The following is a 72,089-nucleotide window of genomic DNA, read 5'->3' as shown; positions in this document are numbered from 1 at the left end:
TTCCAGGATCCTCTATCCTACCCAATGAGTAAGCCCACTGCTTTTGGGCAGATCCTTCCCCATGCAGGGATGGTTATCCCTCCTAACAAAAAAGAACCGTCGCTTCCAGTTTGTATCGTTCTTGGTAACTTTGAAAGACAGGGTGAATCCCCTCCAGCTTTTCGCTTAAACAAATAGCGATGGGATCCGGATAAGTAGTAAGGTCCATACATCTCAAGCCAGCTCCGCCATACCAAGGTCGATCCCCTCTTGTTCAATGATCCTCTCAAGGGTGTATAACACCCTCCAGATCATGGCATAGCCTGGATATAGCAGATGCCCGGTAGAGAGAAAAGGATTGAGTGAACTGTGGGAAAGGATACGAATATCCTATCAAGAACGGAGTAACCGGAAAAGCTACCCAAGTATCAGAAATAAAATCACTCAAAGCAGTGGGAGTAAAGACTTGAAGAGGTGTTCGCCGGAAAAGCAATGACGGATTCTGTCGATCTGAGGATCGGTAAAAACAGCACCTCTCGGTGGGAGAATCTTTGATGATCCCTTGACCCTTCAAGGGGCTGTTCTTCTTAGGATCTTATGCGGGGAGTTCCGGAGCAACATCTTTATAGAAGAATGGAAAGAAGAAGAAAAAACAGAGCAAAAGAGAAGAAGATGAATACCTGTTGATCTTCCGAATACGGTTATAAAGGAGTCGCTTTGAATTTAAATGCATTCGATCCTATCCCTATTTCTATTTATAATGATGATTCGTGCAGGGTTGTCACTTCCGTGACGTCAGATCGCAACGGATAGTTCCATTGTAACGGCTATATATCCGTTAAGTCAGTTAGAGATAAGACCGGCAAAATATAACTCGTTTATATTAGATAAATACTCCTTATATTTTGGGGGCAATTGTTAGGGCTGGATTTTTATGACTTGATTGATCCTTACATGTGATCCTAATCAGTGATCCTTGTTTCTTTGGCAGATAGTGATCCTCAGAAGAGCTCCAGGATCAGGATCACGGACCATCCTAGGATCCTCATACTAACGATTGTTCTCTTTGGATTTAATGTTATCTTGCAGGAATTTCGAGTAGGATGCTCTTAGCAACGTAAACAAGGAACCTGTCACGCTACTTTGGCATATGCATAATCAAAGATGGACGTTATGGACAATATGGAAACTCAGCACAATTTAAGGGCGATAATTTAGGCTAAATTTACTTCTATTCTTGAAGGGGTAACGAGCTAATAGTTAGGTTATTTACCTAAAATACGACCACACACACTTGTATAAGTAGCACTCTCCACATTCGGAAGACACAACACATTTCTCACACGCTTTGCATACGATACTATAGTGATCCTGTACTAGCTCGTTACCATCCGAAGTTGTAAAATATTGTTTGTTATATTGAAGCTTGGTGATCGGTAGTTGCCATCACCCGAGGTTTTTATGCCGGAGATCATTCATTGATCAAGGGCTTTTTCCTCGTATAAATCCTTGTGTCACTTGCATATTTTACATTAAAGTGATCCTTTACTTTATTCATCAAACCAAGCATCATTCCCCGTTTACATAGAGTTTGGTTGCATTATCCTTGTGTGATTTTTTGACGCAAAACACCCTTCAGTTAGAATTTCAACTGTGAGAAGCTCAGGATATGGCCAAAACCCCTCAGAACGGTAATGTGTCTAATAATAATAATACTCTTACTACTAACGGTGTTGGATCTTTGCAGGATGCAGGAATGACATCAGCGTTGTCTAGAAGCTTCAAAAAACTGAAAGATATGATATCCAGTGTACCTGGGTTGGTGCAGCCGATTCCTGAAGTATCCCAGGATAGCCACAGGATATCGCGGTTTGCATATCCCATTTGTGATGCGAAATCCCAAAAAGATTTCAAACCCCTAATATGAAACTTTAGGATGGAACTACGGATCCTGAGGAGCATATCGCCCAATATAGGGAAAGGATGGAAATTAATCCTATCCTTCCAATCTCAAGGAAGGATGCTTGTGCAAGGTTTTGGTTCTACCTTGACAGGATCGAGCCTTAAAATGACTGTTAAAATGTTCCTCCTCACTCAATTACTTCGTTTGCTCATTTGGTTAATTTATTTAATAGTTAGTTTTCTTGCAAGCCGAGTTTTTTGAGAAACTGACCAGTGACCTTTAAGGATAACTCAAGGACCTCAAGAATCCTTGAGGGATTATTGTAATAAGTTTAGCCGGAATCCTTAGATATCCCGCACCTTGATGTTGCAACAGCTGTGCATAGGCTTTCAAGATGGGATTTGTAAGAAAGATTCTCAATTTTACCAGGATCTTGTAATGAATCCCTTGCAGGAATCTGGATGAAGCTCGTAACAGGGAGAGATACATTCGGCTGGAAGATGACAAAAAGATGCAAGAAAGAATGATTCGTCCACAACTACGAGTCAACCAACAGAATCAGAATCCTCGTATAAACCATATCGCTCAAAAGTCATATGGCCGAAAAACAACAGAAGTGAATGCTGTTGAAGACGAGGATCCTGAGGAGTATCCTGAATTATCTGAGTACTGTTTTTCTGTTAATATACCTGAACTGATGTATGCTATGCAGGGTTTAGGAGACAAAGCCAGGTGGGCCTCGGAAGAATCAACAAAAAGCTGTATTGGAAGGATAAGTCCAAATGGTGTGCCTTCCATGAGGATTTCGGACATGGTAACTGAGGATTGCATTGCCCTGAGAAAGAAAAAGTTATCTCTTAAGAAGGATATCTGAAGGATCTTTCTAGGAAAAAAAAAAGAGATAAGGGTCAGGATACTGAGAAGGATCATTGACGAGCACCATCACCTCCTGCGGATGCCAAGATTTAACTTTATTTCAGGAGGATCCGACATTTGTGGGACTTCATATTCTGCTGCCAAGAGACATGCAAAGGAGGCTAAGGCCAAAAGAGGAGAAAACGACCAGGATGACGACGCTCACAACTTGACAACTGATCACTTTTGATGTAATGACAGGGATACTGTTCATCCTTGAGGTCTGAAATTTTAGGGCCGGGATTTTATTATAGGTGCATCTTACACATGATCCTAACCAGTGATCCTTCTTTCTTTGGCAGACAGTGATCCTCAGCAGAACTTCAGGATCAGGATCATGGGACATTATGGTGATCCTCATACTAACGGCTACTTCCACTCAATACAATATTGTTTTGCAGGAACATCTAGCAGGATATGCTCTAGACATCATGATCCAGGAACGCGTCTTCACAAATATGGCAAGAGCTTAATCGAAGAAAGACGTTGCACAGGATATGGAAACTAGGCTTGATTTATGGGCAGCAATTTAGGCTAGATTGTCTTTATTTCTAAAGGGGTAATGAGCTGATATTTAGTCATTTTACCTAAAATAAGTCACCCACACATGTATAAATACCCATCTTCCTCATTCGGAAGAACACACATGACATACGACACAACTCTCAAACACTTAGACACTCAGTGATCCTTGTACTCAGCTCATTATCATCCAAAGTTGTAATCATATTTTTGATATATTGAAGTTGGTGATCGGTAGTTGCCATCACCCGAGGTTTTTTATGCCGGAGATCATTCATTGATCAAGGGCTTTTTCCTCGTATAAATCATCGTGTCTTTGCATCTTTATCACAAGAGTGATCCTTTACTTTCATAATTAACCAAGCATCATACCCCGTTTTCATAAAGTTTGGTTACATTATCCTTGTGTGATTTTTGACCAAAACAGTTTGGCGCCCACCGTGGGGCAATTGGTGCTTCATTCATAAGAAAATCTTTTGTTCGAAATCATCTCAGAGAGTAACATGGCTTCATCATTGAAGAACACGTCCACAGCGATGTCGGCGGTCACTTCATCACAGATCACCTTGCCTCCTCCACCGGCAGGATCTCAGAGAAATACTGAGAAGAGATCAACTCCCACTTCCTCTAAACCTCTATCTTCTTCTGCTATGAATTCTTCTATTCCCAGTACTAGTGATGTATTTGCTTTAATTTTGCAGATGAAGGATCGTATGCAGCGGCAAGATGAAACTAACGAAAGGATCCTCAGGGAAATTGGAGATCTCAAAAGACAAAAGAAAGCGGCAGAGGATCATTCTCCACTGATGCCCAAATCCTTGAGCTTTGATACTCCAATGATCACTTCCCAGCCATCGGGGATCCCGGACATGCAAATTATAGGGGAGTCAAGAGGATCACATCTCAACTCGGCAGCAATGACTCAGACATCAGGCTCACATTTTCAGCCCGTAGGATCCTATCCTCAGTACATGGGATCCTTCAGGAATTCGGGAGCCTATCCGGAGACACAGCAGTTTCCAGGATCCTACTTTGTTCCAGGATCATCCCAGGTTCAAGGATCCTACTTTGTTCCAGGATCATCCCAGGTTCAAGGATCCTCCTTTGTTCCAGGATCATCCCAGGTTCAAGGATCCTCCTTTGTTCCAGGATCATCCCAGGTTCAAGGATCCTCCTTCGTTCCAGGATCATCCCAGATACCAGGATCCTTACAGATGCCAGGATCCCTAAAAAGTTTGCAAACAGGGAGTCTAGATGTCCATCAAGGGGACTTCATTCCAATGCAGACCATTGCTTCCACTGGTCCCTCGGTTGTTCCAGAATCCCAGCAATATGGATTCCCTAACTTGAACCCAATGGGAGGTAACACTTTAAATAATTATCCTACTACTAACCTTGGATTCATGCAGGATACAGGTACCAATCATGCTATGGCCAGGGAATTACAGAAACTAAAGGACATGATCTCAAGTGTTCCAGGGGTAGTCAAGCCTATCCCAGAGATTGCGGATGGAAGCCACAAGGTATCCCGTTTTGCACCACTAATTTGTGATGCAGAGGTACCCAAAAGGTTCCATATCCCTACCATGAAGCTGTATGATGGCACAACGGATCCAGAGGAGCATATAGCACAATACAGGGAGAGGATGGAGATCAATCCTATCCCAGAAAAATTGAAGGAAGCATGCCTATGTAAAGGATTTGGATCCACTCTTACTGGATCAGCTCTTAAGTGGCTGCTAAGTCTTCCCCCTTACTCTATTACTTCATTTGCCAATTTAGTTAATTTATTCAATAACCAATTCTCTTGTAGTAGAAAATTTGAAAAATTAACTAGTGATCTGTACAGGATAACTCAAAATCATAACGAATCATTAAGGGATTATATAACTAAATTTAGTAAAGAATCCTTGGACATTCCCAACTTGGATATGGCTACGGCTGTTGAAGCCTTCAAAATGGGACTGCTTAAAGATTCATTATTCTATGATGATCTTGTTATGACACCATGCAGGAATTTAGATGAAGTAAGAACTCGAGCACTCAGGTTTATCCGGTTAGAGGACGACAAGAGGATCCAGGAAAGACAAGTAGGATCCTCAAAACAAGATAAGCAAGGATCCTCCTTCAAAAGCAACAAGTTCAAATCCTACCATAGAAATGAGAACAAGAATGTGCATGCTGTTGACCAAGAAGAGGATGATGAAGAATATCCTCCAATCTCAGAATATTGTTTTTCCGTTGATAATCATGAACTAATCCTTGCAATGCAGAATCTAGGTGAAAAAGCTAGATGGCCCAGGAAGAATGACAAACCATCCGGGACTAAGGATAAATCCAAATGGTGTGCATACCATGAGGATTTCGGGCATCTAATTGAAGATTGCATAGCCTTAAGAAAAGAAATTGGATACCTGCTAAGCAAGGGGCATCTAAAAGAATTGTTGGGGAGAAAAAAGCAAAAGACCCAGGATCCTGAAAGGATCCCTGAAAAAGCTCCGGCACCTCCAGCAAACGCACAAGTGATTAACTTTATATCCGGAGGATCAGACATTTGTGGTACATCCTTTTCAGCGGCCAAAAGACATGCAAAAGAATCAAAAATGGATAATGGAGAAAGGCCTATTAGAACCTCAAGTGTCTCAGAAGGGAAGATGATAACATTTGATGAGGACGATCGCATTAACATTCAGGATCCTCACCATGATAGTTTAGTTATCACTCTCTTTATCTCTAACCATTTTGTCCGCAGGATCCTTATTGACGGAGGGAGCTCAGTGAACATTATCCAGCTTGATGTCTTGAAGAAGATGGGAATCCCAGAATCAGACATCACACCAAGATCCTCCGTGCTTGTAGGATTCAGTGGGGAAACAAAGAAAACTCTGGGGGACATCAAACTCCCAATCTACGTGGAAGGATTACATAATTATCAGAAATTTTGTGTTATTGACTGTTTATCTTGTTGCAACGTTATCCTTGGCAGGCCTTGGATACATGATATGAAAGCAGTCCCATCTACCTACCATCAATGTGTGAAGCTCCCTAGCCCATGGGGAATAATCAAGATCGATAGTGACCAGCAGGAGGCTAAGGATTGTTATACCTCATCTATGAAGCCAACCTCGAAGCCAAGGGAGCAATAGCAATTACAGTATCCTCCAAGGAATGTCTTGGAGGCAAGGGAACAAGATGTAGATGAAATCCTCTTGGATCCTAGTGATCCTGAATCAAAAATCTATATTGGATCAGGGATCCTTGGCGAGATGAAAGAAGACATGATATCCTTCCTCAAGAAAAGAAAATCTACCTTTGCTTGGAAACATGAAGATATGACAGGTATATCTAAGGATATTATTACTCACAAACTTGGCATTGACAGGTCTATCAAGCCAATCCATCAAAAAAGGAGGAAGTTTGCACCAGAAAGGAATGCCATTATCCAAGAAGAAGTAGAGAGACTACTTCGAGCAGGTATGATCAGAGAGGTAAAGTATCCAAAATGGTTAGCCAATGTGGTTGTTGTCCAAAAGAAAAACGGAAAGTGGAGGGTATGTGTCGATTTCACTGATTTGAATAAGGCATGTCCCAAGGATCCTTTCCCATTACCCCACATTGACTCTATGGTGGATGCAACAGCGGGGCATGAACTGTTAACTTTTATGGATGCATCATCTGGATTCCAACAAATCCAGATGGAACCATCTGACCAAGAGGATACAGCCTTTATGACCCCAACCGGTTTATATTGTTATATTGCCATGCCTTTTGGACTAAGAAATGCAGGTGCAACATATCAAAGGCTGGTAAATATGATGTTCAAAGATCAAATTGGAAAAACTATGGAGGTGTACATAGATGATATGGTGGTCAAGTCGAAGAAAGCTGAGGATCACCTAAGGGACTTGGAAGAAGCATTCGATATCCTTGATAGTTACAACATGAAACTTAATCCTTCAAAATGCCATTTTGGTGTTAAGGCAGGAAAGTTCTTAGGATACATGGTAACCCAGAGGGGCATTGAAGCAAGCCCGGAACAAATCAAAGCATTAATAAATATCAAATCTCCTGCCAATGCCAAGGATGTCCAAAGACTGACAGGCAGGATAGCAGCTTTGAACAGGTTCATATCGAAATCCTCAGAAAAATGTAAAGAATTCTACGATATCCTAAGGAAGAATAAGAAGTTTGAATGGACTGAGAAACATGAGAACGCTCTACAAGCCCTCAAAGAATATATGTCCTCAGCACCAGCACTAGCAAAACCGGAAAAAGGAGATGTGTTATCCTTGTACCTGGCGGTATCCTCAACCGCTGTAAGTGCAGTCCTTGTCAAGGATCATGAAGGTACACAATATCCTATCTACTATGTAAGTAAAAGTTTACTTGATGCCGAATCCAGGTACTCACACCTCGAAAAACTTATCCTTGCATTAATCATGGCATCCACTAAGTTAAGACATTATTTTGAAACCCATACTATTATTGTTAAAACTAATTTTCCAATTAAGAATGTCCTCAGGAAACCAGATATGTCAGGGAGAATGGCTAAGTGGGCAGTAAAGCTTAGTGCCCATGATATAAGATACGAACCAAGAACAGCTATTAAATCTCAGGCACTAGCTGACTTTGTGGCTGATTTCAGAAGTGATCTACAAAAAGAAGCAGAATTGGAGGTTCAGCAGTTGGATGAGACCAAGGATCCTTGGATACTACACACTGACGGATCCTCAAATATCAAAGGCACAGGTCTAGGGATCCTACTAAAATCGCCACAGGGGGACATAATACCCCACTCCATAGCCTGTGAGTTCCAAGCAACTAACAATGAGGCTGAGTATGAAGCCTTAATTGCTGGCTTACAAATTGCTAAGGATATGGGGGTAAAGTATCTCAAAGTATATGTAGACTCATTATTGATCACTAATCACTTTAACGGATCCTATGCTGTTAAAGGTGAAAAACTAACCAAATATTTTCAAAAAATTGGCACTCTCTTTTGTTTCTTTTAGCTTAACACAGGTACCAAGGGAGGATAACACGGAAGCTGATGCATTGGCCAACCTAGGATCATCCTTGAAGATTCCAGAAGATATAAGTATCCCTATCATCCATATCCTGGCTCCTGCTATTGAAAATCAGGTGGCCATGGAAATAGAAGAGGATACTGCAATGATCCCTAGTGAAGAAGCCCAATCTTATTCAGGATCATGGATCTCACCAATCATGAGATACTTGCAACATGGGGAGATTCCAACGGGAGAAAATCCTAGAGCTTTCAGGATTAAGGTATCTCAATTTGCAATCTTAAATAATGTGCTATATAAACGATCCCTTGCAGGACCATATTTAAGATGTATTGAAGATCCTGAAATTGAAGAAGTGTTGAGAGACTTCCACGAAGGAGATTGTGGAGACCACACTGGGGGCAGGGCATTATTCTCAAGGATCCTTAGAACAGGATACTACTGGCCAACCATGAAAAGGGATGCTATAGAGTATGCTAAGAAATGTGATCCTTGCCAAAGACATAGCAATATCCTTCACCAACCAGCTGAATTACTACACCCCATACCATCCTCTTGGCCATTCATGAGATGGGGAATGGATATATTTGGCAAGCTCCCTAAAGCACCTGGTGGAAAAGTATTTATGCTTGCCATGACTGACTATTTTTCCAAGTGGATAGAAGCTGAAGCCTTCGCTCAAGTCAGAGAAAAGGAAGTCATATCCTTCATTAAAAGAAACATTATAACTAGATTTGGCATTCCCTCTGAAATTGTATGTGATAATGGCTCCCAATTCATTGGAAGCAGAACCACTAACTTTTGTGACAGTTGGGGAATCAAGATGATCACATCAACACCAGTTCACCCACAAGCCAATGGTCAAGCAGAATCATCCAACAAGGTCATCATCAACAATCTGAAGAAGAAGCTAGGATCCAAGAAAGGGAAATGGGCAGAAGAGTTACCTTATGTCCTATGGGCTGATAGGACAACTCCCAAGAATGCCACCGGTCAAACACCCTTCTCTTTAGTATTTGGGGCAGAAGCAGTGATCCCAACAGAGATGGTGATCCCAACTGCTAGAACAAGTGCTCGTGATCCTGAAGAAAATGCTACAATCCTAGCTCAGGATTTGGATACTATTGAGGAAAACAGGGATCTAGCTAGGATAAGGATGGCAAGCTACCAACAAAGGATGGCTGGTGCCTACAACAAGAATGTCAGGATAAGGAAGTTCCAAGTTGGAGATATGGTGTTGAGAAAAGCATTTCAAAATACTATCAATCCTGCTGACGGGAAGCTAGCACCAAAATGGGAAGGTCCCTACTTGATTGAAGCTGAAGCAGGAAAGGGGGCATACAGGTTGCTAACCATGGAAGGAAACTTGTTACCAAGAGCCTGGAATGCTGTTCACTTAAAGAAATATTTCATGTGAACATGATCCTTCCTGCATGTGAAGTATCCTTGAAGGATCCTGGAGATATCGGTGATCCTTATTCTGGTAATATGCTTATCCTAAAACTATTGCATTTTCTTACTTTTTGCCTAAGGATAAGGATCATGTATCCTTCATCCTCTACTCACAAACCATTTGAGTTATGATAGTTCAGGTATCTTCAGCAAATCGTCAAAGATCTCCAAAAGCACCACAGATCCTTGGGTACAACCCCAGTTATCCTTGGGATTATCCCCAGTTTCCGCCAGCAGCGCACGATGATCCTGGTATAGTTCACGTCTTTGGGACCAGTACCCACTTTCGGGGCTGACAACCTCATCGTACTGGCTATATTTAGGATCCTACGTATAATGGTGGACGCACCATACATCCGTTCCTAAGGTTTCTAACGTTTTCACGTTAGCTAAGGTTTTGACATTTTCATGTCACTAAGTTTGGATAGTTGCCAGAAAGGGCCATACTCCAGTTTACATACGATCCTTTGGGCTTGTCCCCAGTTATCCTTTGGGCTTGTCCCCAGTTATCCTATGGGCTTGTCCCCAGTGATCCTCTGGGATCATTCTCAGTCATACTTTGGGCATGTCCCCAGTTACTAATTTATCTTTCACATTGGCTTAGTCCCAAGTTATATCTCACTTTTCAGGTTTTGGAAGTCTAAACATATAAGGGTCCTTAATCCTTATTAACTATCAAAGTCTTATCTATGATTGTCTTGATTGAAGGTTAGGATCCTAACGTGGATCCTCAGGTATGATCCTTGACTATTTTTGATTATACTCTTTATCCTAACCAACCCTTATACTTTGACAACCTAACCCATGATCCTTGAACTAAAACACTTTGAGAACTTTCAATATAAGGATATTTGATCCAGGATCATATCCTAAGTTTATTAAACACTTTGTCAACTCTTGTTATTTTAACAAATATAGCAATTGAGAAATAAGAGGATTATTGAAGGATAACAACACAAGATAAGCCAGAAAAGTTAAGTTATATTATTAAACAAAAGGATCATTAACCCTTTCAAAAAGTTGTCAAAATTGCCAACCCACATTTCTACCAGCAAAACGTGGCCCGTCCACATGGGTTGGCAAAGGGTGTCCATTGTCTATGCGGTCTTAGCATTTTGCAGGAAATAAAGGCGGCAGGATCACAAAGGCTTCATCCCCCAAACAGAGGATCCCTCCACCTTTTGTGATCCTACCTATTGTTCAAAGGATCCAGGATCCTTAACCCTAAGAAACTATTGTTCAGAGATTACAGACCATAATTGTTTCAAACATCAACAACCACAAAAAACCACTACCAATCCTAAAAAATTGGGCTCCGGCCTAGTCTCGAAATATCCATCATCGCCCAATCATACAGCCTACACCTTCGCTGCTTCATCACCACCAGCATCTCCACCTTGATCCTTCTCAGCATCACCACCTTCCAGCATGGGGATCTCCTCAGCCTCATCCTCGTCCTCCAGGTATGCCAGCCTTGCCTTCCAACCTTCAACATCCCACGAGCTTTTGTCAAAGGTAGGATCCTGAGCCTCCTCGGCCATCTGAAGTTGTATCTTATACATAGCAATTGCCGCGGAGACCTTAGCATCTTGGGTGATCTCCTGCTTCTCGTTATCCATATCAATCAACCTCTGAGCAGCCTCAGCCTTCATGACCCGGAGTTCCTTCTCAAGATCTCCTATCTTGAGATCCTTAAGCACGCCCATTTGTTGAAGGTCAGCAATCTGGCTCTCTTGGTCCTCAACATGGCCAAGATAGGTCTCAATCTCGGCAAGTTTCTGCAACAGGAGAAGAAAAAGATAAGCATAGGATCAAATGATCCTCAAGAAAAGCAGAATACACAAACAGGATATGTGAAACGGATAACCAACAGGGGCAGTGATCCTTACCTCATTCACGTAGTCGAGGAATTGCTGACGGAGGAGGGGAAATCCTTGGAGATCTTCAGAGGTTTTCCTCTTTTTTCCCTTGCCCCGGATAGATGCTTTGGGAGCTGATGCTGAAGGACTAGCAGCAGGAGCCTTCTTCTTCTTTGAAGATGTGACATTGGCAAGATCACTTATCCCGAATATGGAGGCAGATTTAACAGACCTAGCAGACTTTCCGGCACCTACACAATCAAAAAATCAAGATAAGTTGCCTTATTAATCAAACAATCTTACATACAATTTATTTTCTATAAGGATACTTACTTGACATAGTGGCAGATGCAGAGGATACTTCTTGTGAGTCTTGGACGGTGACTTGGAAACTTCTGACCTCAGGATCAAGCTTTTTAAAAGCTAGAACTCTCTCTTTTGCAGCAGGGCTTAATTTCAGATGAGCAATGGATATAGCTGCACAAGAAATAAAAAAAGATATTAGTGATCCTCATCATATGGGACAAGGCTGACAATGATCCTTAGAGGATCCTCTATCCTACCATGAGTGGCCCATTCTTTGGGCAGATCCTTCCCATCTGGGATGGAATCCCTTCTAACAAAGAAAAAACGACGCTTCCAGTTAGGATCATTCTTGGTGACCTTGAAGACAGGGTGATCCTCACCGGCTTTCCGTTTCAGCAGATACCGATAAGAACCAAAAGTAGTAAGATCGTAAAACTCGGCCAACTCCGTCATCCCCAGATCAATCCCTCTCTGCTCAATGATCCTTTCGAAGGTATACAAAACCCTCCAGATCCTCGGCATAGCTTGGATGTAAGAGATGCCGGTTAGAGAAAAGAAGGATTGGGTGAAGGATGGAAAAGGATATGAATACCCTATGGTGAAGGGAGTAGCAGGAAAAGCCACCCAGGTATTCGAAACAGAATCGCTCAAAGCACTAGGATCAAAGGACTTGAAAACAACATTCGCCGGAAAGCAATGACGAATTTTATCTATGTGGGCATCAGTAAAGCAGCACCTCTCCGTGGGAGAATCCTTAATAATCCCCTGGCTTTTTAAGGGACTATCCTTCTTGGAATCCTTGTGCGGAGAATTCCGAAGCAGCATGTTTGGAACAGAAACAGGGTAGAAGCAGAAAACAGAGCAAAGAAAAATAGAGAGAAGAAGAAAGAGAAGAGTAGAATACCTGATCAATCTTCGAGTGCAGAATATAAAGGGAAGTATCTTGAATTTAAATACAAACTGATCCTCACCCTATCTCCTATTTATAATCATGATCTGCAGGATTGTCACATCTCTGACGTAATGATCACAACGGCTAGTCCGAACATAACGGCTAGTTTCTTGGAGTCGCCCGTTAGAGATAAGATCGAAACAAAATATAACTCGTCTATTTACAATTAACTCCTTATATTTTGGGGGCAATTGTTAGGGCTGGATTTTACTGTAGGTGATCCTTACACATGATCCTAACCAGTGATCCTTCTTTCTTTGGCAGACAGTGATCCTCAGCAGAACTTCAGGATCAGGATCATGGGACATTATGGTGATCCTCATACTAACGGCTACTTCCACTCAATACAATATTGTTTTGCAGGAACATCTAGCAGGATATGCTCTAGACATCATGATCCAGGAACGCGTCTTCACAAATATGGCAAGAGCTTAATCGAAGAAAGACGTTGCACAGGATATGGAAACTAGGCTTGATTTATGGGCAGCAATTTAGGCTAGATTGTCTTTATTTCTAAAGGGGTAATGAGCTGATATTTAGTCATTTTACCTAAAATAAGTCACCCACACATGTATAAATACCCATCTTCCTCATTCGGAAGAACACACATGACATACGACACAACTCTCAAACACTTAGACACTCAGTGATCCTTGTACTCAGCTCATTATCATCCAAAGTTGTAATCATATTTTTGATATATTGAAGTTGGTGATCGGTAGTTGCCATCACCCGAGGTTTTTTATGCCGGAGATCATTCATTGATCAAGGGCTTTTTCCTCGTATAAATCATCGTGTCTTTGCATCTTTATCACAAGAGTGATCCTTTACTTTCATAATTAACCAAGCATCATACCCCGTTTTCATAAAGTTTGGTTACATTATCCTTGTGTGATTTTTGACCAAAACAAAACTGTTTTGGTCAAAAATCACACAAGGATAATGTAACCAAACTTTATGTAAACGGGGTATGATGCTTGGTTAATTATAAAAGTAAAGGATCACTTTCGTGATAGAGATGCAAAGACACAATGATTTATACGAGGAAAAAGCCCTTGATCAATATATGATCTCCGGCATAAAAAACCTCGGGTGATGGCAACTACCGATCACCAAACTTCAATATAAGAACAAAATGGTTACAACTTCGGATGATAATGAGCTGAGTACAAGGATCACTATTGTTTCGAGTGTCTAAGTGTGTGAGAGTTGCGTTGTATGTCGTCGTGTGTTCTTCCAAATGAGGAAGAGTGGTATTTATACAAGTGTAGGTGACCTATTTTAAGTAAAATGACTAATAATCAGCTCATTACCCCTTTAGAAATAAAAGACAATCTAGCCTAAATTGCCGCCCTTAAATCAAGCTAAGTTTCCATATCCTTGGCAACGTCCGTCTTTGATTAAGCTCGTGCTATAATTGTGAAGACGCGTCCCTTGATTATGATGCTAAAAGCGTATCCTGCTAGATGTTCCTGCAAAGTAATGTTGTATTACACGAAGGTAACTATTAGCATGAGGATCCTTTCAATGGTCCATGATCCTGATCCTGAAGTCCTGCTGAGGATCACTGTCTGTCAAAGAAACAAGGATCACTGGTTAGGATCACGTATAAGGATCACGTATGATAAAAATCCAGCCCTAACACCTGTCATATCCTCATGTTTCCATGCAAAGGTAGATTTTCTTCTTTTGAGGAAGGATACTATGTCTTCTTTCATTTTATCAAGGATCCCTGATCCGATGTAGATTTTGGATTCAGGATCATCAGGATCCAAGAGGATTTCGTCCACATTCTGCTCTCTTGCCTCCAAGACACCCCTTGGAGGATACTTTAATTGCTATTGCTCCCTTGATTTCGAGGCTGGTTTCATTGATGAGGTGTAACAATCCTTAGCCTCCTGTTGATCACTATCGATCTTGATTATTCCCCATGGGCTAGGGAGCTTCACACACTGATGGTAGGTGGATGGGACTGCCTTCATATCGTGTATCCAGGGCCTGCCAAGGATAACATTACAACAAGACAAACAGTCAATAACACAAAATTTTTGATAATTATGTAATCCTTCCACATAAATTGGGAGTTTAATGTCCCCCAGGGTTTTCTTAGTTTCGCCACTAAATCCTACAAGCACGGAGGATCTTGGTGTGATATCTGATTCAGGGATACCCATTTTCTTCAGAACATCAAGCTGGATAATGTTTACTGAGCTTCCTCCGTCAATAAGGATCCTGCGGACAAAGTGGTTAGAAATAAAGAGAGTAATAACTAAACTATCATGATGAGGATCCTGGATGTCAACTCGATCATCCTCATCAAAGGTTATCACTTTTCCTTCCGAGACACTTGATGTTCGAATAGGTCTTTCTCCGTTATCCATTTTAGCTTCCTTTGCATGCCTTTTAGCTGCTGAGAAGGATGTACCACAGATGTCTGATCCTCCAGAAATAAAGTTGATCACTTGTGCATCTGCCGGAGGAGCTGGAGCTCTTTCAGGGATCCTTTCAGGATCCTGAGTCCTTTGCTTTTTTCTTCCCACCAATTCTTTCAAATGCCCCTTGCTCAGCAGATATCCAATTTCCTTTCGTAATGCGGTGCATTCCTCTGTCAAATGCCCAAAATCCTCATGGTATGCACACCACTTTGATTTATCTTTAGCTGCGGCTGGTTTGTCATTTTTTCTGGGCCATCTGGCCTTTTCTCCTAGATTCTGCATTGCAAGGATTAGTTCATGGTTATCAACGGAAAAACAGTATTCAGAAATCGGAGGATAATCTTCATCATCCTCTTCTTGGTCTACAGCATGCACATTCTGGTTGTCAGTTCTGTTATAGGATTTGAATTTGTTTCTTTTGAAAGAGGATCCTTGCTTTTCTTGTTTTGAGGATCCTACTTGTCTCTCCTGGATCCTTTTGTCATCCTCTAGCCGGATGAACCTGAGTGCCCGAGTTCTTACTTCGTCTAGGTTCCTGCATGGTGTCATAACAAGATCATCATAGAACAATGAATCCTTAAGCAATCCCATCTTGAAGGCCTCAACAGCTGTGGCCACATCCAAGTTAGGAATATCCAAGGATTCTTTACTAAATTTGGTTATATAATCCCTTAATGATTCATTATGACCCTGAGTTATCCTGTATAAATCGCTAGTCAACAGTTCAAATTTTCTACTACAAGAAAATTGATTATTGAATAAGTTAACTAAATTAGCAAACGAAGTAATAGAGTAAGGGGGAAGACTTAGCAGCCATTTAAGAGCTGATCCAGTAAGAGTGGATCCAAATCCCTTGCACAGACATGCTTCCTTTAACCTTTCTGGAATTGGATTGATCTCCATCCTCTCCCTGTATTGTGCTATGTGTTCCTCTGGATCCGTCGTACCATCATACAGCTTCATAGTAGGGATATGGAATCTTTTGGGTATCTCAGCATCACAAATTGGTGGTGCAAAACGAGATACCTTATGGCTTCCATCTGCAATTTCTGGGATAGGTTTGACTACCCCTGGAACACTTGATATCATATCCTTCAGTTTCTGCAGTTCTCTGGCCATAGCATAGTTGATACCTGTATCCTGCATGAATCCATGGTTAGTGGTATGAGAATTATTAAAAGTGTTACCTCCCATCGGGTTCAAGTTAGGAACATTGGATGTGAATCCATATTGCTGGGATTCTGGGATGATGGAGGGACCAGTGGAAGCAATGGTCTGCATTGGAATAAAATCTCCTTGATGGACATCTGGACTTCCTGTTTGCAAATTCTTCAAGGATCCTGGTATCTGAAGGGATCCCTGAACATGGGATGATCCTGGAACGAAGGAGGATCCTTGAACCTGGGATGATCCTGGAACAAAGGAGGATCCTGAGTTCATGAAGGATCCCATATGCTGAGTATAGGATCCTGCCGGTTGGAAATATGATCCTAATGCCTAAGTCACTGCTGCTGGGCCGAAATGCACTCCTCTTAATCCACCCATATGTTGAATGTCTGGGGCCCCTGATGGCTGAGAAGTAATCATCGGAGTGTCAAAATTCAAAGATTTGGGCATTAGTGGGGAATGATCCTCTGCCGTTTTCTTTTGCCTTTTGAGATCTCCGATTTCCTTGAGGATCCTGTCATTAGTTTCATCCTGCTGCTGCATACGATCCCTCATCTGCAAAATCAAAGTAAATATATCACTAGTACTGGGAGCAGAAGAAGTTAGAGCAGAAGATGAAGGTTTAGAGAAGATAGGAGTTGGTCTCTTCTCAGCATTTTTCTGAGATCCAGCTGGTGGTGGAGGCAAAGGTGGAATGCCATTAGATGAATTGACTGCAGACATCGCTGTGGAAGTATTCTTCAATGATGAAGCCATGCAACGCTTCCGGAATGATCACCAACGGAAAAATTTTCTTATGAATGAAGCACCAATTGCCCCATGGTGGGCGCCAAACTGTTTTGGTCAAAAATCACACAATGATAATGCAACCAAACTCTTTGTAAACGGGGAATGATGCTTGGTATGATGAACAAAGATAAGGATCACTATAATGAAAATTGCACAAGTGACACAAGGATTTATACGAGGAAAAAGCCCTTGATCAATGAATGATCTCCGGCATAAAAAACCTCGGGTGATGGAAACTACCGATCACCAAACTTCAATATAACAAACAATGTTTACAATTTCGGATGGTAACGAGCTAGGTACGAGGATCACTATAGTATCGTATGCTAAAGCGTGTGAGAAATGTGTCGTCTTCCAAATGCTGAAGAGTGCAATTTATACAAGTGCGTGTGGTTGTATTTTAGGCAAATCACCTAACTACTAGCTCGTTACCCCTTTAGAAATAGAAGTAAATTTAGCCTAATTAATTGCCCTTGAATTGTGCTGAGTTTCCATATTCTCCATAACGTCCATCTTTGATTATGCGTGTGCGAAATTAGCGTGACAGATTCCTTGTTTACGTTGCTAAGACCAGGTCCAACTCGTAATTCCTGCAAAACAACATTAAATCCAAAGAGAACAATCGTTAGTATGAGGATCCTTAGGATGATCCATGATCCTGATCCTGGAGCTCTTCTTAGGATCACTATCTGCCAAAGAAACAAGGATCACTTGTTAGGATACCAAGTAAGGATCATAGGTCATAAAAATCCAGCCCTAACAGAAATGATGAATAAAGATAAGGATCACTTAAATGTAAATTGCACAAGTGACACAAAGATTTATACGAGGAAAAAGCCCTTGATCAATGAATGATCTCCGGCATAAAAAACCTCGGGTGATGGAAACTACCGATCACCAAGATCAAATATAATAAATAATGTTTACAACTTCGGATAGTAACGAGCTAGGTACAAGGATCACTATGGTGTAGTATGCTAGAGCGTGTAAGAAATGTGTCCTCCTCTCCAAATGCTTGAGAGTGCCGTTTATATAAGTGTGTGTGGTCGAATTTAGGCAAGTCACCTAACTACTAGCTCGTTACCCCTTTTAGAAATAGAAGTATATTTAGCCTAACAAATTATCCGTAATTTGTGCTAAGTTTCCATATTCTCCACAACGTCTATTTCCGGTTATACATGTGCGAGATTATCGTGGAAGATTCCTTAATAACGTTGCCAAGACCAGGTCCAACTCGTAATTCCTGCAAAACAACATGAAATTCAAAGAGAACAATCGTTAGTATGAGGATCCTTAGGATGATCCATGATCCTGATCCTAAAGCTCTTCTGAGGATCACTATCTGTCACAGAAACAATGATCACTGTTAGGATATCATGTAAGGATCACAGGTCATTAAAAATCCTGCCCTAACAATTGCCCCCAAAATATAAGGAGTAATTATATAATATTAACGAGTTATATTTTGCTGATCTTATCTGTAACTAACTCAACGGATATATAGCCATTGTAAACGAACTATCCGTTGCAATCCTGACGTCACGGAGGTGACAGCCCTGCACAAATCATGATTATAAATAGAGATAGGGATAGGATCGTTTGCATTTAAAATCAAGAACTTCTCCCTTTATAACCGCATTCGGAGGATTTGAACAGGTATTCTCCCCTTCATCTTCTTTCTTGCTTGCTCTGTTTTTCTTCTCGTATCTATTTCGTTCAAAATGTTGCTCCGGAATTCCCCTGCCAAGGATCTTCAGAAGGAAAGCCCCTTCAAGTGTCAAGGGATCATTACAAATTCTGCTAAAGAACGCTGTATCTTCACTGATCCTCAGATTGACAGGATTCGGTGCTGTTTTCCTGCAAATACTGTGTTCAAAGCCTATGATCCTTCTGCCCTGAGCGATCACACCTCCGATTCATGGGTTGCCTTTCCTGTGACCCCGTTTGCCATAGGTTACACGTATCCCTTTCCAGCCTTCACCCAAGCCTTCTTCTCTTTGACCGACATATCTTATATCCAGGCTATGCCGATGATCTGGAGGGTTTTGTATACCCTTGAGAGGATCATCGAGCAAGAGGGGATAGACTTAGGTATGGCCGAGTTAGGTGAGTTGTACGATCTGACCACCTTTGGTTCCCATCGTTATCTGTTCAAACGTAGACCTGGGGAGGAGCATCCGATCTTCAAGGCTACCAAGAATGATACTAACTGGAAGCGGCGGTTCTTTTTTGTGAGGAGAGATACCATCCCTGATGGGAAGGATTTACCCAAGAAGTGGGCTACCCATGGTAGGATAGAGGATCCTGGGAAGGATCACCGTAGAACTTATCCTTTAGTATAAGGATCACTGACGTTCTTTTGTTTTCTTGTTGTGCAGCTGTCTCCGTTTCACATCTTAAGTTGACTCCTGCTGCAAAAGAGAGACTCTTGGCCTTCAAGAAGCTTGATCCTGAAATAAGAACTTTCAAGATTACCACCCAGGATTCTCAGGAAGTATCCTCTGCTTCTGTCACAATGTCAAGTAAGTATCTTTATTTAAGGAGTAATTATATAATGAGATTCAAATAAAATTAAGATACTTATCTTGTTTTGGTTGTGTAGGTGCTGGAAAATCCACCAAATCTGCCTCGAAGTTCAGCATCACTGATCTTACTAACGTCAAATCCTCTAAGAAGAAGACTCCTGCTGCTAGCCCAACTGCTTCGGTCCCTAAAGCACCTATCAGAGGAAAAGGAGGCAAGAAGAGAAAGGCCTCCGAAGCCGAGGATTTGCAAGGTCTGCCCCTGCTCCGCCAACAGTGTCTGGACTACTTCAACGAGGTAAGGATCACTGTCCCTGCTTGTGTATCCTGCTAGTTTTGAGGATCACTTGGTTCTGATGTTATCCCTGTCTTCCTTGCAGAAATTTGCTGAGATAGAGACATATGTTGGCCACGTTGAGGATCAGGATCGCCAGATTGCTGATCTTCAACAGGTTGCTGTGCTGAAGGATCTCAAGATAGCCGATCTTCAGAAGGAGCTCCAGGCCACCAAGAATGATGCTGCCAAGATGCTGATCAACTTTGACTATGAGAAGCACGAGATCACCCAGGATGCTAAGGTTTCTGCCGCCATAGCAATGTACAAGATCCAGCTGCAAATGGCCATGGAAGCTCAGGATCCTGCTTTTGACAAGAGCACCTGGGATGTGGAGGGCTGGAAAGCAAGGCTGGCTGAACTGGAGGACGATGAAGAGGCTGAAAAGATCTTGACGCTTGAGGCTGGAGGCAGTGGCAAGGATCAGGGTGGTGAGGCAAGTGGAGCTGGTGGTGATGATGCAGCGAAGGATTAAGCTGCAGGATTGGGCGATGAAGGAAATTTCTAGACATAGCCGGAGCCCAATTTTTTGTTTGTTTGTTTGGTGGTTGTTTGAACAATTTATGGTCTGTACTTATGAACAATAGTTTTAGGGTTAAGGATCAAGGATCCTTCAGACAATAGGTAGGATTACATATGGTGGAGGGATCCTCTGTTTGGGGGATGAAACCATTGTGATCTTGCCGCCTTTATTTTCCTGCACAACTTGAAAACTATTATCATGGACACCCTTTACCTACCCCAGCGGACGGGCCACGTATTGCTGGTAGATGCTCGGGGTAGGTAATTTTGACAACCTATGAAGGGTTAGTCTTTATGCTTAATAAATAAAATCTTAACTTCTGTCTCTTATCCTGTGTTGTTATCCTTTTTAATTTTTAATTGTCTTGATGTATACTTATTAAATAGGATACTTTGAATAACTCAGATTGAAAGCATTTAGGATATGATCCATGATCAAATATCCTATAGTCGAAAAATCCCAAAAAGTAGTGTATGTTTTAAGGATCATAAGTTCAGTTGTCAAAGTATAAGGGTTATTCAAATAAACAATGAATAAGATAAAAATAGTTAAGGATCATACCTGAGGATCCAAGTTAGGATCCTAACCATAATCAGGATAACTATAAGATAAAACTTAGAGAGAAATAAGGATCAGGGATCCTTGGTTGTTTAACTTCAAGGACCTGAAATAGAGCATAACTTGGGACTAAGCCAATATAAGATAAGAGTTAGTAACTGGGGACAAGCCCAAGGATAACTGGGGACAAGCCCAAGGATAACTGGGGACAAGCCCAAGGATCGTATGTAAACTGGAGTATGGCCCTTACTGGCGACTATCCAAACTTAGTGACATGATAATGCCAAAACCTTAGCTAACGTGAAAACGTTAGAAACCTTAGGAACGGATGTATGGTACGTCTACCATTATACGTAGGATCCTAGGTATAGCCAGTACAATGGAATTATCAGCCCCTAAAGCGAGTACTGGTCCCAAAGACTTGAACTATACCAGGATCATCGTGCGCTACAGGCGAAACTGGGGACAAGCCCAAGGATAACTGGGGTCAAGCCCAAACAACTGGGGTTAAACCCAAGGATCTGAATTGCTTCTGAAGATTATCAACAATATGCTAAGGATACCTGGACTATCAAAACTCAAAATCTTGTGAGAGAAGGATAAAGGATACATGATCCTTATCCTTAAATAAGAAAATAAGAAAATGAAATAGTTCAAGATTAGAATATTACCAGAGTAAGGATCATTGACACCTTAAGGATCCTTCAAGGATACCTCTAATGTAAGGATCAGATGTGCCAGGAGGATCCTGCTCACATGAAATATTTCTTCAAGTGGACAGCATTCCAGGCTCTTGGTAGCAAATCACCTTCCATGGTTAGCAGTCTATATGCCCCCTTTCCTGCTTCAGCTTCAATCAAATAAGGGCCTTCCCATTTTGGTGCCAATTTTCCATCAGCAGGATTGGTGGTATTCTGGAATGCTTTTCTCAATACCATATCCCCAACTTGGAATTTCCTTATCCTCACATTTTTGTTGTAAGCACCAGCCATTCTTTGTTGGTAGCTAGCCATCCTTATCCTAGCCAAATCCCTGATTTCCTCAATAGTATCCAAGTCTTGAACCAGGTTCTCATCATTTTCCTCAGGATCACGGGTACTTGTTCTAGCAGTTGGAACCACCATTTCTGTTGGGATCACTGATTCTGCCCCAAATACCAAAGAGAATGGTGTTTGACCAGTAGCATTCTTGGGGGTTGTCCTATCAGCCCAAAGCACATAAGGTAATTCTTCTGCCCATCTCCCCTTCTTGGATCCAAGTTTCTTCTTCAAATTGTTGATGATGATCTTGTTGGATGATTCTGCTTGACCATTAGCTTGTGGGTGGACTGGTGTTGATGTTATCATCTTAATCCCCCAGCTGTCACAAAAGTTAGTAGTTCTGCCCCCAATAAATTGGGAACCATTATCACATATAAATTCAGAAGGAATGCCAAATCTAGTTATAATATTTCTCTTAATAAAGGATATAACTTCCTTCTCTCTGACTTGGGTAAAAGCTTCAGCCTCTATCCACTTGGAGAAGTAATCAGTCATAGCAAGCATGAACACTTTTCCACCAGGTGCCTTAGGGAGCTCGCCAACTATATCCATCCCCCATCTCATAAATGGCCAAGAGGAGGATATAGGATGTAGAAATTCAGCCGGCTGATGAAGGATATTGTTGTGTCTTTGACAAGGATCACACTTCTTAGCATACTCCACAGCATCCCTTTTCATAGTTGGCCAGTAGTATCCTGTCCTTAAGATCCTTGAGAACAATGCCCTGCCCCCAGTGTGGTTTCCACAATCTCCTTCATGGAAGTCTTTTAAAACTTCTTGAACTTCAGGATCCTCGATACATCTTAAATATGGTCCTGCAAGAGATCGCTTATACAACATATTATTTAAGATTGTGAATTGAGATACCTTAATTCTGAAAGCCCTAGGGTTTTCTCCCATAGGAATCTCTCCGTGTTGTAAGTATCTCATGATTGGTGAGATCCATGATCCTGAACAAGATTGAGTATCCTCACTAGGGATCATTGCAGAATCCTCTTCTATTTCCATGGCCACTTGATTTTCAATAGCAGGAGCCAGGATATGGATGATAGGGATACTTATATCCTCTGGGATCTTCAAAGATGATCCTAGATTAGCCAATGCATCAGCTTCTGTATTTTCTTCCCTTGGTACCTGTGTCAAACTAAAGAAAACAAAGGAGAGTGCCAATTCTTTGACTATCTCTAAATATTTAGTTAGTTTTTCACCTTTAACAGCATAAGATCCATTAAAGTGATTAGTGATTAATAATGAATCCACGTATACCTCAAGATACCTGATCCCCATATGCTTAGCAATTTGCAAACCAGCAATCAAGGCTTCATATTCAGCCTCATTGTTAGTAGCTTGGAACTCACAAGCTATGGAGTGGGGTATTATGTCCCCCTATGGCGATTTTAGTAGTATACCAAGCCCCGTGCCTTTGATATTTGAGGATCCATCAGTATGTAGTATCCAAGGATCCTGGGTTTCCTCCAGCTGATGGACTTCCAATTCGGCTTCCTTTTGTAAATCACTACTGAAATCAGCCACAAAGTCTGCTAATGCTTGGGATTTGATGGCTGTTCTAGGCTCATATCTTATATCATAGGCACTAAGTTTTACTGCCCACTTAGCCATCCTTCCGGACATCTCTGGTTTCCTGAGGACATTCTTAATTGGAAAATTAGTTCTAACAACAATAACATGAGTTTCAAAATAATGTCTTAACTTAGTAGATGCCATAATTAATGCAAGAATAAGCTTTTCAAGGTGTGAATACCTGGATTCAGCATCAAGTAAACTCTTACTTACATAATAGACAGGATATTGTGTACCTTCATGATCCTTAACAAGGACTGCACTTACTGCTTTTGAGGATACCGCAAGATATAAGGATAACACATCTCCTTTTTCTGGTTTCATCAACGCTGGAGCTAAGGACAGGTATTCTTTGAGGGCTTGTAAAGCACTCTCATGCTTCTCAGTCCACTCGAATTTCTTGTTCTTCCTTAGGATATCATAGAATTCGTTACACTTCTCTGAGGATTTGGATATAAATCTGTTTAAAGCTGCTATCTTGCCTGTTAGCCTTTGCACATCCTTAGCGTTGGCAGGAGATTTGATATTCACCAATGCTTTGATTTGTTCCGGGCTTGCTTCAATGCCCCTCTTGGTTACCATATATCCTAAGAATTTACCTGCTTTAACACCAAAGTGACATTTTGAAGGATTAAGCTTCATGTTATATCTGTCAAGGATATCAAATGCTTCCTCCAAGTCTCTTAGGTGATCCTCAGCTTTTATGGATTTCACCACCATATCATCTATGTACACTTCCATAGTCTGTCCAATCTGATCCTTGAACATCATATTCACCAGCCTTTGATATGTTGCACTTGCATTCCTTAATCCAAACGGCATAGCAATATAACAATATAAACCGGTTGGGGTCATAAAAGCCGTATCCTCTGGGTCAGATGGTTCCATCTGAATTTGTTGGAATCCAGATGAAGCATCCATAAAAGTTAACAGTTCATGACCCGCCGTTGCATCCACCATGGAGTCAATTTGGGGTAATGGTAAAGGATCCTTGGGACATGCCTTATTTAAATCAGTGAAATCGACACATACCCTCCACTTTCCATTTTTCTTTTGAACAACAACCACATTGGCCAGCCATCTTGGATACTTTACTTCTCTAATCATACCTGCTCGTAGCAATCTCTCTACCTCTTCCTGGATAATGGCATTTCTTTCTGGTGCAAACTTCCTCCTTTTTTGATGGATTGGTTTGAATGACCTGTCAATGCCAAGTTTATGAGTGATAATATCCTTAGATATACCTGTCATATCCTCATGTTTCCATGCAAAGGTAGACTTTCTTCTTTTGAGGAAGGATACAAGGTCTTCTTTCATCTTGCCAAGGATCCCTGATCCGATACAGATTTTGGATTCAGGATCATCAGGATCCATGAGGATTTCGACCACATCCTGCTCTCTCGCCTCTAAGACATTCCTTGGAGGATACTTTAATTGCTATTGCTCCCTTGATTTCGAGGCTGGTTTCATTGATGATGTGTAACAATCCTTAGCCTCCTGCTGATCACTATCGATCTTGACTATTCCCCAAGGGCTAGGGAGCTTCACACATTGATGGTAGGTGGATGGGACTGCCTTCATATCGTGTATCCAGGGCCTGCCAAGGATAACATTACAACAAGATAAACAGTCAATAACACAAATTTTTGATAATTATGTAATCCTTCCACATAAATTGGGAGTTTGATGTCCCCCAGGGTTCTCTTAGTTTCGCCACTAAATCCCACAAGCACGGAGGATCTTGGTGTGATATCTGATTCAGGGATACCCATTTTCTTCAGAACATCTAGCTGGATAATGTTTACTGAGCTCCCTCCGTCAATAAGGATCCTGCGGACAAAATGGTTAGAAATAAAAAGAGTAATAACTAAAATATCATGATGAGGATCCTGGATGTCAACACGATCATCCTCATCAAAGGTTATGACTTTTCCTTCCGAAACACTCGATGTTCGAATAGGTCTTTCTCCATTATCCATTTTAGCCTCTTTGGCATGCTTTTTAGCTGCTGAGAAGGATGTACCACAGATGTCTGATCCTCCATAAATAAAGTTTATCACTTGTGCATCTGCCGGAGGGGCTGGAGCTTTTTCAGGGATCCTTTCAGGATCCTGAGTCCTTGGCTTTTTTCTTCCCAGCAACTCCTTTAAGTGCCCCTTGCTCAGCAGATATCCAATTTCCTTTCTCAATGTGATGCACTCCTCTGTTAAATTCCCGAAATCCTCATGGTATGCACACCACTTTGATTTGTCTTTAATTGCGGCCGGTTTGTCATTTTTTCTGGGCCATCTGGCTTTTTCTCCTAGATTCTGCATCGCAAGGATTAGTTCATGGTTATCAACGGAAAAACAATATTCAGAAATTGGAGGATAATCCTCATCATCATCTTCTTGGTCAACAGCATGCACGTTCTGGTTGTCAGTTCTGTTATAGGATTTGAATTTGTTGTTCTTGAACGAGGATCCTTGCTTTTCTTGTTTTGAGGATCCTACCATTCTCTCCTGGATCCTCTTGTCATCCTCTAGCCGGATGAACCTGAGTGCCCGAGTCCTTACTTCATCTAGGTTCTTGCATGGTGTCATAACAAGATCATCATAGAATAATGAATCCCTAAGCAATCCCATCTTGAAGGCCTCAACAGCCGTGGCTATATCCAAGTTGGGAATGTCCAAGGATTCTTTACTAAATTTGGTTATATAATCCCTTAATGATTCATTATGACCTTGAGTTATCCTATATAAATCACTAGTTAATCGTTCAAACTTTCTACTACAAGAGAATTGATTATTGAATAAGTTAACTAGATTGGCAAATGAAGTAATAGAGTAAGGGGGAAGACTTAGCAGCCATTTGAGAGTTGATCCAGTAAGAGTGGATCCAAATCCCTTGCATAGGCACGCTTCCTTTAACCTTTCTGGAATCGGATTGATCTCCATCCTCTCCCTGTATTGTGCTATGTGTTCCTTAGGATCCGTTGAACCATCATACAGCTTCATAGTTGGAATATGGAATCTTTTGGGTATCTCAGCATCACAAATTGGTGGTGCAAAACGAGATATCTTATGGCTTCCATCTGCAATCTCCGGGATAGGTTTGACCACCCCTGGAACACTTGATATCATATCCTTCAGTTTTTGCAGCTCTTTGGCCATAGCGTGGTTGATACCTGCATCCTGCATGAATCCATGGTTAGTGGTAATAGAATTATTAAAAGTGTTACCTCCCATTGGGTTCAAGTTAGGAACACTGGATGTGAATCCATATTGCTGGGACTCTGGGATGATGGAGGGACCAGTGGAAGCAATGGTCTGCATTGGAATAAAATCTCCCTGATGGACATCTGAACTTCCTGTTTGCAAACTCTTCAAGGATCCTGACATCTGGAAGGATCCCTGAAACTGGGATGATCCTGGAACAAAGGAGGATCCTTGAACCTGGGATGATCCTGGAACAAAGGAGGATCCTTGAACCTACTGTACTCCTGAGTAGGCTCCTGAATTCATGAAGGATCCTATATGCTGAGGATAGGATCCTGCTGGCTGGATGTATGAACCTGACGCCTGAGTCACCATTGCTGAACTGAAGTGCACTCCTCTTGGTCCACCCACATGTTGAACGTCCGGAACCTCTGATGGCTGAGAAGTAATCATCGGAGTATCAAAATTCAAAGATTTGGGCACCAGTGGAGAATGATCCTCTGCCGCTTTCTTTTGTTTCTTGAGATCTCCGATTTCTTTGAGGATCCTGTCATTGGTCTTGTCCTGTTGCTGTATATGATCTCTCATCTGCAAAATCAAAGTAAATATGTCACTAGTAGTGGGAGTATAGGAAGCAGAAGAAGTTGAAGGTTTAGAGAAAATAGGAGTTGATTTCTTCTCAGCATTTTTCTGAGATCCAGCTGGTGGTGGAGGCAAAGGTGGAATGCCCTGAGATGAATTGACCGCAGACATCGCAGTAGAGGTATTCTTCACCGATGAAGCCATGTATTCGTATGCAACGATCCGGAATGATCACCAACAGAAAACTTTCTTATGAATGAAGCACCAATTGCCCCACGGTGGGCGCCAAACTGTTTTGGTCAAAAATCACACAAGGATAATGCAACCAAACTCTCTGTAACGGGGAATGATGCTTGAAATGATGAATAAAGATAAGGATCACTTAAATGTAAATTGCACAAGTGACACAAAGATTTATACGAGGAAAAAGCCCTTGATCAATGAATGATCTCCGGCATAAAAAACCTCGGGTGATGGAAACTACCGATCACCAAGATCAAATATAATAAATAATGTTTACAACTTCGGATAGTAACGAGCTAGGTACAAGGATCACTATGGTGTAGTATGCTAGAGCGTGTAAGAAATGTGTCCTCCTCTCCAAATGCTTGAGAGTGCCGTTTATATAAGTGTGTGTGGTCGAATTTAGGCAAGTCACCTAACTACTAGCTCGTTACCCCTTTTAGAAATAGAAGTAAATTTAGCCTAACAAATTATTCGTAATTTGTGCTAAGTTTCCATATTCTCCACAACGTCTATTTCCGGTTATACATGTGCGAGATTAGCGTGGAAGATTCCTTAATAACGTTGCCAAGACCAGGTCCAACTCGTAATTCCTGCAAAACAACATGAAATTCAAAGAGAACAATCGTTAGTATGAGGATCCTTAGGATGATCCATGATCCTGATCCTGAAGCTCTTCTGAGGATCACTATCTGTCACAGAAACAAGGATCACTGTTAGGATATCATGTAAGGATCACAGGTCATTAAAAATCCTGCCCTAACAGGAACCATCCTATGTCTTTTACCAATCAAAGAAGTAGCAAGGACAAGTGTCCTTTGATTTTACCAATCAAAGAGGTAGCAAGGACAAGTGTCCTCTCAAAGGAATGGAGGTACTATGTCACACCCCAACAGATGGCGGAAACATCAGAGTGAGACGAAAAAGAGATTGTTCGAGACTTCATAACTTGACTAAATGTTTAACAATACCATTTCATTTCATTTCAAGTGAATTGCATTGTTTTGAAAGGTAAAAATACAACATCTAGCAAGTTTGATCATAACGACATAAAAGAAAATACATAAAGTTTAAAATGGTGCATTTCTAAGTCCATCCTAGTTGATTTCTTGAAACGTCACATCATCAAATTCCTGCAACATATGTTAAAGTAACGGTCAACACATAAAGCGTTGGCGAGCATACAAGTTCGGTACTAGCATATGTAATAAAAGGTTGTTTTAAACCAACATGGCATAAATGTATACTATGGCATAAAATACAAGGATAGCATGCAACAAATACAAGTCAACCCAAAATGTCCACTAGCGCAATCTTGCCGTAACAATGAACACGACTGTTATACGATTGAATACTTAGCAATAACCCAACAAACGGGCCCTACTCCTATAGCACTATACATGTTAAGGTAGGCTCGCGAAGTTAATGACAAGTATAGTGCAAGAATGGCTTCTATCATGTATGTATTTTAAGCATAACATCATAACATGTATAATTGGATTAGTTGATTGTAAGTGTGAATTTTCTAGTTTACATATGTTACACCCAAAGTGCCTCAAACAACTTTCTGCGAATCGAAGGCCTACGCGTCGCACGACGGGGAAGCAGGGCTAGCCCACGCGACGCGGCGTGTTGTATTTTGGAAACTTTTGTTTGTTTATTCAAGTTTGGCCCTGAACTTATATATTGATGTTATTTTATGTCATAACTTCATATTTTTGTATGTTTTCAAGTAGGGGAAGTATAGGTATGCATGTGTTACGTATCGTGCGTGTATGATTGATATTTGAATGTACAATAAGTCTCGGTTTCACATGTAAAGACGTATTTTGTGATTGTTTGCATATAATGATTGGATATGAATAAAACATGTATGTGTATAAGTATGAATTTCCATTATGATCGAAGTCTCGGATTACAAGATCGGAAATGAAGTACGAATACAAGTTGCTAAAAATAGAAATGCAAATACAACTTTCTAAATAAAGAAAGTATGAAAAGACAGAATGTTACATACTAATGGACCAAAATTTCTAAACTTGATTTTTCTCTCCCAAATGGAGGGAAAATGACGAAGACAATAAAACTTTTTAGTGCTATACACCAAGTTATGTCACGGTACGAGTATCCAATACACGAGTTCACCCTTTATATGGGTGAATACGATAGTTACCCCTCTTTTGAACTTGATCGAGTAATACTTCATTTTTCGGGGAACCATCATGTCAAGAGGTTACGACTTGAGTTTACATAATCCAGTTATCTTTCTAGTTCGTATAATGTACCCTTCTCCGTCTTCTCACTACATCACTTAACGAAACTATATCTCGGTTGGTGTTGTCTTGATCATCAACCGATATTCAATGGATCTGGTAGCCTTACAGTCTTATCCTTGGATTGTGTAAAGATCTCGAGAAAAACAATTCTACGTCTTTTATCTAAATCTCCATCACTTAATAGGTTTAGTCTCGTAAGTATGTTCTTACTCATTCTCTGGGCTTTCGGAACTTGTCTGAATATAATAAGTTGTTGCAGCTTATGCACGAAGAACAGGTTGAAGAGCATCATGAAAAATCCACCATGAGTGAGCTATTCGAGCGTTTACCTGTGATTGAACACCTGACTATTTGGAGTGAGATCATTCAGGTAATATTTATCCACCTTTGTCTATATATGGTTCAAGTGGTTTGTTCCAGACTTGGTTCCACAAGAGCTTCCAACCTCACTAATCCACCTTAAATACTTTCGTTTCAAAGAAATGTCTTTTCATGACGGCTATGGACTGACTTTTCTTGTTGTTTTGATCAAAAGCTCACCGAACTTGGAGAAAACTGAGTTAGATGTCTGACTTTTTCCTATTTGTTTTTATTCTCATGCGAAAATACATTGATACAAAAAAAATAATTACTCTTCCTGCAGATTGACCCATTTCATGATATTTTTGGTTTGATAAACGCCCCGAGATATATGAAAATATCATTCAGATGTTTGGTTGCAGCATCTGAATGAATTGAAGATTGAATATTTTAACACTAGTGTTCTGTGATGGATTTGAGCTTTTTTAATCACTAGCTGATATGGTAGGAGTGAGATCTTTCTAAAGTTTAAATTGTTTGGGATGCATGTATATATGGTCAGGAAATAATCACATCAGCAAGAAACTCTATGCATTCGGGCGGAGTGTGTGAACTACAGATGTTTGAATATGGTAGTTTGGTTTACCTTTGTTAATTTGGTTTTGTAAATGCATGTTGAAGATCCAAAAAGTGGCCGGACACTGCAAGACCACGTTTAAACTTTGATAAAACTCGAAGATCTGAACCTGCACACTGAACAAACCGTTAGGCTCATCGCAGAGGTGGGAGGGTCACTCTGCGACCACCCTCCGGCGTGAGGATAACTATTTGCTAGAGAGAGAAAGTAGAGAGAGAAAACAGGGACGAAGGTTTAGAAAATCGTACTTGTGGTGTACTTGGCGAAGGTATTTATACTGGTTGACTTTGATGACATCACTCGGTCGGGACGCACCTTTGGACATGTGTCCGTCTTCATGGCTGAGGGACGGAGCTTAGGGATATTCGTTCCTTTTGCTTCGGCCCGGACCTTAGAAGAAGATCCGGTCCCGGCGATGTATCTACACATGTAACCATAACCGAGCCGAAAAAGTTAGTTTATTCACACACAAAAAAGGAGAACTAAACGAACCCGTGTTAGACCACCCGTAGTGGTAAAGTTTTAGGGCGTTTTTTGCCCCTAAAACACCCATCAACGCCAAGTTCTCCGCCCCCAAGGGCGTGTTTTACAAAATTTGGCCACAAGCGTTCTTAAATCAACGCCGAAGAGGGAATGGATTTGGCCAATCACATGGAGGTTTATGGGTTTGTCCAATAAAGTATTTTTGATGTTTTTTCTTTATTTTTTTTGTACCCCTTTTTAACATAATGCCCCACAATGCCCACATCCCCACTACACCCATTTTAGAAAAACGCCTCATAATGCCTCATTGCTGACTGGGCTGCCACATGGCGCAAAACGCCCAAGGGTAGGGACATTACCACTACACATGGTCTTATAACCTCCACCACACACGTACTAGTGTTGAAAAAAGGGCAGTCACTCCCGTGTGTAGGGGGCGAGGGTGGTGAGGGTGGCGAGGGCGAGAGTCAGTGCGGGGGCGCCGAGGGAGAGGGGCAGGTGAGGCTATGGTCGACAGAACGCAGATAGGCGTGGAGTATGTACGGTCGAGCGCCTGTACGCGCGACGGAGCGTGAGACAGCGTGTGATGCCTCCACCGGGGTTGGAGGAGAGAGTGGCTCGGGTCGAGTCGGATGTAGCTGCCAAACGGGTCGACGTCACAGAGGCACGTATAGTGGATGGTGGAGGCAATTACTACTATGCATGCTGGTGTGCCCCTACCTCCACGAGCTGGCGCTACACCACCACCATCGCCGCCGCTGTAGTTGTTTATTGTATTTTGCTTTTGGTGTTTTATATTTGAAAAAGTGTAAATATTTATCTTATGTTTATATTTTATTTTGTTTGTTTGATGAATGTTATCGTATTGTTTATCTTATGCACATGTTTTGTTGTTAGTATATCTTGATTAATATCCTAAAATTGCTAGCGTAACATAATCGGCGACATATTACAAACTTGTAACATAATAAAGTCGAAAATTATTCAACACTAGTACGTGTACGTTTATCGCTAAAATAGTCGTATATCAAAAAAAAAATTATACGTTCTTTCGGTTTTATAAAATTTCAAACAACATTAATTTTATACGGACCATACGTATACGTTTATCGCTAATATAGTCGTATATAAAAAATTTATTATACGTTCTTTCGGTTTTATAAAATTAAAAAAACATTTTAATTATATATGGACCATACGCGTACGTTTATCGCTAATATAGTCGTATATCATAAAAAAATTATACTTTCTTTCGGTTTTATAAAATTTCAAAAAACATTAATTTTATACGGACCATACGTGTACGTTTATCCCTAATATAGTCGTATATAAAAAATTTATTATACGTTCTTTCGGTTTTATAAAATTAAAAAAACATTTAATTATATATGGACCATACGCGTACGTTTATCGCTAATATAGTCGTATATCATAAAAACTTATTAATTATACGTTCTTTCGGTTTTATACAATTTAAAAAAAACGTTTAATTATATACGGACCGTACGTGTACGTTTATCCCTAATATAGTCGTCTATAAAGAAAGTTATTATACGATACGTTCTTTCGATTTTTAAAATGATAAAAAAAACAATTTAATTATATAGGACCGTATAACATTATGTGGCCCATATACATGTGTAAAAAACCTAAAACTTAATCAAAATACCCATGAAAATAAACAAGTTTGGTTGTATAAAATTATATTAGTCATATACACTTTATACAGCCCGTATAATGTTATACAACCCATATAAAACAAGTCAAAACAAAATATTCCATTGCATTTAATTATCTGCAGCCACATTTCATACGAGCCGTATACATGTAGAGATGTGAAAATAAGATTATAAGGTATGGAAATAGTGGGAGTATTTTAAATTTATATTTGTTAGAGCATTCATATTAGACACTCTTTATTCATATATTCGTTATAATACAGAGTAAAAAATAGAGAAAACAAATTGTAGAAAGCAAAGTACAACCTCTTTATTTAGAAGTTCATATCAACCCTTTATATTATTATTCTATGTGTAAGTAATGGAAAATTTTATATTATTATTCTAAGTGTGTAGGAAATAGAAAAAAGTAATAAAATAAATATATGTGAGTATGATAGAGATAGAGAGTTGGATGTTGTAAGATTTTCGAAAGATAAATAATATATAAAGAAAAATGTGTTTTCTAGTTAAGTTATTGAGATTAAATTATTTAAATGGAGATGAAACCTCTAATTTTGTTTCTTAAAAACAAATGTGGTAGGGAAAAAAAGACCTATATTATGACTTAAAAACAACATAAGATTCATCATTATCAAAAGTTCAAAGCAAACAAGTGATAAATTATAAAAGCCAAATGAACAAGTTGATTAATTTATGTCAAAAACAATAAAAATTTGCCCAAAACTCAGACAAGTTGCTTTACTAAAACAACTCTTGGTGACCAACAAAAAACCTCACAACGTAGACGACCGCCATCTACGACAGATGTACAATATACGAAAAAAAAATATCAAATACACAACTTTTCTTCCCACCTGTTCACTCAACCAAACAACCCATCCGAGGTTGTTGCGCGACATCACACCGAAAAATGATTGTATGGCGCAAAGAATGGGCGACACATAAAAAACCAACATCAATTTCCACAAAAAAAAACAAAGTAGCCGCCTAGCCGGCGATGTTTCTAGAAGCTTCTTGCGTATATGCATGACGGATGATGTTACTCATGTTATGATGTAAGGAATGATTGTATTGCAAGTTGCTGTTGTGGCTGCAACGATGCCCATGTTGATGCGAACGTAGCAGGCGGCAGTGTTTGTTGGAGTTGTCTTAGTAGGTTGACTATTCGATTGATTGTTTGTTCTGTTGCCAGATCCTTGCCGGCACAAAGAATCTAAAATCGACAAAAGTTTGAATTTATATAAAAACAAAAGTTATAAAATAAGGTTGAAAAAGTAAGCAGGTGTGAGTATTGGTTATGTTGGGTCAAATACTCAAATGACAGATACATCCAATAGAATTCTAGTTGACAAATGAAAGTTGTTGAAAATATAAAATAATAAGTATTAATTTACAAGTTAATCTATCGAAATCATAATATGCTCTTGGGTTAGTTTTAATTGTTTTAGAAAAAAAAGTCAACATGCTAAACGGGTCGGATCAAGTAGGGTTGAGCATTTCAGTACTGGTACCGAAAAATACCAGTACCTAATGGTACCGTACCTATTCAATTTCGGTACCGATTCGTACCCACTTTTTCAGGATCAGTATATTCGGTTCGGTACCGGTTCAGTATAGTACTGGTATTTTACGGATTTTTGGTGTCAAATACTATATCGCACCGAACATTTTGGGTGGTACCGTACCGATTAATTTTCGGTACCCACTTTTTGGTGTTTTCGGGATCACAGTATTTTTGGTTTAATTTACCGATTTTTGGCGTCATATACCGTACCGAACATTTCCGCTGGTACCGTACCGATTAAATTTCGGTACCCACTGATCGGTTTGGTATCGGTTCAATACAGTACCGATATTTTACCGATTTTGGGTCCGGTATTTTCAGTGCCGATATAGTACCGAGCTCATCCCTAGGATCAAGTGAGTTGATTAACACTATGTCAAATGAGTTTTTAAACTTTCTAAAAAATTAGTGGATCTATCATAGTTTAGAAAACCCATTTTATTCTACCCATTCCATTTATTTGACCTTTAGCTAGTTTTTTATATATATTTTACCCGTTTGACCCATTAACGATAAATCATATTTATTCTTAAATTATTTTGCTTAAAATGTGTGCACGATAAAAAACTATCTTAATGAAGGACAACTAACCTCAGCAAATACAGAAACGATTTTTGGCACGTATTGGTTGTTGGGGCCCAGAAGTTCCATATCTGACCTGTAGTATAAAGTATAAACATCGGACTTTGTTAGAAGCACTACAAAAATAAAGTTTTAAACGAAAACCAAAAGAAAGCACCATGCACGTTTACCGTTCGACCATTGAACAAAGCAGTTCGTGAACAACTTTAGCCTCAATAAGATCTCCTTTGATTGGCAAACAGCTTAACCATGCCGGAATAATCTGCCAAACAACACAACATTTTAATACGAGAAAAACAGAAACTAGATTACAAAATTTACCGCTTTTAGCAACCAACTATAAGGCGCCAAGTAAATACCAACTTATATTTCGTTACAGATTTAACAACCATGTTAAGGTTTACTCCGTTTAGTACTAACATTTCAAATTTTGCTAATGTGGCCTTTTATATGTCACTTAATGTGTATCCAGATGCCACATATCTTATCTGACACTTTAACTATGTTTAGATAAAAATTAGAGTAAAATGTCGTTTTCGTCCCTGAGGTTTGGTGACTTGGTCAGTTTTGCGACTTTCGTCCAAATGTTTGTTTTCCATATCTGGATCCAAAGGTTTGAAATCTTGCCATTTTCATCCGGCTCGGTAACTCCATCGATTTTTCTCTGTTAAGTCAATCGTATTTTCGTCTTTTTTGTTAACTTAAAGAGCAATTCGGTCTTTTTCATTTTATGTAAAAAGACCGAATACCCTTGAAAAGGACCAAATTGCCCTTTAAATTAACAAAAAAAAAGATGAAAATACCACAAACTTAACGGAGAAAGATGGATGCAGTTAACGAGCCGGATGAAAAAGACAAGATTCCAAATCTTTTGAATCCAGATGCAGAAAAACAAACATTTGGACGAAAGTCGCAAAACTGGCCAAACCTCATGGACGAAAATGACATTTTACTTAAAAAATTAAATTATCTTTTTTTAATATTGTAATAAAAAAAATCTGGTATTTGATCACAAAAGCATGTTCTGCATATGTGGCAATTGATATGGTGGTCAGCAAGGCATAAACTGTAAGTTGATAAATACCAATTTCAAAGAGCCCAAAACATATATGTATCTAACTAGAACAGCATACGCCCGTAAATCGTAAATGAATATATTCACAAAGTAATATAAGGTATGATCTACCTGAGCGGAGTCAATGCTGTCACGATGAAATTGACATATTTTCCCCAAAGCAGAAACCGCATTATCATATGCCATAACGTTTTCAGGCTGGAGAGCATTAGGGTGTCTAATTACCACATTCAACCTTGAAAGAGCCTCTGTAAAATTAAGTTCACAACGGAATATTATATTTGCAAAAGAAGCAATTTCATATACATCCTTCTAGTATTTAGAGTTCCATGGTTAACCTTCCAAATTTCTTAACGTTATATTTACCGTTCAAACATTAAACCTCATATAATATAACATAGAGTAAGGTACGTGGATGGTCCCTGTGATTTACCAAAATTTTAAAGGTCCCAAGCTTTTCAAAAGTACATGGATGGTCCTTGTGGTTTGCACTTTGTAACGCATTTAGTCCCCAGCCAATAAATCTAACGGTTTTAGCAAGTCCAAGTTAGGGACTAAATGTGTTACAAAGTGCAAACCACAAGGAACATCCTTGTACTTATGGAAAAAGCTAGGGACTAAATGTGTTACAAAGTGAAAACCACAGAGACCATCCATGTACTTTTAGAAAAAAACTGGGGACTAAATGTGTTACAAAATGCAAACCACAGGGACCATCCGCGTACTTTTAGAAGGTTGGCAACCAAATTCAAAAATATTGGTAAACCACAGGGACCATTCGTGTAGTTTACTCTAAAATATATCAGTTCCTTATTACACTTTGTAAATAAACAAAGAGAGCATTATGTGCTGCAATCATTCACAAAAGTAACTTTGTTTTCCTATTCATTAATTAATTGAAAAAGTATGTTATAAGTAATTGATTTAAGAGTTAATTGCCCGGATGGTCCCTGTGGTTTCACGTTTTTTCACGTTTAGTCCCCACCTTTTGAAAATAGCAGGTATGCTCCCTATGGTTTGTTATTTTGTTACTTGGATAGTCCCCTGAGTAGATGTCAGTTAGTTTGGAAATAGCAGGTATGCTCCCTATGGTTTGTCATTTTGTTACTCGGATAGTCCCCGGAGTAGATGTCAGGGGACTATCCGAGTAACAAAATGACAAACCATAGGGAGCATACCTGCTATTTCCAAAAGGTGGGGACTAAACGTGAAAAAACATGAAACCACAGGGACCATCCGGGCAATTAACTCTTGATTTAATTATATTATTGTAAAGTAAAACTTGGAGGGATAATAAAAAAACAATAGAACTTATATATATATATATATATATAATCCCTACATATGTCATTAAATGTACCTCCAACGAGTGGTTTTATAGCAGAACCGCCATATTCTGCACACACTCCAAGTCCATATACAGCTGCCTGGATTAAAAAAAGAAAATATACGTGGTTCAGATCAAAAGAAAAAAGTGAGCATGGAGACATAAGCCACAAAAGAGTGGCCGGTGATGATGCTGACCTGTCGAACATCTGGATTCTCATCATTGCATGCTTCAAGAAGAAAAGGAAGATATGTGTCATAATACTTTAGAGCTGCTTCACGACACTGCTCTGCCACGTCATCAAAGATGCAAATTGCAATTCTCCTTTCTTCAGCTGTTTTATCCTTGCCCTTGAGATAATATTAAGGAGTCATCGTTAATCCAAACATGAGTAAAAAGCGTATATATGAATTTTACCCCTGTAAAAGAAGAGTTCTTGATAAATGGATAAATGATAACTAGCACAAGTACTTACCCACATCGGCATCAAATACGATGACATCTCATCAAAGAAAGGCAAGAAGGAGGCTTTGAATGTTTTAATCAAGGTTCCCAATATCTCACCAATCTGAAACAGAATATAAGTTACCCACAAAAACATAGAAATAGAATCATATTTTAATTCATAAAGTTTCCATTTAGGATATCTATTTGATTATCATTTATGATTTACCCTTGCAACAAAGCAATTCCCTAACTAGGGGTGTGCACGGTTCGATTCAGTTCGGTTTTATCGTAAAACCGAAACCGTAACCTAAATGTTAGGTTTTCAGTTTTTGAAAACTGTTCGGTTTCAGTTTTAGCAACGGTTCGGTTAGATTTTTGGAACAAAATTCCGTGTTCGGTTTTTTAAACAAAATTCTGCGTTCGGTTTTTCGGTTTTTGTAACAAATTCCGTAAGATTAAAAAATATAAAGTATAATCCAAAATTTAAGAAAACCGAAATAACTGAACCGTAACCGAAATAACCGTACCAAAATACAACTGAACGTTTGGCAAAACTCAATATTATTAAGGTCAATAGAGAAAAAGGGTTGTTGACTAAGAACCTGGTCAAAGACTTCTTCTTCTTGCTCATTTTCCTCTTTAAGCAATTCTCCTTCCTCAGCATCAAAATCTTCAGCTTTAGCCCTTTCTGCTCTTTCGGTTTTTCTACTCGAACTTGCTGTGATCACCTGCTTAATTTCATCCACTATGCTTCGCACCTGATTTTCATCTAAAAGTGGTCCAGATACCTACACCATGTTGAAAAAAAAACACTTAGTTAAATGAATTTAACATATTATATGCAGTTATCCACTGTCTAAGGCTATAAAGATTATAATTAAGAATTCACCTGTTTAGTGAAGGTCATATTGGCTGTGAAGCGAACAAAAATAAACTAACCTGTATACATTCATTCAAGGCATCCAGCATACTTGCGCAGATTTCTGTATCGGGTTCCTGCAACGATTAAACCAACAGTGAATAACAAATTACTTAAAACTTTAGTGCCTCAAATTTTAATAATGACATGTTTAGCCCCTCCACTTTGGTAATAACATGTTTGGCCCCTTAATTAAAACACCTTTTGCCCCTCAACTTTATTAATAAACTTCAGCCCCTCAACTTTAATAGTGACAAGTTTAGCCCCTTAAATAAAAGATCAAACACTTTTAACTCTCGTGATTTGCTTATTTTTATCTAAATTTCGATCCCGCTGCGGTGCGCAGGTGGTAACCCACAATATCAGTTAAAAAATTAGAACAATTGTATATAATGTTTAAATTTTGTTTTTTTATCATTATTTTTCTTACTTATATAAAAAAGTGGACTTCTACAACTAAAAGCATACTGCTAAAAGCTGAAGGTTTCATAATGGCCAGGTTGAGTGAGACTCGGAATGCGTTTTTTATATAATATAAGATTGCTTCTATATAATTAGTGAGTCAAATGTCATTACAAACTATACTATGTCAATAATAATCTAACTTTACAAACGAAATGATCTAGTTCGACTAACTTGGCACGTTTGCTTTCTAGCCAACTTTTTAATGTTTGACATGTTAAAGATATAGAACAGAACCCATATGCAAGTAAAACGGGTCAAAACTGCCAAATATCGAAATACTGTGAAAGGAAATAACATTACCTTATGCAAAGCTTCAACCAAAGAGGGGACTATGTAATCAGACAGCTGTTTTATGTACGATTCATTACGACCTTGAGCAAGCCCTTTTTCTATGGCTAATTTTGCAGATCGCAACAGCTCCGGCATGGCTATACATATATAACTCCATTAAAACTTATTTATACATAAACGAAAATGTAAATTATAGAAAAATTAGTAATGCAAACAAACCAAACGTTCAACTGGAAGTTCATTAATGTTCTTTTACTTAATAAATAAACAAGACTTTTGGTGTGTTTAGTTAAATGAACAAACAGTAACAAGAGTCACATTTGTACATTAACACTTGTGAACATTCCTTAATACATTCGTTAATGTTCGTTTGTTTTATATGTGTATATTAAAAGCGGGTTAAATCATTTTATTTGTTTATGTCCACGTAGCATTTAAAAAAGCAAACATAAATGAACACGAACAAGCTTATTATCTTAATGAACAGACATGAACACGAAAACTCATTCCTTAATCTGTTCATGTTAGCTCGTTTGTTGAGCTAAACAAACAAGCCCTATTCATGTTCGTTCGGTTCGTTTACAACCGTAGAAAGAATCATATATGACACCTGAAACAGCTGCTTTCCTAACTTCTTCATGGAAATAAAACTTGAGAAGTGGTACCAACGTTGGTGCAACCTGTTAAATATATAGATTAGCATTTATTCATACTATGACAATAAAGTGGTGTGTGGTTTGTTCAAAGGTTCTAAACGGGGTTGTGTCCACGACGGGTTGGCAGGTTCAACCCGACCCGAACTCGAATATTGTGTCATACATATGAACCCGAACACGGCCCGAATATTCAAGGGTTGACCCGAGCACAACCCGATCAACCCGAATTTTTTATTTTTTATTTTTCAGCAAATTAATATATTAAAATTGAAATTTACTACCAAAAAAAACACAAATGTATATAATACAGTAATATTTAAATTATAAAATCTTATGTCAATTTCTCTTTGTAAGTTATGACTACGGCATAAAATACACACCCAATTTAATTCATGACATAAAACATAGTTAAAAAAATGTAATATAATATAAACGGGTTAAACGGGTGAACCCGCCAACCCGACCAGGTTAACCCGAACCTGACCGTTTAGCTAAATGGGTTCGCAGGTTCAACCTGAAACTGATCCTGAACTGTTTAGACTAAACCCAAACCCGTGAATTTCATGTTAGGTTCGTGTCGTGTTTTCGAGTCGTGTCAGAAATTCACACCCCTAGTTTGTTCACCATGTATCACTATAGACATAAATTTAATAGCGAGTGGAATGCGAACACGTATGATGTTTTCACAAAGGTTACCAAATTCCAAGTGAGAATCATTTGTCCTTTAACCAAACACTATCTAAATGGTAGATAAATAGGTACGTAAATTAACCTGATCAATCCATGGGTAAAAACCCTCCTTTAACTCATCAGCATAACAACACAACATGTTGCAAGCGGTTGCTTTCTCTTCAAGAACGCTGGTTTTGATCCCGATCCTTTTGTCACCAAGTGTAATTGTCTCCATACTGCAAAGCGTGCAACTCAGTATTATTCAGATTTAAAAAAAAACATATTAATCCAAGAAAATATGATAAAATATGATACCTTTCGTCATCTGATTCATCAATCTCGTTATCAGAATCTGCTGAAGTAATGACGACATCAGGTTTGAGTTGAGCGGATTGAAGCAAAGGAGGCATAACAACGCTCATGTAAGGGAGGAAGTCTTGGCCTAAGCATTTGCATAGACGGGCCCACGCCTACAGTACAAAAGAGTGACAACGAAGAAAGCATAAGCTTATATTATATAAAGATCACTATAAATGTACGTTAAAGAAAATTAACAATAAAACGTCGTAAAAAGCCTATGGACTTCTTTTTTTGAAAAACTAAATCCCTGAACTTTTAAAGATTAACAAAAAAAAATCCTTTTTATACAGTTCAGAGACAAAATTATATGAAAAGGAACATATTTTTTACTTTTAAAAAGTCAAAGGATTTAAACTTGCAAAAAAAATGAAGATACTTTTTGTAAAAATATAAACAAATCAAATGACTTTCATCGATAAACTTAAAAGTAAAAGGGGGATTTATTCATGCAAAAATAACATCAAGTGACATATGTTTTATGTGCAAATTTAGCAAAAGTCCATAAGATTATTTTATTTATTTTTTTATCGACTGTCCTAAAAATTAACACCTACTTGAAGCATGTAGCTGGTAGTGGGATCATCAGTCTCCATTTGAGATCCTTGCAACGACATGAGCACTTCCATTACCTTAACAAACAAACAATCAAAAACCAAGTCTATAAGTTCCATATTATATATAAGATGAGAATGTGTGTGTGTATAACAAACAAAAACATACCTGCTTAGCATCGTCTCTAAATTTTTCCTTCCCAACAGCCATTCCAACCAAGCTAATGCATTCCATGGCTTTAGCTCGAAGCATACGATTCGCTTTATCATTTGCATTAACTAATATAGCTTTTAAATAAGGCATGACTGCATCATAGTACTTTTGGAAGTGTTCCTATTGATGTACAAAGTATAAGTGAGACATTAAACGTAAACTAGACAAGTTGCAAGACTAGAAACTATAAGTGATGAAGTGTGAGTTACCTGTGATGAATCAGCAACAGATGCTAGAGCAGTCAAGGCCCCTTCTTGTACCATTTGCTTACCGTTCTACACAAAAAATAATTATTATTATTATTATTATTATTTTTTTAAGAAACTTAAGGTCATATTTTGCTCATATAAATTGCAACATACCTGTAATAATACAAGCAACTTGCTAACTATTCCATCCAAGTAAGGGGTCAAGATATCAGGGGTGCAGTTCTCGCTGAAATTTAGCACGGCTGAAGCAGCATGGGCCTGCAAAACAAAAATATAGATATATATTAAAAACTGATCAGAAGAAAAACGACTCCTTTTTCAATGAAGCTATATCAGTTTCGATGCCACATCAAGTTTTAAAAAAAAAATACATGCTACAAATTCTAAGATGCCCCACAAAATAACAACAACAACAATAAAAATAATAATAATAATAATAATAATAATAATAATAATAATAATGATAAATGTATTAATAATTGCAAAAAAGAGAATGGAAGTGCATTCAAGACGTATGATGTCATTCAGATATTTAGTTATTTCTATTCCTTGATTAAAAATATACCATGCACACTTACCAAAAATAGATACAAGAAAAAAGAGAACACGTGTGATGCTGCAAAAAAAAGAGGGGTGCCCAATCGAATATGAAAACTTTGTAGTTAGGCAAGCGACATTTATTCTTGAGTCAGGTGTAACTCATCTTTGTTTTAACTTTTAAGATATACCTTAAAAATATGGTTGCAAAAGTCGCTAGGCGCTTCCTAGTCGGTCGACTGGGGAGTTGAGAGTACTCGGCCTAGGCAGAGAGTACTCGGGCATGTTAAATTATAAAGAAGTTAGTTTTCAGAAATTAAATATATGTCAAATAACATAAATTTACTAATATTTATAACAAAATACGTGAAAATATTATTATGATAGGCATAGAAACTAGTTTTTTTTTTTTTTAAGTCAAACTCGGCCCGAGTTGACCTACCAGATCCGATTCTGGCCGAGGTTGACTGCGTTTGATCGATTCCAAGTAATTAGACAGAGTTGAAGAAAGTCGCCTCGGCAGCCACCTTGTTGCGACTACTCGAGGAGTACTCGGCCTTGGAGGCCTTGTTTTACAACCATGCTAAAAATACAAATGAAATCATCTCTTGTTTAACATGCATTACAAAGTTAAGAAAATAACTTTTGTTTTTGAATGAGCATTAGTTATTTTAAACTAGTCTTGTTTAGTTTGCATATCAAGCTACAACTGAACCTTTGTCTTATATAAAAAATATATTTAATGGACACCTAAATTCCTCCCTTATATGTGCATTAAAAAGCAAAAACGTGTTTGTTTCATGATCATAAATACTAATTAAACTAAGCTCGCTATATTTTACACATGGTTTTGTAGCCAACTCAACTAGAAACTTATTACACCAAATAGCAGGAAGCAAGACTCTTTAACAATTTGATTAGATTCCAAAAGCTATGCAACATATAAAGAATACAGATACAAAAATACAATGCTAAACCAGCACCTATATGTAAGTTCTATGTCTCCACATATGCCTCTATAACCAGAGCAACCAACATATATGCATATTAATAAAGTAATAATCAGATTTTACCTGAACTCGCGGGTTATTAAAGTCGTCCATTGCAGTAGCTAGAGCTGGTAGCACTCTTTGATGGTATTGAACTTGCAAGTCTGGGCCTAGATCTGTGGCCAATTGTCCGATTGCATTAATTGCAGCCCATCTCACACGTGGGTGTGGATCTTGGAATGAATTTAAAACCATCGACACCACTTGTTCCAGATTCTTGATCATCACCTGTATCACGACTCACACGTTATTCAAGTTTCAAAATTTAAGCAGCAGCAGTGGAGGCAATACTTTTTACCAAAACAACATGAAAATAACAAAGTTACATGACAAGTACAAACAATATGCGGATAGAAAACCAAAAAGTGCATTTGGCATGTAGGTTAACATACAAGACCTCCTTATTGTGCGTTGCATGCGCGATCACCAATATAACGTGCGTAATCATGCAAATAACGTGCGTAATTATACAAAGTTAATTACCATTTTGCCACCGCATTCAATTGAAAGCCTAGATTAGGTCAGATGTGCGGTTGAGATTGCATCGCACGATACGGTGGTCTTGTATTTTAAACTCTCTCTCTCTCTCTCTCTCTCTCTATATATATATATATATATATAGAGAGAGAGAGAGAGAGAGGCAGGTTAACGTACAAATGCCCTTATCGTACATTACGTACGCTACAATCTCAGCCGTCCGATCATCTTCCCGCATTGAATTCGCATGTTTTTTTGTAACAATTTCGCATGTTGGTTTTTTAACATGCGATTTCATCAAAATTACCACATGCGAAATTGTTACAAAAAAACAACATGCTATTTCATCAAAATTATCACATGCGAAATTGGTACAGAAAACAACATGCGAATTCATCAAAAATTATCACATGCGAAATTGTTATAAAAAAAACAACATGCTATTTCATCAAAATTATCACATGCGAAATTGGTACAAAAAAACAACATGCGAATTCATCAAAAATTATCACATGCGAAATTGTTATAAAAAAACAACATGCGATTTTAAAATGCGGGAAGATGATCTGACGGCTGAGATTGAAGCGTACGTAATGTACGATAAGCAATATTGTACAGTACTCTTTACCTACATATACATATATATATATACACACACCAATACCAAATTAGCTAACTAAACATCAAAGAACTCACAATAAATACATTTGAAAACATTTTTACCTTTGAGCAACCCTCGGCTATTTGTGCAAGAGCAATAAGAGCAGCATGGTGTTTCTGCCATTCCGGTGCAGCCAAATAAGCCGGCAACTGCTCAGACGCAACAGGAACAATCGTATTCCCACCTAAAGCAATAGCTAACCGATCCAAACACTCCTGTCCAACGCTATAATTACTCGACTCTCCCGCATCCTCATCCTCATTCTCCGCCGTATGCCACGCAGGCTCATCCTCAATATCCAACAACATCCGCAACAAGATCCCGAACAACCTACTAATAAACTGCGGCAGCTTCCTCATCATACCCGGCGCCCTCTCCCTAGCTTCCGCTAGCGTAATCACAAACTCAATCGCAAGATGTCTCGTCCCCTCTTCCAACGTCTCCGCTTCAGCGATCTGCAGCATTGACCCAACCACCTCCACTAACTGCCGCCTTAAAAACCTCGGTTCCGTCCCCGCTAACTCAATCAACAACTCCAACGCCTCTTGCGCAGTCGCTTCCTGTCCACCGTTTAACGCTTCAGTCAACGTCGTCATCATCGCAGGAAGCAAATCCTGAAACCTATCCCGATCGCCCGAACTCAAACACTGAATAAAGTTAATCACCGCGCTTAACGCAGCAATTCGCACATCCGAACTACCTGAACTAGTCAAACACTGTAAAAACACACCGTGCAAATGCTTAATATGCGGAATCAACGTCTCGCCGATATACTGTGACAATTGAGCAAATATCAAAAACGCAGACTCCTGGAGCTTAAAATTATCCGACGAAACACACTGAAACATAAACGGTAACAGCTCCGGCCAACCGTTATCCGGTAAAACACTCGAAGCGAGTTCCGAAACGGTATCACACAACTTTTTCATAATAGTTTTCGCTTCTTCTTTCTGCACACAAGTCAACAGTATAGATTTAAGCGAAGATTGAGTATCCGGAGACAACCTGTTCCATATTAACGAATCGTCCTGTGTTAACTGCTTCCGTAACAGAATTGCTGACATGGCACGTGCCTCCATGTGAGGGGAGGTCTGGAGCATGTGACCGAGCTTGAGAAAGAGTGAATCCGGATTGGTTTGTTTGCATAGATTGAATAGAAGCTCTGCGTTTGATCGTTGTTCGTTTGATGATGACATCAGATGCGAAATTAGGGTTTCGAATGGAGATGGATCGGCTCCGAGGATGGCGGCTAGTTGTGCTTGCTGGAGTTGAGGATCCATGAGTGGATGACGGTGGTTGTGGTGGTGGTGGTTGTGGTGGTTGACGGTGGTGGAGAGTGGAGGCGTGTGGTTTGGATTGGGGCGGGGGGAAGACTAATTAGGGCAAAAGGGTTGTAGGGGCAAAAGTGTAAAGAGTGAATGTTTGTGATCGAATATTAGAGGGAAATTTATTGCGGGAGACATTTACATATTTGGTCCCTTGGGTATGGTTTGATGGGCGATTGTAGTCTTTTTTTTCTTTAAACCCAGGACTGTCCAAAAAGTTCATGGCTTGAAGCTTCCTCGGATTTAGCTCGGTAAAAGTTCGTTTGATATGGGTCGGTTAGAAACGAAGCCTAACTCGGCTCGCCTCGTAACGAGCCAAATTGGCTCGGTTTGGCTTGCTTGTTAGCTCGACTCGGCTTAGCTTGGATTATTTCACCTTTAATATGCTTTATTTTAATATACATATTATCATGTAATAGAAAATTGGTTATTGTTTGCATGTATTTAGGAGTGCACTAAGAGATCTACAATATATTTAGGGGTTGATTATGATGCTAATGAACTTATATTATATTTCATTGAAATTTAAAAATTATTTCGTACTTGATGAACTTGATTTTGACTTGCAATATGGTATGTTGAACTTATTTTTTATATTTCATTTTGAATTATTGAATGATATCAAAGACTATCGAATTTTGAAAGTTATATATTAATATTTATTTTTAAATTCCAGCCAACTAAACTAAGCTAAGATGGAGCCAAACTGAACCGAGCTGAGCTGGCTCGGTTAAAAACCAAGCAGAGCTCGAGCTAAGATTCTCAGCTCGGTTTCAAATATGCGCCAAGCCACCTTGGTTTTTAATCGAGCCGAGCTCGAGCTTGTCCTGACTCAACTCGCATCAGCTCGTTGACAACCTTATTTCAATCTATTGCTTTAGACTGTGTCGAGGAATTACATTTAGAGTGTGACCGCCATTATGTCGAAGGCCCATCGACCAAACTTGTCACATCCTTCACCCTAAGCCCATTCAGGTGTTAGTAGGCTAACGGCCATCCGCACTCCCTCCTATGCAGTGTTACAGTCTCATTCATACTCAAGAACTTGTAAAAGTTGTGTTATCTAAGGGCATGTTTGGCTAAGCTTTTCCAACCAACTTATTGGCTTACTGACTTATCAAAAAGCCAATAAGCAGTTTTTAATGTTTGGCAAATGGAAAAGTGATTTTTAAAATGACTTTTTGATATAAAGGAAAAGTAGTTTTGAAAAGTTAAGAGATTGTGACTTCTTGATCAGCTTATAGCTTTTCAAACAACAAATTACCAATATACCCCTTATTTTTCAACACCCCTTATGAAAGAATGCCCCTTTTAGTCATTTTACATCAATAAGCTAAGCCAAACACTTTTTAAAAAACAACTTATTGACTTATTGGCTTTTTCCACCCCATAAGCTAATTCAAACACTATTTTAAAAAACTCCTTTTCAAAAAGTAATTTTCCCAAAAGTCTTTTTCTCAAAAGTCTTTTTTGACTTAAATAAGCTTAGCCAAACATGCCCTAAGCATAACTTGGATGATTCACGCCCTTGGGTGTGGAACCATTAGATATACTGATAGTCTTATGGACAAACAATTTTAACATGTGTAGTTGTTGTGTCCAATTGTAAGACTTCATGATTTTGAAAAACTATATTTTAACAAATGTCTTTTGTAATTATTTTATATATAGTATAAAAAGAGGTGTAAATGGGTTGATAAAAAAGCGTTTAGAAACATTGAAATGTTAGTTTGATTTATTCATGTTATTGTGTTTAACTATTACCAATAGAGTAAATAAATATTATACGGTTTAAATTTGTATTGTATGCCATATCTTTTGCGCTAAATGCTCAACAATTTAAAAAAAATAATATATTTGTATACCTTGTAAATTGTTGGCATGCTTTTTCATTCTCTATACAGGTACATGAGTACATCATTATATACCATAAAAGGTAACCCCAAATTGATAAATACTTTGTGCTTAATATGTTTTTTTAAACGAGAACTTCATTAAAACACGTCCAAGCACGAAAACTGAACCGAGCAACTCGCATCAGCTCGTTGACAACCTTATTTCAATCTATTGCTTTAGACTGTGTCGAGGAATTACATTTAGAGTGTGACCGCCATTATGTCGAAGGCCCATCGACCAAACTTGTCACATCCTTCACCCTAAGCCCATTCAGGTGTTAGTAGGCTAACGGCCATCCGCACTCCCTCCTATGCAGTGTTACAGTCTCATTCATACTCAAGAACTTGTAAAAGTTGTGTTATCTAAGGGCATGTTTGGCTAAGCTTTTCCAACCAACTTATTGGCTTACTGACTTATCAAAAAGCCAATAAGCAGTTTTTAATGTTTGGCAAATGGAAAAGTGATTTTTAAAATGACTTTTTGATATAAAGGAAAAGTAGTTTTGAAAAGTTAAGAGATTGTGACTTCTTGATCAGCTTATAGCTTTTCAAACAACAAATTACCAATATACCCCTTATTTTTCAACACCCCTTATGAAAGAATGCCCCTTTTAGTCATTTTACATCAATAAGCTAAGCCAAACACTTTTTAAAAAACAACTTATTGACTTATTGGCTTTTTCCACCCCATAAGCTAATTCAAACACTATTTTAAAAAACTCCTTTTCAAAAAGTAATTTTCCCAAAAGTCTTTTTCTCAAAAGTCTTTTTTGACTTAAATAAGCTTAGCCAAACATGCCCTAAGCATAACTTGGATGATTCACGCCCTTGGGTGTGGAACCATTAGATATACTGATAGTCTTATGGACAAACAATTTTAACATGTGTAGTTGTTGTGTCCAATTGTAAGACTTCATGATTTTGAAAAACTATATTTTAACAAATGTCTTTTGTAATTATTTTATATATAGTATAAAAAGAGGTGTAAATGGGTTGATAAAAAAGCGTTTAGAAACATTGAAATGTTAGTTTGATTTATTCATGTTATTGTGTTTAACTATTACCAATAGAGTAAATAAATATTATACGGTTTAAATTTGTATTGTATGCCATATCTTTTGCGCTAAATGCTCAACAATTTAAAAAAAATAATATATTTGTATACCTTGTAAATTGTTGGCATGCTTTTTCATTCTCTATACAGGTACATGAGTACATCATTATATACCATAAAAGGTAACCCCAAATTGATAAATACTTTGTGCTTAATATGTTTTTTTAAACGAGAACTTCATTAAAACACGTCCAAGCACGAAAACTGAACCGAGCAACTCGCATCAGCTCGTTGACAACCTTATTTCAATCTATTGCTTTAGACTGTGTCGAGGAATTACATTTAGAGTGTGACCGCCATTATGTCGAAGGCCCATCGACCAAACTTGTCACATCCTTCACCCTAAGCCCATTCAGGTGTTAGTAGGCTAACGGCCATCCGCACTCCCTCCTATGCAGTGTTACAGTCTCATTCATACTCAAGAACTTGTAAAAGTTGTGTTATCTAAGGGCATGTTTGGCTAAGCTTTTCCAACCAACTTATTGGCTTACTGACTTATCAAAAAGCCAATAAGCAGTTTTTAATGTTTGGCAAATGGAAAAGTGATTTTTAAAATGACTTTTTGATATAAAGGAAAAGTAGTTTTGAAAAGTTAAGAGATTGTGACTTCTTGATCAGCTTATAGCTTTTCAAACAACAAATTACCAATATACCCCTTATTTTTCAACACCCCTTATGAAAGAATGCCCCTTTTAGTCATTTTACATCAATAAGCTAAGCCAAACACTTTTTAAAAAACAACTTATTGACTTATTGGCTTTTTCCACCCCATAAGCTAATTCAAACACTATTTTAAAAAACTCCTTTTCAAAAAGTAATTTTCCCAAAAGTCTTTTTCTCAAAAGTCTTTTTTGACTTAAATAAGCTTAGCCAAACATGCCCTAAGCATAACTTGGATGATTCACGCCCTTGGGTGTGGAACCATTAGATATACTGATAGTCTTATGGACAAACAATTTTAACATGTGTAGTTGTTGTGTCCAATTGTAAGACTTCATGATTTTGAAAAACTATATTTTAACAAATGTCTTTTGTAATTATTTTATATATAGTATAAAAAGAGGTGTAAATGGGTTGATAAAAAAGCGTTTAGAAACATTGAAATGTTAGTTTGATTTATTCATGTTATTGTGTTTAACTATTACCAATAGAGTAAATAAATATTATACGGTTTAAATTTGTATTGTATGCCATATCTTTTGCGCTAAATGCTCAACAATTTAAAAAAAATAATATATTTGTATACCTTGTAAATTGTTGGCATGCTTTTTCATTCTCTATACAGGTACATGAGTACATCATTATATACCATAAAAGGTAACCCCAAATTGATAAATACTTTGTGCTTAATATGTTTTTTTAAACGAGAACTTCATTAAAACACGTCCAAGCACGAAAACTGAACCGAGCAACTCGCATCAGCTCGTTGACAACCTTATTTCAATCTATTGCTTTAGACTGTGTCGAGGAATTACATTTAGAGTGTGACCGCCATTATGTCGAAGGCCCATCGACCAAACTTGTCACATCCTTCACCCTAAGCCCATTCAGGTGTTAGTAGGCTAACGGCCATCCGCACTCCCTCCTATGCAGTGTTACAGTCTCATTCATACTCAAGAACTTGTAAAAGTTGTGTTATCTAAGGGCATGTTTGGCTAAGCTTTTCCAACCAACTTATTGGCTTACTGACTTATCAAAAAGCCAATAAGCAGTTTTTAATGTTTGGCAAATGGAAAAGTGATTTTTAAAATGACTTTTTGATATAAAGGAAAAGTAGTTTTGAAAAGTTAAGAGATTGTGACTTCTTGATCAGCTTATAGCTTTTCAAACAACAAATTACCAATATACCCCTTATTTTTCAACACCCCTTATGAAAGAATGCCCCTTTTAGTCATTTTACATCAATAAGCTAAGCCAAACACTTTTTAAAAAACAACTTATTGACTTATTGGCTTTTTCCACCCCATAAGCTAATTCAAACACTATTTTAAAAAACTCCTTTTCAAAAAGTAATTTTCCCAAAAGTCTTTTTCTCAAAAGTCTTTTTTGACTTAAATAAGCTTAGCCAAACATGCCCTAAGCATAACTTGGATGATTCACGCCCTTGGGTGTGGAACCATTAGATATACTGATAGTCTTATGGACAAACAATTTTAACATGTGTAGTTGTTGTGTCCAATTGTAAGACTTCATGATTTTGAAAAACTATATTTTAACAAATGTCTTTTGTAATTATTTTATATATAGTATAAAAAGAGGTGTAAATGGGTTGATAAAAAAGCGTTTAGAAACATTGAAATGTTAGTTTGATTTATTCATGTTATTGTGTTTAACTATTACCAATAGAGTAAATAAATATTATACGGTTTAAATTTGTATTGTATGCCATATCTTTTGCGCTAAATGCTCAACAATTTAAAAAAAATAATATATTTGTATACCTTGTAAATTGTTGGCATGCTTTTTCATTCTCTATACAGGTACATGAGTACATCATTATATACCATAAAAGGTAACCCCAAATTGATAAATACTTTGTGCTTAATATGTTTTTTTAAACGAGAACTTCATTAAAACACGTCCAAGCACGAAAACTGAACCAAGCAACAAACCAAAACACACTATATAACAAAATGATCAATCTACACTACGTTAAACCCAAACTGACATGTGAATCATTTTGGGACATCTAGAAACTTCCAAAACTTAGGCTTTCCGGTATGGTGACGGGCGTCGTGGGAGGAGGGGATGAAGACGGGGGCGGCGGCGTGGGAGGACGGTCGTCGCAGAGGGGGGCCCACCTGTTTGCTCCGTCGCAAACGGCGAAAAATGGACGAAGAGGACGGGACGGAGGGGGGGACGGAGGGGGGCGGCGTGGATGGACGGTGACACGGTGGCGGCGCCGGGTGGAGGACGGGACGATACCGTGTAGCCTTAGTAGCCTAAGTACATTGGGATATGTTTTGGGTGGATTAAGGATTTGTTAAAACTTTAATAACATGTTTCTAAAATTAGTCCAAACACTAAATCAAATAAAATAATCTTAGTGGTTTGGATGATTGAGCCAGCTAAACTTCTTTTTTCTTTTTCCACTTTTGAGGTACTCTAGACCTAAGATATTAGTTTAGCCATTAAATGTTTATATACTAATTAACGTTGAATAATATATTGGAATATGAAGAGTTGTTTTATTGGATAGAATAATAAGTATATTTATAAATATAAGAAAGGGTTATAAATGAAAGTTAAATTGTAATTAGGGAGCAACTTATGATTTTAGTATTGAATGGAATGTGACCTTATTTCAAGGCTTTATATGGGTTAGATCGGTTGAGCTTTTTATGACAAGAAAACAAATGAATACAAGCCCGAAAGAAGGGATTATGTTTCATCTATATTTATTTATCATATGCTTAAATATATATAAATAGTTTTTTTGATAAAGTAGAAGTCTGGTATGGGTTTTAAAAATTGACTTGAAATTTGGTATTCTGAATTTGAAAATTATTTTACTTGTCAAAGGTTTTGTCTCCGTAGATTTAGAACATGCATGTCAATTCGTATATATTTTTTACTATGTTAGAACCTCGTGTATTACACGGGTTGAATAAATATAATTTGATATACTAAGTAATAAAATAGTTACATCTTTTAAAAACTCGTATATTGCACAATTTGAATAAACACATGTCTTACACGAATAAAGTAATCGTTAACACATTTAGTCATCAAGATGTGTTTTCTAACAAAATAAACTTTGAGGTAATATTTACTTATTGTAACATCTCACTTTATTTTTTATTAGGTTAGAGAGTTGTGTATTACATGGTTTGTAACATTTTACTTTGTTTTTTTTTTATTTATTATTAGGTTAGAAACTTAAGTATTACCTAATGTTGGATAATTAGCATAGAAAAAAATAAAAGAAATATTTTAGTAAAAAATATTAAACATACAAGAGATAAGCTGGATATTAGGATTTAATATTATTATTTCATTGGAGTGTAAAACGGGATAATGTGATCCTTTATTAGAAGTATGATTCTAAATATACCACATGTATAAAAAATATATATGTTCTACGTGTATTGAATAAATCCTTTTAACAAAACAGTTGATTAAAATAAATATTTTCATTTTAATATGTGAGTATCAGTTATCTTTGTCCTTATCATCAAAATATAAAAACAATTACAACTACCAAGAGTAAATTGTCATTTTAGTCCCTGAGGTTTGTTTTAAATTGTCGTTTTAGTCCAACTAGTTTTTTTTCTCCTCCGGGTCCCTGACTTTTCCATTTTCTTGCCATTTTGATCGCATTGCCTAACTCATTCTAAAAATCTGGTTATAACAAGGGGTATTTTTGGCATAACTGTTGTGTAGTGATAACCAGGGGTAGTTTACAACATAATTTATAAACCTCGTAATAGTTTAATGCCAAAAGGCAAATTGGATTTAAATAATCCCAACTTGCTCAATTTGGCCGATAATAATCCTAACTCAGCTATTGGCCGATAATAATCCGAACTGGTCCACTTTTGGCCGATAATAGTCCGCCGTTAAAAATAGCTTAACGGAGTTAAGCTTTTTTCCGAATTACAAACCGATGTTTTATGGATTTTGATCAGAACGATGATACGAGTTGATCGATATAAAATTTGCCTCGAAAATACTGCCCCAAACGACGAAAATGGTGCTTCAATTCGGGTGTTTAAACTTCCAATTAACAAAAATCAAGTCGTTTGAAGCACCGTTTCGAGGTAAGTTTTATATAAATCGAATCGTATCCCCGTTTTGATCAAATTCCATAAAACATCGGTTTGTAATTCGGTAAAAAGCTTAACTCTGTTACGCTATTTTTAACGGCGGACTATTATCGGCCAAAAGTGGACCAGTTCGGATTATTATCGGCCAATAACTGAGTTAGGATTATTATCGGCCAAATTGAGCAAGTTGGGATTATTTAAATCCAATTTGCCATGCCAAAAATACCCCTGATTATAACCTGCTTTCTAGACTAAGTTAGACAATGTGATCAAAATGGAAAAGAAAAAAAGGAAAAGTCAGGGACCCAGAGGAGAAAAAACTATTTGGACTAAAATGACAATTTGGACAAAAATCAGGGGCTAAAATGGCAATTTACTCAAACTACCAATTAAATAAAATATTTATCTTTATCAATATTTAAAACGCTATTATATTTTTTTAGATTTTAATAACTAATACATGATTATAATAATTATTATATTATTATCAGTTATATTTGTCTTTATCATTAAAATCTCTTCTACAAATTTTAAATTTAATATTATCAATAATTGAATTTCCATAATAAATGTTTAGAAAAATAATTAAGAACGCCTCATAGAGCGTCATATGTCCCAAACATGGTTTCTTTTATTATATAGTATAGATTTGTTGGTTAGATTATTTTCTTTTAGAAATAACCATTATGGGTTTAGTATAGTTTAATACTAGGTTAGAACCTCGTGTATTACACGGGTTAAATAAATATTATTTTATATATTATATAATAAAAAGTTACATCTTTAAAAACATGTGCATTGTAATTTGTATGGATTGAATAAACATGTTTATTGCACGGTTTGAATATATATAATGTAATCCGTTTACACACACAATCGTCAATATTAATATTATACTAAACCCCTGCGTTGCAGCGTTTGTCATAAAATTGTGTTAAATAGTAGCAATACTATACCATTGTTAGCGACCACCAACACCGGAAAAGCTCGTAAAAACAAAATAAATAAAAACGGGAAAAATAACGCCGAGCGAAAAGCAGACGTAAAATCTTTGAATCACACACGCCCGTTGCTGAGAAATTAAACCGAAACGTAAAACATAGAAAAAAATAACTAAGTCCATCCAGGACCCGTGTGTTGAACGAACTTGTCAAACGCAGAAAAATAGATGTGACGCGATGGGCTAGTCAAACGGGAAAAAATATACGAAAAAATGTTGAACCCCACACGCACGTTGCAGTGCGTTAACTCACAAAATTTAGAACGAAACGAAAAACTTGGGAAAGATGAAAAGTATGGTGGGCCAAAATTGAAAATAAAAAAGTGTTGGGATTAAATTGTAAAAGATGAAAAACTTTGGGTTAAAAGTAAAAAACAAAGGGTCTAAATTGCAACATTAAAATTATTTATTATTTTTTGATAAAAATAAGGATAAAAATAAGTGATATGTATATATTGGTTATTAATTAATATTAATATTAAAAGAAAATTATTAAAAAATATAAATAAAATTATAAGGTTGAAGGAGAGAATGTCATGTGTCACTATTTAGAGTCTTTTATTATAAGTTAGATACAAATAGATTAATAATTATTTGTGTGTTAAGATCACTTATATATATGGCCAAATATATATTGATATTAATTAATGATAAAGATATTATTAATGAGGATAAAGGCAATATCGAAATAGATTAATACGATATAAGAGTGTCATTGTATTTAATAAAATATTATCCTCAAATCTAAATTGATAATTTAATATATTTTTAAAACAAATACCTTTTTTGTCTACTTATCTTATATTAAATATATAAATAATAAATTAATATTAAATGTTATTCTAATTTATTAAAAATATAACTTGTTTTTATTATTTGGTATACAAAATTATGTTTATTCAACTCGTGTAAAATGCGGGGTTTTTAAGGATATATTTTTTTATTTGGTAGATTTTTCAGCCCGACTATACACAAGTTTTTTAAAGATACGACGTTTTTAGTATTTAATATACAAAATTACATTTATTTAGGATTTTTTTTATTATTAGGTAGATTTTTCAACCCGACTATACACGGGTTTTTTAAAGATACGACGTTTTTAGTATTCAATATACAAAATTACATTTATTTAATATGTTTAATACACATTGTTTTTAAAGATATAACATTTTTTTAGATCTATTCAACACGTGTAATATACGGGGTTTTTAAGGATGTAATTTTTTATTATTTGGTAGATTTATTCAACCCGATACACACGTGTTTTTTTTAAAGATACAACGTTTTTAATATTTAGCATACAAAATTACATTTATTTAATCTGTGTAATACACATGGTTTTTAAAGATATAACTTTTTTTATTATTTGATATATAAAATTACATTTATTTATCTCACACAACATACAAGGTTAATAAAGATATAACTTTTTATTATTTAATATATAAAATTACATTTATTCAACTCGTGTAATACACGGGGTTCTAATCTAGTTTTGTATCAATAGTAGGATTTGTTAACTTAATATTGTATGCACTAGAGTCACAAGTAGTCTCACCCGTTCGTATAAATTAACGTTGGAGTAAAAGAATGGTGTGACCTAATCGTGTGATATGTTGAGGTCACAAGTAGCGAAACCCGTTTGTGTGAATGGTTATGTAGCACGTATATGGTATTAATGGAATTTGTAAGTAGTATGACCCATATGCATATCTTTTATGTATTCACAAGTTTTAATATTCATTGACTTAGTTACATGACAATAAGCGTGAACTAAAGGTGTTACCATGATGTATTTATTATTTATTTGATTGTTAGGAGTGTCACGGTTGCTTAACATGAAAGAGTGAAGCGTAGTATTAATTGTGGATGTGTTATACACTACGAAATGATAAAAATGAGCAGTAAGGGCGTACGGTACGTTAAAGCCATGGGCATACCCCACGCCGGCCTACAAAGCCTTATGCCCCAAGCCATGTGATCTATATTTGCCCAAACACCAAGGTTGGGTGTACCCTACGTCAGGTTGGGCGTTGGGTATGTTAAAGCCAGATTTTTTTTCTTGCATTGGTTTTTTGATTGTTAATTTGATTTGGCTCGGATTTAATATACCCTCTCACTTAGATTTTGCTAATAACACGTGTTTTATATACCTTCACGTAAAGGGATGAAAACCTAGGGTTGTACATGATCAAGTGGAAGAAAAGTGAAGATCGAACACTTTCTTTTGTTGCAAATTATGGGCACGTAAAACACGTGTTGATTATTATACCAAGTGTAAATAGCATCATATCATACCGGTAATATAACGAATCAAATCAATACTGATTAAAAGCCCACACGTTTCACAGACTACCACTATTATCATTTATTTGGTTTTTGATTGGGTCCGGTCCCAAATCAGATTAAAACAGACATTTCTTTATGAAGAAAATGAAACGTGTACGTAATAGTTTTACTACTAAATGGATAAGTTGTGCATTTTATTGGACACGAATCGAAACACGAACTGGATTTCTTAGAAAAAAATATAAAAGCAGCTAAAACAGTTGATATATCATTAGATGCAGAGTAAATCATTACATGAAGAGTAAGGTTACTTTATAAGTGGGCTTAACATAAATTGTACAACTGCGTTTAATATATCAAACGTAAGATATGAATGAGAGATTTTCTTATTTTTTTTTATTTTTTTTTATATTTTGTCAAACATGTATTTTAGTGATAAAATCTAAAAAAAATTGTGTATAATTACACATAATTACTCTACTAGAGTAAATACACAATTATTTTTTCACTATCCAACTAAATATCATTTTAAAGTAGATGGAAAAAAATCAATAAAAATAAAAAAGTCTTCTTTCATTTCTTATGTTAAGACCCATTTATATTTGATATTTACACTAATTATATATATACACACATATTTTATCAACATTTTTTACAATTAAGTTTCAGTGATATTAGATATTATACTATCTTTTTTAACGATCCGATATTAGGTTGGATGGTGTGGGATAAAAGCCCTAGAGGCTTTATTATGTCACCTCAGCGCCACGTCACACAGGGGACCTTAAGCCCCCCCCCCCCCCAAATTGTACGATGTAGGATAAAGCCCCCCTTTAATTATAGCGCCCCCTTTAAGCTGACCATCTCCCCTCGATCAAATCAAAAATCGTTCATTAACATGGTGGTGAAGGAAGCATGGCGCCCCGGTTTAACTTGCAGGGTATGGGTGGTGGCACCGGAGAGGGGGGGGGGTATTGGCATTGAGGTGACACAGTGGCGCCCTCCATACCCTCCGGCCTTATACTATCTTTCTTTCTTTTTTTAACGACAATTTGAATCACTGACAGACCACTGAAGTATTATCGTACCATCAGCAGAATCATCCACTTATATTCATCTCTACTACACATAATCAACCCATAATTCATTTCTATGTATATATTAGTGGGTGCACATGCATATATGAAATAATTACATAAATTATTATTTTAAAAATACATAATATCACGTTTTTATTATTAAAATAAAATATCAAGTATGTACCTACTTTTAAAATATATGATGATATCCATACCATTTTGCTTCATTTATTCAAATCGTAGTTTTATGAGTCACAAAACGTACTCAAGATGTAAAGGGTCAGCATTGAGTCTAGGCATAAATAAATTGTTTAAAAACAAGACCCAAGATAAAGAAAGCACACGGATAAGAAAAGTAAAAAATATATAATAGACTTGTAAATATTTAAAATATAAATTAAAAAAATAATAACCTAACTATAGACATTTTAAAATTCAAAATTAGGTAACCTTTTTGTCATAAACAACTCGGTATATTAGGCTGGAGGGTGTGGTTGGAGCCCCCTAGGTATCAGGCCACGCCAACGTCAACTAGGATCCACCTTAGCCATGGAGCCCCCTTTAATTTGCATGGTGTGGATGAAGCCCCTATTAAACAAAATAAAAAAAAAAAGATTTTGGTTTTTAGCAAGTAAGCCCCACCTGAATATCTCCATCTAGGCGCTACCATGGTGGCGGACAACTCCATGGCGCCCCGGTTTAACAGCCACGGTGTGGGTGATGGCGCCGGTGGGGCGCTATCGGTGATGAGGTGGCCGGGTGACGCCCCCACACCCTCCAGTCTTTGTGTTACTCTAAACATCGTCAAATTTGCTATTCACGATAAGTGTATATTAGAGGTGTTGCATCCCATACCAAAAATACATCACTTTTAGTCATAAAAGAAACAATTCATCTTATTTAATTTATCATGTTTCTACACATTCTTTTGTCTCTATAATGCTCTCCTCTCAATCTCTCATCAACCTCTTTTTTCTTTGGATATGGCCGGAATTTGCGCGATACCTAACCATAAATTGGCCAGAATCTTTGCTTGAGCGTCTTGATGGATGCTCATCGTTATTGATACACGGAGCGCCTTTTGCGTTTCTAATAACATAGCCTCAAACAAAGAGTCATTTCAGTCCCTATCCTTTTTAAATTCATGTGGATTACATAACACGATCTTACTTATTACATGTTACGAGTTAAAATTTTGCTTTTATGACAGTCTAAATCACAATACTTTAAAAAAAATACAACTGCCGAATTAAATTATATTTAAGAACGTGCATATATAAAATTTATATAACATTATCAAATGCTCATTAAATTCGACCAAAAAATTGACCAAATTGATGACGAAAACTATAGAGTGATAATATAATTAAATGCCTATATATATATATATATATATATATATATATATATATATATATATATATATATATATATATATATATATATTTTTTGAAAAGTAATTAAATGCCTATATGTATTTGTATAATATTAATCCCACAAGACTGAAATTAAGATACAAACCAAACCGTATATAAAACTACCATAATAAATGCAAAAGAAAACTAGAATACGTTTAAGACAAACAATAATCTTATCCAACCAAGTAAATTATCATTTTAGTCTATTATGTTTGGCCTAATTTAGTTTAAAATAATACAAGATTTTGAAACGTTAAGTACAAAACTTGTTAACTTTATCACCAGAAAACACCGTCTGAAAAAAGGTGTTAACATAAAGGACGAAATTTACTCAAAAAACTGTTTGGATTAAAGTAGCATTTTTGGCTAACCCTCGTACACTAAAATGACAATTACTATATACAACCAAAGGTATTCTGTTCTAGCGGCACTATGTGTCTATCTAACTCTCTCTAAGGGGAGACTGAGGTTCAAATCTTGTTGTCAACGAATTTTTTCTAAAAGGCAAGCCAGGGAGTTTTGCGAGCCAGTCTGTTTTCTCCTGGAACGGTTTGGCGTCATCCTCGAATGTCAAACTAATAATACACAGTTGTAATTTCGTCTAAGGTATGAATGTATACGTGAGCTATGAAAGATATGCCACTGTGCCTGAATACGAAGCCATTAAAAAATAAAAAATAAAAATCATATGCATTCATAAGGCCAGGGGGTGTGATATAGCGCCCCTGGCCAAATCATCAACTTTAGCGCCCCATAACCATTCCCTGGGCGCCATAGAGAGGGCTCCATTGTAGTAACAAGCACTAAAGAGGGGTGCAGGTGGGGCCCATTTTTTTCAACTAGTCAAATCTTTTGCTCTTTATTATTTTTTTTTATTTTATTTAATCAGGGACTTTAAACCGTTGCATGCAATTTAAAGAGAGGGCTTTAAAACCCCTAAGTGACATGGCCCTAATATAACTTTGACGTGACACTATCCCTAGGGGCTTTAAACCACACCCCAGCCTAATTAATAATACGAAGGATAAAACTATTAGTATTTGACTAAAAATGCAGAATATTCAAAAAAGAACTCCCAAACCCGCCACCAATATATACCCCAAATTGCTCTGTTCCTGATCATGCTTCAACACCAAAACCCTAATCATCAAATGGGTCTCTGTGTCGGAAAACCTGCAAATGTTGCTCATGTTTCTTCCTCACAGTTAATGAGTAAGCTCTCTTTTCAACAAAAATCAAAACTTCACAATCTTTTTTAACAAATTTGATCTGGGTTTGTGATTTTCTTGAAAATCTTGCTGTTACAGAGGATGCATATGCTCTCTTTCTCAATAAAAATCAAAACTTTACAATCTTTATGAATAAATATGATCTGGGTTTGTCATTTTATCAAAATTTTTCATTAAAAATCAAAACTTTACAATCTTTTTTACCAGTTATGATCTGGGTTTATGATTTTATTAAAATTTATAATTAAAAATCAAAACTTTATAATCTTTCTCAACAAATATGATCTGGGTTTGTGATTTTATTGAAAATCTTGTTGTTACAGAGGATGCATATGCTCTCTTTTTTTAATAAAAATCAAAACTTTACAATCTTTTTTACCAATTATGACATGGGTTTTATGATTTTATTAAATTTTTTAATTAAAAATCAAAACTTTTTAATCTTTATCAGCAAATTTGATCTGGGTTTGTGATTTTACTGAAAATCTTGTTGTTACAGAGGATGCAAATGCTCTCTTTTTCAATAAAAATCAAAACTTTACAATCTTTTTTACTAATTATGACATGGGTTTATGATTTTTTGAAAATTTATAATTAAAAATCATAACTTTATAATCTTTCTCAACAAATATGATCTGGGTTTGTGATTTTATCAAAAATCTTGTTATAACAGAGGAAGCTATTAACCAAAGGGAAAGAAATCAAGAAGCAAGTAAGAAGAAAATCAAGAAAGCTTCAAAAGTGTCTAAAGATGAAAGTTTTCCGATCACTAATAACCTGAAGGCGTTCACGTTGAGTGATCTGAAGACTGCTACAAAGAATTTCCGGTCGGATAGTCTCATCGGAGAAGGCGGGTTTGGCCGGGTGTATAAAGGGTGGATTGATGAAACCACTTTTGCTCCGGCCAAACCCGGTACCGGACTTGTGGTGGCAGTTAAATGTTTGAAAGCTGAAAGTCATCAAGGTCATAGAGAATGGCTTGTAAGTAACATTTTCTTTGGTTGTTTGTGTCAAAATGTAACTTATACGTTAACATTTTGGTTGCGAGGCACACACTTTAACAGTTAGAACGTGTAGTTGAATACGTTCTAATTGTTAAAGTGTGCGAAAACATTTATTTTTATATAAGCTTATGTATAAGAAAGTTGGTAAATTTAATACAAAAGTAAATGTAAATAAATTCGTATGTTGAAAAAAACAAAGTTATATTACATTTTGAATTTTGATTGATGTATTTACCATTCTCTATTTTTTTTTGAGTAAACTGCCATTTTGGTCCCTGAGGTTTGGTCACTTTTGTCGTTTTAGTCCAAAACTCAAACCTTTTGCATCTGGGTCCCTGTGGTTTCAGTTTTATTGTCATTTTGGTCAAAAAATGAAATCAGGTCATATTTGTCTTATAAAATCCTACAATTTTGTCATTTTCCTTAGGGGCAAATCAGGTCATATTTGTCTTACAAAATATAGTATTATTTATAAAAAAGAAATGATCATTTTGCCCCTGCGGAAAAGGACAAAATAGCAGGATTTTATAAGATAAATATGACCTGATTTCATTTTTGGACCAAAATGGCAATAAAACTGAAACCACAGGGACCCAGATGCAAAAGGTTTGAGTTTTGGACTAAAATGGCAAAAGTGACCAAACCTCAAAGACCAAAATGGCAGTTTACTCTTTTTTTTTTTGGTATCATCATTTGCTAGAAAACAAGAAAGACTAAATTTGTATCATTATTCTTCAATTCTTGTAATTTGCAGACTGAAGTTGATTTCATGGGCAAGCTTCGTCACAAAAATCTCGTTAAACTTATCGGCTACTGTCAAGAATACGAAAGCAGGCTTCTTGTATACGAATACATGCCAAAAGGGTGTTTAGAAAATCATTTGTTTAGAAGTAACATGTTTTCCATGGCTGCAACGATAAAGCGCTGGTTTAAATCTTTCGTTTTAAGTTAACATGATTATTCGGTTACTTGCAGAAGGTGTTGAACCTATACCTTGGGCCACAAGAATGCGCATTGCCATTGATGTAGCTCATGGATTATCTTTCTTGCATAGTAAGGAACCAAGTATTATTTATCGCGATTTGAAGGCATCTAATATCCTCCTAAGTTCGGTATGCTAAAAAGATTTATAATTTTTGGGAAAATTGCATAAAAGTTTAAACTACTATGTTTGACTGATTCTTATATATTTTTTAGAGTTAATTGCCATTTTAGTCCATGTGGTTTGGGCCATTTTGCCAGTTTAGTCCAAAGGTTTCATTTTTAACATCTGGATCCAAAAAGGTTTCATCGTTGCCATTTTGGTCCATCTGACTTAACTCCATCCATATTTGTTAAGTCTGCCAAGGGCATTTTTGTCATTTCATTTAAAAGAAAAAGCAATATAGAAAAAGTGGTTAATAAAAAGAAAAATGAAATGACAAAAATGCCCTTGGCAGACTTAACAGATATGGATGGAGTTAAGTCAGTTGGACTAAAATGGCAACGATGAAACCTTTTTGGATCCAGATGTTAAAAATGAAACCTTTGGACTAAACTGGCAAAATGACCCAAACCACAGGGACTAAAATGGCAATTAACTCTATTTTTTATTTTTGATAAAATACAGGAATTTAATGCAAGACTTTCGGATTTCGGGTTAGCAAGAAACGGGCCGGTAGGAGATAACACACATGTCTCAACCCGAGTTGTGGGAACCAGCGGTTATGCAGCTCCAGAATACGTAGCCACAGGTAAAATTTTACAAACGATGGCTTGACTTTTGAGGTCAAATTGACTGCTTTTCAAGTTCGAATTCAACGTGTTTTTTATATTTAATTGTATGTTTGACGAATTCGGACGATTGGTCATACTTTTCGCTTTAAAGTTTGGCCTCATTAGCAACATCATTGGTATTATTAAGTACCAATTTAATGTTGAAGAGTTATTAGTTTGACCACAAAAAGTCAAAATCTAGATGATAAATAATTGGTATGTCTAAGACCACCCGTAGGGGCTTTTTTTTTTAAAAAAATTAAAAAAAAAAAAAAAACGCCGGATAACACCCCCCACCCCATTACACCCGGCGTTTCCGGGCTTTTTTTTTGGAAAATTTTGTTGTCGGCGTTTTCTTTATAACGCTGAAATGGTTGGAAGGCAACTGCATGTGGCCAATGGAATGTGAGGAGGACTTTGACTAGCCAATGAGGAGGACTTTGACTAGCCGCAACTACTTTCCTTTTTTTTAATGATTGGAACGGGCATTATTAGGCATTATGCCCACTACACCACTTTTGCAATAATGCCCCATGCTGACTAGGATGACACGTGTCGAATAATGCCCCATGGTGGGGGCATTATTTTGTTCCACCACTACACATGTTCTAATGCCTAGTTATATGTTTTGAGAAATTTGATCATTATGGTAGTATGTGACCACATGGTTAAAAACTTTGACAAATATTAATGTTTAGCCATACTTTTCATTATGGTTTGACTTTGACATAGTCAACAAGACCATTGTGGTAGTATTTGACCACATGTTAAAATACTTTGATGTAATGATGTTTGGATAATATTTTTGATGCATTGATGGGTTTGGTGTACAGGTCACTTGACTATAAATAACGACGTGTACAGTTTTGGAGTGGTCCTACTGGAGTTATTGTCAGGACGACGAGCAATTGCTGACGAGAGAGCCGGGGGTGTAGAAGAGACATTAGTCGAATGGGTGAAACCGTTTCTAAATGAAAATAGAGGGGTTTTTAGAATTATGGACACACGGTTAGGTGGTCGGTACTCAAAGAAAGGTGCACAAGCCGTGGCTGCACTTGCACTAAAATGTCTCCATAACGATTCCAAACTTAGGCCCACAATGGCTGAGGTTGTCGTGTCTTTGGAAGAGATCACGAACGCGCCCAAAGTTGTTCCCGGAGTTTCATCGCTTGCGCTGAGCCCGGGATCAAGTTAAAGAATAGATATTGAATAATAATTCCAAGAGTGAGTTAAAGGCTACAATCTTGTTGTAACTTTTATGTGGCACCTCATGTACAAATAGTCATATAATATACCCTTGGGTTTTGTTGGTTTCATAATTTTTGTTCAAATACATTGAATTCATTGTCTTAAGGTCATAGAATAGCAACATGAGTGATTAGACCATATGGGACACCTTGAAGGTAGATATTTTGTTGGTTGAGCATTTAATTTGTGAACATTATGAAAAGGAAACAAGTTGGGTTCATGAATGTGATTCTATACTAAAAAAATGTTGGTTTTACGAACTCGCCATGAGTTCGCGAGTTTAGAGAAAACCCTTCATTCGCGCGAGCATGTTTGCTATATTATGTAGCGAACACATTGTTTCTACAAAAGTTGATATGAGTTGTGTTCGCTTTGAAAAAAAAATATGTTCGTGAAAGTGTTTTAAGATAAATGGATACATCTGAAGAACATGTGAATGCACACATGCACGTGATTACACACAATAATACGAACTCATACATGCGGGCCCATACAAACATTTAGTTATCTAGTATAAGGCTTAGTGGTGTTGGTTAACGTCCACCTCCACCTTTGCCTATAACGCCCCTTAACACCATCCCACCATAGCCAAAGGGGACACCAAAGGAAGGGTCCGCCATTTTATTAGTGGGCCTGAGACAATGAGGGGAGAAAGAGTGGGGCCCATGTGCAAAGAATCAATCACGGATTTCTTTTTTTAGTTTTTTTCTTTTTTTTATTAATAGTTAAAGGACCTTATCTCACACCATGCTAACGAGTAAGTAAGTTAGTTAAAACACTATTCATTTTTCTTTTTTTTTAACCCTTTTACTTTTTATCATTTAAACTTTTAACCCTTTTCATCTTTTATATAACTCCCATAGTTTTCATCATTTGCACTTTTAACCCTATAGTTTTCATCTTTTACATATTTGTCACAAACATTTTCTATTTTTAACCCAACACTTTTCCACTTTCAACTTTGGTTCTCTCTACTTTACATCTTTTACAAATTTGTCATTTTACGGTTCGTTCTATATTTTGCGAGTTAACAACACGTGCGTGTGGTTCAAAGTTTTTACGTCTATTTTTTTTACGGTTTAACAGCTCCCTCGAAACCCGCGGGTCCTACGCCTATTTAGTTATTCTTTTTTTATGTTTTACTTTTTCGGTCTAACTTTTGCGAGTTAAATTAAGTACAAAACTCATCAATTTTAAAGACAAAAGACATCACCTGAAATTGAGTATAAAGATAAAAGACAAAATTTGTAATTCACTCTTTAAATAAATTAGTAATATAATAAATATTACAAATTTACAATCTACTAACAGCTAATTACTTAAGTAACCTCCGATCAGTTTCATCACTACTTGATAACCCACATGGCTGAGATTTCCAAGTTGTGACCCCTTTTTTTAATTTTTGTTTTTATAAAGATAGTGGCTGAAAATTGTTATAGATAATAACCACATACATGACAAACACAACTCGCATACCCAACCCCTTGCACATGTCTTAGGGGACAAAAAAGTGAACCACAAAATAAACAAACAGTCTAGTATTATAAACCACATTGTATCGGTATCACATATATACACATCTTTCTTAGAAGCCGCCATGAACATTATTGTTATTGATTGATACTAAAAGTCAAAGCTTAAATAAACATATGTTACACCCTAACTTTTCAATGTTTTAAAGTCATGAAAATGACATATTATGTAGTTTTAACATAAAAGGTTTTTATCTAGCAGTATCAATGTATTGGAATTGTGTCTTTCCTCATGAAACTGAGCGTTCAAGTTTCACAATAGACAAAAGGTTAAATTTAGGAGTATGATTAGAGGGTGAGTGTATTATACTATTATCTATTTGAAAAAATAATAGTAATAGTATATAAAAATGTGGCATAAATTTCTAAGTTGAATATTTGACATCTTTATGTGTTATTTTCAATGAAGAAAACGTAGACCAACAAAAAATAACATAAAAATAAGCACGAAAACGTATTATATCTGACATACGTATATAAAAACAAGCACGTAAAACTCGAGGGTTTTTTTTTTTTGACATTTTACAAAGTTTTTAAAAAGTTGGGAGGGTGTAAATGACAATGCTAAAAGTTGAAGGGTTGAATAAAAAAAACCATGGGTCGGATCACATCTTTGTAAATTTGGCAAAGAAAAACAATAAAAAACAAAGGTGTGTCTTAGATCTATTCCAAAGACACCCTCTTTTGCAGGGCTGGCTCGTAGGGGGTGCGGGGCGGGCGACGACACAAGGCCCAAACCCTCTGAGAGCCCAAATCTTTTAATTTTGTATAGAATTTACGTTGTACAACATATAAATTATAATATATATGCACTGAATCAACAGATAACATAAATAAGCACTTGTACTAGTGGTTACTGTCTTGCTTAAACAACAATGAGACCCGAGTTCTAATCTAGGCATCTCCAAATTCTTTATTTTAGTTCATTTTTTTTTTGTTAGTGACATTTAATGCTTAATTTTATCAACTAGATTTTTCTCTTTAATTAATAAATTACTTCCTAAACTTAGCTAAAAATGATTATTTAAATTGCATCCACATAAATTTTAGTGATTGATGAGTTTATATTAAATTGAGATTTTCGAATAGCGCCCAAATATTTTATCTTGCACAGGGCCAAAGTTTTGTTTGTGATTTTCGGAGACGGCCCTGCTCTTTTGTTATATGTATAATATAATGTGTCTCTTCTCGACTTCTGGTGAAGCTGAGTGTTCAAGTCCCATGATGAACAATTTAAATTTAGGAGTACGATTAGAGGGTGTGTGTATTATCCATTTGAAAAAAGAGAGTAATAATATATGAAAATGTGGCATAATTTTCCAAGTTGAATATTTGACGTATTTATGTGACTATTTGTTATTTTCAACGAACAAGTGCAACCAAATATAACAAGTACAATAAATTAAGAATATAGATAAGATGCCATTTTTGACATTCTTTTGGTTTAAAATTCTTATGTCGGGTTTCCAAGTTTTCCCAATAACAATATATTATTATATATAGATATATAGATTGTTAATATAAGAAAATACTTAAATATGAACCAAAATCTTAAAATACTTTTTAACATTGATAAAATAAATAAGATACTTGGTTTGAATTTTTGTAATAGTTGGGGTAAGAAAAAGAACACAAGATTTTTCAATAATCAATGATTTCATTTGAGGAAACAATGGAAGCTACATTTGAGTTGCCATATGTTTGAAATCTACTACAATGTTTGGATGTTTGGGATGTGTCGTGTGTTTAAATGATCTAGAGTCAAAATCGTTGACTTCCTATTGTTGTCCAACTAGGTTATAACCCCGTATATTACACGGGTTAAGTAAATAAAAATCAAATAGTTAATAGTGGAGATTTAATAATTAAAAAACAATACTTTCAGGGGCGGACTTAAAGTGTTAATAGGGTAAGCATAGGCTACCCCTCAACCCCGTCTCCGTAGTGTAAAAATACCCCTTAACTTCATTTCCATAGTGTAAAAATACTCCTCAACTCTGTTTATGTTATATAAAGGATACCCCTGATCCTAAAAAAAAAAAATTAGGACACCCCTAACTTTTTGAGCTAGTTCCGCCACTGAATACTTTAAGACGCTTTTCTAATATCCGAACAAAATTCTATGCCATGTATGATCAAAACTTGTGATTATAAATATGAAAGTATTTGAACCATCGATTAGAAGACAAATGTATCTACTTTCTCATGAGTTTTAAAAGTCATGTGAACATACATTTAATAACCTAAGTTTTAGTTAAATAACAGTGGTCTTAATTTATTACTTCTTAAAAATTATTGAAATGTCGAGATTAGACATATAGCAATTAGCCAATTAGATAAACTTATAAGTTATAACTACGAAATAATATTTAAATTAATTAGATAAGTATAAATATTGGTAATTATATATAACTTTATAATTTAAATATCTGGACGTGAGTTGCATCTTAAATTAATGGTTTGGATAAATTCATTAGTATATGATAAATGTAGTTATTATTCTTCTTGCATTTTAAATTGCGATTTTGACCCCTGTGGTTATAGCACTTTTACTCTTTTAGCCCAAAAAAGAATTTTTTAACATCTGAGCCCCTAACGTCTTTTTTTCTAACCCTTTTGGCCCCTAATTTGTTAAGCAAGAAAATCGTTCCCTCCACTCTCGTTATGAAAATGATCGATATTTGTTTCAATTATTAAGATATAATTTTTAACCTAATAATTAATATAAATAAATAATAAGATATTCTATGGAACTTTATCCGTTATTTCTTAAATGCTTGAAATATATATTAAATTTAATAATTTAAATTAAATAATAATTATTTATAATTTATATTAAATAATAAAAAATATTTACAATTAAATAGATGGTAAATAATAAGTAAAGTGTTCCTTCATTAATTTAAAAAAAAAGTGAAAAAAATAATCGATTACATGTATGATCATTCAAGTTGTGATCCTATATTTGAATACATGTGATGTTATCTTATTTTTTTATTCCGTTAACATTTTATATAATATATATTATTAAATTAAATAATATTTAGTAGGAAGGTTATTTATAATTAATTAGAAAAATTAAACTAAGATAATAATTATCTATAAAAGATGGCCTAATATAATGACAAGTGTCCAAAATTTGGTTTCTTTTATTATATAGTATAGATATAGATATAATTAATGATGGTCTAGAATAATGACAAGTGTCCCAAAGTTGGTTTCTTTTATTATATAGTATAGATATGGCTCCTTAATTTGAGATAATTGGAGTAAAGATCTAGAATTTGAAGCTTGGGTAGTTGTCATAGTTTTTCACTAGTAGTTTCATATGAACGGCTATATGAAATGTCAAAATATTGTATGGATGTAAACTTTCGGGTATTAACGGTCGATGAAATGTCAAAATATTGTATGGATGGAAACTTTCGGGTATTAACGGTCGAGATGGTTCAAAAAGATCAAAGATGACGTGGATTGAGAAGAGTTTCACGTTATCATACATGAAAATCTAGGGTTGTGATGTTTATCTTATGTGTCACGTGTTGGGTAACAGGGGGCTATTGGGCCGGTCAAGTCAGGCGACGGCCTAAGATCTAAATTTTCAGAGGGCCCCTAAAGTTTTATTTTTACAACTTCTATATAATACATACAATAAAAGGCCTAGAAGAAAAAGAAAACCTATTTACTTATCAAATTCCGCAACGGACCCGGATCTGCCGAAGACCCAAAATTTGAACCCCCTAAAAATTGATTATTTGTTGGGGTTGTGGGGCGCTCAAGAAACAACAGCGACGTCGACGTTTCAGATTTTTTTTTGAGGGGTGGATTGGACGAAGTGACGAACGGCGTCATCAATTCATCACATCAATGATCGGCAATAATCTTGCATTCTTATTTACACCGGTCGACGTTTGAGGTTCAAAACTAGCCTACAACGGATTTGAATGTAAAATTCTACCTAGGATTAAGCTTTAAGGTTGTTGATGCGGAATTCCCTCAAAAGTGTGGGATACGTAGAAAAAAAACATTTTGATGAGACTTCAAGTGTAGAAGAAATTATATTTTTACCTACGGAATATTTTAAAATCAATTATTTTTTTATGTATTGCTGATGAAGCTATTATTTCTCTTAAAACAAGATTCGATCAATACCAAAAATTTGAAAAATATTTGGTTTTACGTTTCCCAAAAAATTGAACACTCGATGAAAAAGATCTTAAGTCTTGTTGTTATAGCCTTCAAAGGTTTGTGCCATGTCACCAAAAAATAACCAGGTTAGACCTTAGTTAGTAAAGGTCCGTTAGAGAGACCAGCCGTAGATGTTTCTATAGTTGAGATTGTTGCCAGCCAATTGCTAATAGTTAGGATTATTAAAATTTATTATTCACTTTTTTTAATTTAATTATAGACACATAGTTAGGTGGTCAGTATTTAAAGAAAGGGACGCAAGCCGTGGCTTCCGGTTCCACTAAAATGTCTCCATCATCATCATCGTCATCGTCATCGTCATCGTCATCGTCATCATACAGGTAAATCCCACCAATAGCACGTTAAGGTAGGGTCTAAGGAGGTTAAGATGTAGACAACCTTACCTATACCCCGTAGGAATAGAGAGACTGCTTCTAATGAGCCCCCTGACTCAATAGTAGTTTTGAATCATGCCTTGAACATAAGACACATAATACTCAACAATTAAGACAAAGGTCGATTGGTGCACATACCCAAACGGAGCGTATAGGTCTCTATAAGTTTTCCAAATATAGATCGACCATATATTGTCGAGGATGAAAAACACAACTCATTCTACCCCTTTTACAAGTCATGAGGACAAAGAAGTGAATCAAGAAATAAACAAGATACTAATCATCTAAACATGTATTCAAATAAAACATGCAACCAAATGAAATTACAAACAGAGAAAATTTCTTAATTAAGACGTCGTAACATAAATCATAAACCAGGTTGTAACATATAATTTAAATGTTTCTTTCTATGATGCAGTCTATGAGTATTGATGAGCTTAAATAAAATAAATTTGTGTAACACTCACTCTTGATACGTTTACAATGTTCAAAAGTCTTAAGAGTAGGACATATATAGTTTGAATGGCTGTCA

General features: G+C 36.9%; 2 protein-coding genes across 2 annotated transcripts; one reads left to right on the top strand and one right to left on the bottom strand.

The window, feature by feature from the left end:
• Positions 1-33,902: 33,902 nt before the first annotated feature.
• On the bottom strand, positions 33,903-46,746 carry LOC110927183 (importin-5). The gene is made up of 19 exons (XM_022170804.2): positions 45,383-46,746; positions 44,207-44,410; positions 42,750-42,854; positions 42,597-42,662; positions 42,343-42,507; positions 42,177-42,251; positions 41,578-41,732; positions 41,363-41,498; positions 40,545-40,614; positions 39,944-40,071; positions 39,199-39,255; positions 38,862-39,047; positions 38,288-38,380; positions 38,010-38,162; positions 37,846-37,912; positions 36,597-36,733; positions 35,581-35,672; positions 35,420-35,486; positions 33,903-34,477 (listed from the first exon to the last, which is right to left on the bottom strand). The coding sequence occupies exons 1-19, from the start codon at positions 46,598-46,600 to the stop codon at positions 34,313-34,315; spliced, it is 3,339 nt and encodes a 1,112-aa protein (XP_022026496.1). The 5' UTR covers positions 46,601-46,746; the 3' UTR covers positions 33,903-34,312.
• Positions 46,747-61,268: 14,522 nt separating this feature from the next.
• Positions 61,269-65,527, top strand: LOC110927182 (probable serine/threonine-protein kinase PBL3). Its single transcript, XM_022170803.2, has 6 exons — positions 61,269-61,418; positions 62,109-62,416; positions 63,194-63,329; positions 63,415-63,551; positions 64,049-64,172; positions 65,028-65,527. Exons 1-6 carry the CDS (start codon positions 61,328-61,330, stop codon positions 65,387-65,389), a joined length of 1,158 nt encoding a protein of 385 aa, XP_022026495.1. The 5' UTR covers positions 61,269-61,327; the 3' UTR covers positions 65,390-65,527.
• Positions 65,528-72,089: the final 6,562 nt, after the last annotated feature.

This window comes from Helianthus annuus, chromosome 2, assembly GCF_002127325.2.
Source record: "Helianthus annuus cultivar XRQ/B chromosome 2, HanXRQr2.0-SUNRISE, whole genome shotgun sequence".
Classification (NCBI taxonomy): domain Eukaryota; kingdom Viridiplantae; phylum Streptophyta; class Magnoliopsida; order Asterales; family Asteraceae; genus Helianthus; species Helianthus annuus.
This window is presented reverse-complemented; position numbering and strand designations above follow the sequence as displayed.

What these genes read in the sequence shown, in the direction of transcription:
- LOC110927182 (XM_022170803.2), top strand. Translation starts at nt 61,328, where the DNA reads ATGCTTCAACACCAAAACCCTAATCATCAAATGGGTCTCTGTGTCGGA. An exon ending in AGAAAATCATTTGTTTAGAA is followed by an intron (nt 63,330 to 63,414) that starts GTAACATGTTTT and finishes GGTTACTTGCAG; the next exon opens with AAGGTGTTGAACCTATACCT. An exon ending in CTAATATCCTCCTAAGTTCG is followed by an intron (nt 63,552 to 64,048) that starts GTATGCTAAAAA and finishes GATAAAATACAG; the next exon opens with GAATTTAATGCAAGACTTTC.
- LOC110927183 (XM_022170804.2), bottom strand. Translation starts at nt 46,600, where the DNA reads ATGGATCCTCAACTCCAGCAAGCACAACTAGCCGCCATCCTCGGAGCC. An exon ending in TAGCCGAGGGTTGCTCAAAG is followed by an intron (nt 44,411 to 45,382) that starts GTAAAAATGTTT and finishes GTCGTGATACAG; the next exon opens with GTGATGATCAAGAATCTGGA. An exon ending in CGTATTTGATGCCGATGTGG is followed by an intron (nt 38,163 to 38,287) that starts GTAAGTACTTGT and finishes TATTATCTCAAG; the next exon opens with GGCAAGGATAAAACAGCTGA.